The sequence below is a fragment of the Phaseolus vulgaris genome, chromosome 11 (genome assembly GCF_051622355.1).
Source record: "Phaseolus vulgaris cultivar YP4 chromosome 11, ASM5162235v1, whole genome shotgun sequence".
Lineage (NCBI taxonomy): Eukaryota > Viridiplantae > Streptophyta > Magnoliopsida > Fabales > Fabaceae > Phaseolus > Phaseolus vulgaris.
Genome location: NC_143508.1, coordinates 41,274,490 through 41,345,374, shown reverse-complemented (window position 1 = coordinate 41,345,374; position 70,885 = coordinate 41,274,490). Strand labels below are relative to the sequence as shown.

At 38.1% G+C, this 70,885-nt stretch overlaps 6 protein-coding genes across 6 annotated transcripts; 4 read left to right on the top strand and 2 right to left on the bottom strand.

The window, feature by feature from the left end:
* Positions 1–12,373: 12,373 nt before the first annotated feature.
* Positions 12,374–18,680, top strand: LOC137833422 (G-type lectin S-receptor-like serine/threonine-protein kinase At4g27290). The gene is made up of 7 exons (XM_068641777.2): positions 12,374–13,793; positions 13,897–14,016; positions 16,970–17,115; positions 17,190–17,400; positions 17,509–17,746; positions 17,820–17,970; positions 18,053–18,680. The coding sequence occupies exons 1-7, from the start codon at positions 12,518–12,520 to the stop codon at positions 18,356–18,358; spliced, it is 2,448 nt and encodes an 815-aa protein (XP_068497878.1). The 5' UTR covers positions 12,374–12,517; the 3' UTR covers positions 18,359–18,680.
* A 47-nt stretch (positions 18,681–18,727) lies between these two features.
* LOC137806980 (uncharacterized) lies at positions 18,728–19,920 on the top strand. Its single transcript, XM_068607389.2, has 2 exons — positions 18,728–19,085; positions 19,259–19,920. Exons 1-2 carry the CDS (start codon positions 18,728–18,730, stop codon positions 19,918–19,920), a joined length of 1,020 nt encoding a protein of 339 aa, XP_068463490.2.
* A 4,786-nt stretch (positions 19,921–24,706) lies between these two features.
* On the bottom strand, positions 24,707–26,572 carry LOC150023263 (uncharacterized). The gene is made up of 6 exons (XM_090297779.1): positions 26,176–26,572; positions 25,857–26,098; positions 25,571–25,783; positions 25,397–25,489; positions 25,207–25,308; positions 24,707–24,757 (listed from the first exon to the last, which is right to left on the bottom strand). The coding sequence occupies exons 1-6, from the start codon at positions 26,570–26,572 to the stop codon at positions 24,707–24,709; spliced, it is 1,098 nt and encodes a 365-aa protein (XP_090153905.1).
* A 140-nt stretch (positions 26,573–26,712) lies between these two features.
* LOC137830454 (uncharacterized) lies at positions 26,713–30,297 on the bottom strand. The gene is made up of 4 exons (XM_068637808.2): positions 28,064–30,297; positions 27,680–27,988; positions 27,481–27,586; positions 26,713–27,405 (listed from the first exon to the last, which is right to left on the bottom strand). Exons 1-4 carry the CDS (start codon positions 30,058–30,060, stop codon positions 26,713–26,715), a joined length of 3,105 nt encoding a protein of 1,034 aa, XP_068493909.2. The 5' UTR covers positions 30,061–30,297.
* Positions 30,298–33,327: 3,030 nt separating this feature from the next.
* On the top strand, positions 33,328–34,912 carry LOC150023262 (uncharacterized). Its single transcript, XM_090297778.1, has 2 exons — positions 33,328–33,474; positions 34,169–34,912. The coding sequence occupies exons 1-2, from the start codon at positions 33,328–33,330 to the stop codon at positions 34,757–34,759; spliced, it is 738 nt and encodes a 245-aa protein (XP_090153904.1). The 3' UTR covers positions 34,760–34,912.
* Positions 34,913–48,259: 13,347 nt separating this feature from the next.
* On the top strand, positions 48,260–52,850 carry LOC137833222 (G-type lectin S-receptor-like serine/threonine-protein kinase At4g27290). The gene is made up of 7 exons (XM_068641585.2): positions 48,260–49,631; positions 49,734–49,907; positions 51,209–51,357; positions 51,436–51,643; positions 51,756–51,993; positions 52,082–52,232; positions 52,330–52,850. Exons 1-7 carry the CDS (start codon positions 48,362–48,364, stop codon positions 52,630–52,632), a joined length of 2,493 nt encoding a protein of 830 aa, XP_068497686.2. The 5' UTR covers positions 48,260–48,361; the 3' UTR covers positions 52,633–52,850.
* The last annotated feature ends 18,035 nt before the right edge of the window (positions 52,851–70,885 follow it).

Below are 70,885 nucleotides of genomic sequence, written 5' to 3'. Positions count from 1 at the left end.
GCTTTACACAGCCCCACGGTGGGCGCCTGATGATCCTGCCTGTTGACCGGAACGCTGGAGAATGCCTCGTCAAAGGATCGACGTGCGCACCGCTTCTCCCCTTCGTTCCTCTCCGGGATCTACTTCAAGAACCTGCAAAGAAACGATACGGCGCCGCTGCGGCCGATCGCACTCCGACGCTCAAGTCAGTGACGGTATCACCAAAAACTAAGAGAACTAGAACCGTGCAAATCCTCTCTCACAATCAGCTCTATCACTCGCAAGCGTAAAGTGTATGAACTGAACGTGCGTACCTCAGAAAGTTCGTTAAGAGCTCTTATATACCTGGTGGTTTTCTCTCTCCTGGCAGTTACAAACTTGGACACGTGGCTCGCATCCAACTGTACACGTGCCATCATCTGGAGGCTCCCTGACTTGGCGCTGCTTCTGCTCTCATTTTGGCTAAGTTAGTTATGCATGGTACTGCCCAGTGCATAGCTAACTTAGGAGTGCGATCTCTACTGGAACTGGCGAGTTAGGGCCTTCATACACCTTCCCTGTGGTCTCGCCGGCCGCCTTCATAATCTGCTTCTCTTTCATCTTTGGCGATGTGCTTGCTCTGGCGATCTCCGACTGCTTGGTCGCCTGGGTCTACATCTGGCGACTTCATCTTTAACCTGGCGATCGCCTATTCTGGTAAGCTGGAAGTCGGAACACGCCAGCTTAACAACTGGCGACTACACGTGCCCCCCCGACTTTCTTCCTTTGTGCCAACCTGACGCCTTGTCAACACGCCTATACTGTAGCAGGATGCCACGTCATCACACCCGACCACCAGGGCGGTACACTTATGTATTGAGATGATATCTTATATATTAATATTCAGTTCTTGATTGATTATTGGTATTGTTGTTTTACTTTTAACTTTCCGTGACAAATTGAGAATCATAAATCTGATCGGGAGGTATGTTTAGGGTTTGGACCTAAACAACAATACTTAACATATTTGAGTGCTAGGAATAGACTTTAAATGTTAATTGTTATTAAAAGTCTGAGCTTCGTTCTAATTTGTTCTTATAATTATGCGAGAGATCGATAGCTATGGGACATTCTTAAGGATTTTATATGCGAGGAATCGATATAAATGATTTTTATACGGACCTCAATTTCAATCAAAGAACTTAATATTGACATGCTAATCAAAATACATAAGAGTGAGAAAGATGAAACCTAGTTCCTATTTTTTCCAACTTGAAGCAACCAATGCTTTGTCTATTTTTTATTGTTCTGTTTTTATATTTAGCGATTATTGTACTCGATAATTCATTGTTTCTTGTGGGATCGATATCCGTCTTTAGGGACAATTATTACTTCTGACAAACGCGGTGCACTTGCCGTAAAAAGTCATCAAGTTTTTGACGCCGTTGTCGGGGAACATGTTTGAGTTATTGAGTATAATTTCCTAAATATTGTGAATATTTTAATTTGTTTTAATTTTTTTGTTTTTATTTTTTACTGTTTTTATTTTGTTTTAAACAGATTTGTTTGTATTTTATTTGATTTTATTTTAATTTGCAGATTTACTGTATTATTTTAATTCTTATTTTGATTTTATTTGTTTCTATTTATTTTTAGATTTATTTTTTATTTTCCTTTTGATTTTATTATATTTTATTATAGTTCTTTTTCTTTAGCTTTAGTTACGTAGTTTTATTTAGGTTTACGTAGTTTCTATTTATTTGTTTTAATTATTAATTATTATTAATTTTAGTTTTTATTTTTACGAAAACTTAGTTTACATAGCATTTAGTTGTTTAGGATTATATTTTTCTGTTTTATTTTGTTTTAGTTTTATTTTGTTTTTATTTTACTCCTAGTATTTATTTGTTATTTTAAGTATGTTATTCTTAAGTTTTTATTTATTTTAGTTTTATATTTTTTATTTATTCTTTTTTTTTGTTTTTTTGTTTTCTTTTTTTTTTGTCTTTAGTTTTTAGTTTACGTAAGTCGTTATCTATATTTTTTATGAATATTTACTTTTTCTTTTTCTCTTAGAGTCATTTTAGTGTTTTATTTTATATTTTATATTTTTTTTGTTTATTGTTCTATTTTTGTTATTTTATTTTGCAGATTTATTTTTGTTTGTTTTTATTTTATCTTCAAATTTATTTATTTGTCTTTAATTTTATTTATTATTTTTTAAAAAAAGAAAAAAAATACTATGTTTTTTTTTTTCACTTATACTTTTTAGGAAAGTAACATGACAGAAAATCAAGCATCACCTCCTAATAGGACACTTGAAGATTATGTTATGTATCAAGGGCCAAGACATTTTTCTAGTATTACAATACCTGCTACCGCCAAGGCCTTGGAAATAAAACCCGCTTTTCTCACTCTCATCATTACCCATCAATTCAAAGCAATGGATCATGAGGATCCATGTTCACATTTGTCTACATTCTATGAATTGGTGGGAACAATGGGCTTTCAATAAGGTGATCTTGAAAATGTTTATATGCGCTTGTTTTGTTTGTCATTGGCAGAAAAGGCTAAGGATTGCCTCAGATCACTTCCAAATCAGAGTCTCACTAGTTGGAAGGATGTAGAGGAAAAATTTCTGCAAATTTTTTTTTCCAATTTCTCGCTACATCAAAGCAAAGTCTGAAATTTTTGTGTTCAGACAAGGAGTAGATGAATCATTATTTTGTGAGACATGGGAAAGATTTAAAATGATACTTAGAAAATGCCCAAATCATGGTTTTGAAGATATTGCTCAACTGAGCATATTTCTCACCGGTCTCAGATTTGACACAAAGATGCTCTTACATGCTATAGTTGGCGGCACAATGATGGCTCTTGATGTAGAACAAGTGACAACGATTATTGCTGCATTTGCGTCAACTGATTATCAAGCCCAACATGATAGACAAAATACTCAAAAGGAAGGGTTGTTATAAGATGCACTCTTATCTCAAAATAAAATTTTGACACAACATATTGAGCAGCTAACCGCACAAATGGCTAAATTGCCCCAACAATTATATGTTGTTCATTCATCTCAAGGTCAAAGTCAAGCAATCAGGTGTGATTTTTGTGGAGGTGATCATCCTAATGATCGTTGTTCTTATCAAAACAATTCATCTGAAGCTGAGGATCCATCCATGCTTGAAAGAATGAGTAAAGTTGAAGACGCCCTGACAAAGCTTGTGAGAATGGAAGAAAATAGCATGACAACAGTCAGGAATATAGAGATCCAGATGGGAAAAGTGGCCAAACAATTTGAAGAAATACAAAGTGGCCAATTTTCAGTTGATAGCCAAACCAACCCAAAAGAGCATTGCAATAATGTAGTAACTGAAAAGGAAGATGAGACTGAGGAGTTAGAGAGAGAAAAGAAAAGAAGTGAGGAGGAAAAAATTAAAAATAAGGAGAGGTGTTATTGAAAAAGATTTATCATATCCTCATCCTCCTTCAAAAAAAGAGAAGGAAAGAAAATTCTTTGATAAATTGCTCCCTAAAAATTATTTTGTAGGAAACTTGAAGCAAGATTCAACATTTGAAAGATTTCGAAAGAATAGGAGCTACATTGAAGAAAGAAATATAGAGCTGGAGGATAGATACAATGCCCTTATTCGAAAAAGCTTGCCTAAAAAATTCAAGGACCCAAGAAGTTTTAATCTTCTAGTGTCTATAGGTGCTTTATCTGTGGACAATGCCTTGCTGGATTTGGGGACAAGTATAAATCTAATTCCTTGGGCAATACTGAAGAAAATAGGTGATTTGGAGATTAAACCCACCAAGATGACTTTAAAGTTAGTTGATCAAGTAACTAAGTATCCATATGGTGTGGTTGAAGATGTTCTTCTCAAGGTGGATAAATTCACATTCCCTGTGGATTTTGTTGTGATGAGGAGGTTCCCTTGATACTTAGAAGACCCTTTATGAAGACTGCTAGAATCATAGTTGACGTTGACAAAGGAGAACTTCAAGTTAGAACTCAAGATGAGGAGGTAACTTTAAATCTTTTTTATGTCCTTAAAAATTTTAAGGCAAGGGAATAATGTGTACAAAAGGATGCAACAAAGAGAGTTTTTCACCTTGAAATAAACAGGCATCAAGCTAGATGACGTTAAACGAGCGCTTACTGGGAGAGAACCCAATCCACATTTTAGTTTTATGTTGTTTTGTTACCTTTATTGATTTTATTTTAAATATATATATATAAATCTTATATGCCTCCTAATTATTTTACAGGTTATGTATTTTGAATTGAGGGCAGGTTCTATTATTCAGGGGGACAGATGCAACAAATGAAGCAAGATTGTAGATAAAGATTTTAACAAAAAGCTGGATGACTTTTTAAGAAGAGAGGATTGAGCAAAAATATGATTTTATCTTTCTAATGCTCTTTTATATTCAGTTATTTGAATTTTATTTTTTTGTTTATTTTTATTTTATTTTATTTTTTTCGGTTATTTTGTTTTTTGTTTATTTGCTTATTTTTTTTTAGTTTGTTTTAATTACTTATTTTGTATTTTGAATAAATTTGTTGTTTTTGTTAGTTTGCTAGTTTTAGGTTTTGAATTATCTTTCTTGAATAAATTTCAGTTTTAATTTGTTTGTTTTCTAGTTTATTCTTCAAATAAAAACGAACTAGAATATTAATTTTGAATTGTGGAAAAAAGAATTTGTGTTTAAATATTAAATAGTGAGATGAATTAGACACGGGTTGGAAAAGAAAATATGATTGAATCACTATTCAAATGTAGTTAAAATTATGATACATGAAAATTTAACAGGATGATTGATTAGGACAGATAATGACAAGACAAAAAGGAATGAAACCAATTAAATCAAGTGAATGTGTGAACCTTAAACAGTTTTTAGAGTTTTACTGATGAATTGACAGTTGTGGTTGCTTAATTTTTATTTTTGTTACATCATAAAAGAACATGAAGATGATTGAGGCATTTGTTTGTGAAAATTAGGAACCCAAGGCTAAAGAGCCAACCTTTATCTTATTAGAATTCCATTTTTTAATATATCCTCTTTGGGCCAATAAATTTTTTGTTCATATTGCACCTTAACCTTTAATGACATATTTTCCTACCCTTTAGCATGTTTAAGGAAGGAGAACATAGATGCAATACATATAGAAAAGAGAATTGTTGGTTTTAATTGTTGAAAATTCAAAAAGTTGAAAATAGGAAAAATCTATTCCTATTGATTGAAAAAAAAAATGGTTGGAAATCATAAAAAGGGTAGAAAGAAAAATGAGGAAAAGTGTGATCTTGAAAGAAAGCGGTGATTAGAGAACATATATGTTCTCTATAAATTGGATTGTAGGTATGTTCTTCTTCTTTAAGATGTGCATTTTGTTATCTGAAAAACCAATTTTTTTTTTTGAAGCCCAACCTCCTTACAACCCTAGAAAAGACCTCAAGATTCATGTTTCTAATATGTTTGTGATTTGAAGATGAAATGAAAAGCAACTATGATTTGTTATGATTCAGTGAAAATAGAGAGAAACACTTATTCGTGAGCATATGAGAAGATATTCCTTGATGAATTGTCATTTATTTGTTTTGATTTGATCCTAGAAGTTGATTGTGTCTATATTTTTCTATATTTTAATTTGGAGCATCATAAGTTTTTAATTTGATCTGTTGTTTAGTGAATTAAGCTGTTTGATATTTAAATTCAAAATATATTCATTTACTTTGCTTGAGGACAAGCAAGATTCTAAGTTGGGGAGACTGATAAGTGTCTAATTTCAGTAATATTTCATATTAAAATATAGAAACTTATGAGGATTTATTGTTAATTTACATATAAAATAATCCTTAATTTATGAATTTATACCTTTTTACATTTTTATGAGCTTTATTTGAATTAGAGCATTTTATTCCCAAATTTAGTGTCAATATCAGATATCTAGGGAGGATTGAAGATTTGGAGTAAAGGAGAATAATTTGAGCTAAAAAGAGAAAGTTGGAAGGTCCCAAAATGGAAAAAGATGCAAAGAAAGATTGGGCCTTTTTTATGTTTTATCATATAGCCCATTAGCGCGACACAGGAAGCAACCTAACCCTTGAAAACTAGGTTAAATAGAGGGCTAGAGGCTCAACCCTAGTGTGCTAGATTCAGAGGAAAACACCATAGAGTGAATTGTAAGAATGGAAGGTGGTAGAAGTATGCGTGGCTAATTCTACCCTTTAGGATTGGGAGTAATCTGCTCAAACTCTTATGTATTGAGGTGATATCTTATATATTAATATTCAGTTCTTGATTGATTATTGGTATTGTTGTTTTACTTTTAACTTTCCGTGACAAATTGAGAATCCTAAATCTGACCGGGAGGTATTTTTAGGGTTTGGACCTAAACAACAATACTTAACATATTTGAGTGCTAGGAATAGACTTTAAATGTTAATTGCTATTAAACGTCTGAGCTTCATTTTAAGTTGTTGTTATAATTATGCGAGGGAATTCTGTTAAGCGGTTTTAATATGTTTTAAATGATCCTAACTAACTTGGCTCCTTTATTAAATGCTTTTGACCACTTGGTGGGTCTATATAAAGGTGGTTTTACGCTCCCAATCTTGGAGTAACAGAAAGAGTTTATCAAAACAGTTTTTCCAAGATTTGAAAGAGCTTTGGATCATTCTTAAGTGTGGAATAGCATTGGGTTGTAATTCTGAACTTTAAGCTTTCTATTCCCTTCTTATTTGATTACTGTATTTCTGTGTTTGTATTGCCAAGGAGTGTTGTGTGTTCTTGAGGGGTTCAAGATCAACATTCTTGGTGTGGATTGCCAAAGGTAGTGTGTTTCTTGAGGGATTCAAGGTCACTACTTTGGTGTGTGGTGTTTGTAATCTGGTTTTGATTGCATAGTGGAATACCCAGTGGTTTCTGGGGACTGGATGTAGCTCCTGGTGTAAGAGTGAACCAGTATAAATTGCTTGTGTGCTCAGTATAAAAACAACCGATTGTTTTGACAAAACAACCGATTGTTTTCTGATATCATCTTAAAACAGTTTTGGGTATTTGATTCCTTGATTCTTTTCTCTGTAATTCAAATTGATTTTCATTATACCATCAAAGTTTGCGAAAATCCCTCTTATACAGTTCACCCCCCCCCCCCCTCTCGTTTAAGGCCATATATTCTAACAATTGGCATCAAGAGCTAAGTTCTTGAAAGATATTCAAGTTTTGATCCTAAATCTTTTTTAAATGGCTGAAAAGTTTTCTTTTGGGGAAGGTGCCTGTTTAAGCAAACCACCTTTGTTTTGTGGTATGAAATATGAATTATGGTGTATAAGAATGAAATTATTTGTTGAATCTATAGATAGAAAAATCTAGAATGTTATTGCAAATAGCTATCTCATGCCTATATCTGAAAATGTTTCTTCTGAAAGAGAACATCTTGATTGTGTAGCTATGAACATCATTGTATTTGCACTTGATTCTAATGAATTGCTCAAGGTTTCTGAATGTAGTTCTGCCAAAGAAATGTGGAATACCCTTGAACAGTATCTCAAGAATCCAAGGAGTGCCTTGATGGACAAAGAAGAATCTTTTGTTGAATCTTTCTCTTCAGAATCCAGAAAAGAGGTTTGTCATATGACAAAAGAAGAATTTGGATCAAGTCAAGCTGCTGGGAACAAAAACTGTCAATACTCAAGCGATGAGAGTGAAGAGGAAACATTTAGGTTGCTGTTTAAGAAATTCAGCAAGTCCCTAAAGAAGAGAAACAACAAAAGTGACTCATTCAACAAGTATGATAACAAGAAACCTACTGAGTTTAACACTAACAAATATACATGTTTTGGATGTAGTGAACAAGGTCATATTAAAACTGAATGTCCCAACAAAGAGAGGAAAAACTTCAAGAAGCATGAGAAGAAAGGAAAATCAAGAAAAGCTTATAATCATGACTCATCAAGCTCCCCTTCGAGTGATGAAGAAGAAAGTGACACAAGCAGTGTAAGTTCAAGCACTTCTATTAATTTTGAGAATTATAGTCAACTTCTTGAGGCCTTCAATGAGACTCGTGAAGAAGCTAATAGGTTGACCCTTTTAAATAAACGGTTGAAAGGTTTAAAAAACTCGTTGAAAAATAGAGTCAAGATTTTGGAAGAAGAGTTGAACCATTCAAAAACATATTTTGAAAGTCTTGAAATGATTTACAAAAACTCTTCTTGCAAGTGTGATTCTAGCTCTTGTGAAAATTGTGAATCTCTTCAAAAGAAGGTTCACTATCTTTTAAAAACCATGGACAAGTTTTCCAAAGGCCAATCCAATCTTGAAACTGTTCTTGCTTCTCAAAAATGTGTTTTTGGCAAGGCTGGGTTGGGGTTTAATCCAAAAAGCAATAACAGATATGTTTCAAAACCCTTTTCAAGTTTCTTTGAAAAACAACCTGTTGTTTTATCGAAACAACCGGTTGAAATTTGTCATTACTGCATGAAAATGGGCCACACTATTAGATTTTGCAGAGTAAGAAGGTTTTCTGTTCCTAAAGGTATTTTGAAATGGGTTCCTAAGGATTCTAAGGTTCCTACTAACATCATTGGACCCAAATTCATAAGGGAACCAAATCTTGCTTCTTAATCTTTTCTTGTAGGTATCCTTGGCAGCCAAGAATCATTTTTGGACTTGAAGAATGACTGTCAAAGGGAAAAGCGACAAGAGTAAAGTCAATCTTTGTACCTACACCTTCAATTGAATATGTCTTGCAAGGTTCTTTGAAAGTCAAGAGACATCCTTGGCACATGCATAGTGTTGATCAAAAGAGAAACTTCAAAGAGAGTATGTGTGTTTTCATTTCACAATTTATGTAAGTATGCTTTATGATCATATGAACATCTCAAAGTCTTCTTTTTGGGTGAATCTTTTGGGGTTCTCTGTGCAAAGGTATAAACAAATTGCATACTGCTTTTTCATCAAATTAAAAGGTAATTTTTGGTTGTGAAAAATGTTCTTTTTGCTGTCACAGTAAAACAACCTGTTGTTTTTAAAAACAACTGATTGTTTTTCCTCTAGCACCTTTGTATAATGCTGCCAAGTTTGCTTATGCATGATTAAACCATTCCTCTTTTTCAAATCTTGCTTTTGGACAAATATACATTGAGTGTGCCTCAGAATTTGATAATAAAAGTTATATCCACTTGTTTTCTTGAAAGCTCTATGTCATGTTCTATTCTTGAAATGTCATCATTGTTTGTACTGCTGGACTACTCTATTATCATTCTGATTTCTGCTTTGTACAAGCCTTCTCATTGTCTATTTGTAGATCAAATAGGGGGAGCTGTTTATGCTTGATTTGGTTGTATAAGATAGCTTTAAAACTGATGCATTATGTTGTTGCTTCTCTGCACTTGAAAGCACTTGAACACTTTAATTTTTTTCTGGTTTTTCTGCTAATGTTGTATATGCAGAAAACTGGTTTGTGTGTGTCTTGTTATCTTGCTGTTATACTTGCTTTGTATAAGCATCAATTCTGTGTTACAGGACCTTTCAAGTACAGGTGCTATGATGAAGAATAATCAAAGTGATGTTTATGGTTCAAGAGTATACACCTTACTCAAATTCTTGACAAGTCAAAATTCATGACCTATGTAAAGTAAGTTGTATATGTTCATCCTATGCTTTTGGCTTCATAAGACCAAATGAGATTCTAAACATGCTTGAGGTAATGCAAAGGTATGAATGTATTTCATTATGCATTTCCCATCACTTTGAAAGATGATTTGCTTTGGAAAATAACATTTTCTTGTTGTCTCAGAAAAACAACCGATTGTTTTCACGAAACAACCGATTGTTTTACCTCTGGAACATTTGAATAAAGTTGTCATGATTTCTTATGCATGATTACAACTGTTTCTTTTCTTTCATAACCCATTATGAGTCAAATATGCATTCTTTGTGCCTCTAAATTAGATCATAAAGAGATATATTCTTTGTTTTCCTTGAAATTCAAAGCTTTTTATGAATGGCAACCACATTGGTGGTCATGGGGTTGATGAATATTTGTGAATGTAATCTTTGGAAAGCTTGAAGACCTTGCTGTTGGGTGTGTGTGTTGTCTAGTTGTTTGAAACTTGTTAATTCACTCCTTAAGATGATCCAAGTTCATTTGAATCTTTAACCTTTTGAAAAGATGTGTTTTCTAAAAAGCTGTAAAAAATTCAACAGGTTGTTTTACCTTAGCTGCTTTTGAAAAACTTGGTTGACTTTGCTGTCAAACCAAAACAATCGATTGTTTCGACAAAACAACCGATTGTTTTCCTGCAAATCTTAACAGAATTCTGTTAAGCGATTTTAATATGTTTTAAATGATCCTAACTAACTTGGCTCCTTTATTAAATGATTTTGACCACTTGGTGGGTCTATATAAAGGTGGTTTTACGCTCCTAATCTTGGAGTAACAGAAAGAGTTTATCAAAACATTTTTTTCAAGATTTGAAAGAGCTTTGGATCATTCTTAAGTGTGGAATAGGATTGGGTTGTAATTCTAAACTTTAAGCTTTGTAATACCCAGGTGTATTCTATTCCCTTCTTCCTTGATTACTATATTTCTGTGTTTGTGTTGCCAAGGAGTGTTGTGTGTTCTTGAGGGGTTCAAGATCAACATTCTTGGTGTGGTTTGCCAAAGGTAGTGTGTTTCTTGAGGGATTCAAGGTCACTACTTTGGTGTGTGGTGTTTGTAATCTGGTTTTGATTGCATAGTGGAATACCTAGTGGTTTCTGGGGACTGGATGTAGCTCTTGGTGTAAGAGTGAACCAGTATAAATTGCTTCTGTGCTTATCTCTTACCCTTAACTCTTTAAATTTTGTTTTTAAGTTGTTTTTATAAACTGCTGATAAAAACAACCGATTGTTTCGACAAAACAACCGATTGTTTTTCTGATATCATCTTAAAACAGTTTTGGGTATTTGATTCCTTGATTCTTTTCTCTGTAATTCAAATTGATTTTCATTATACCATCAAAGTTTGTGAAAATCCCTCTTAAACAATTCACCCCCCCTCTCGTTTAAGGCCATATATTCTAACAGAATTAACCACCCATGTTGGCCATTACAATGGAAAGCAAGAAAAGAAGATCCATAATGTTTCTCCTTGATGGTTGCCTCGTCTAGGGTTTTTTAACACCTTTTATTCTCCCAATTGATTTTTAGGGTTGTGCCTCACAACTCATATTTAACCTAGTTGGGCTTGGGCTCAGTGACTTCTAGCTTAGGCGTAATTGGGCGAGTTGGACGAAAACATACCCAACGTTACTCTCTCAACCCCTTATTCAGAACAATTTTAAAACTATAAGAGAATACCAATGTCCTATAGTGGAAGGTAAATGCAATTTCTTAATTCTTTTAAAAATTAGTTGTCTTGAACTAACCTAAATTTGTCTTTAAGTTATAGGAACGAGGCAAACCTTCTTTAGCATTTAACTCTAAGAGTTTAGCTTTGAATGCCTTTTGCTTCTTTTAACCTTTGACAAAACATTCCATTTTTGGCGAAGAATATTTAAATTTATTGAACTTTCTATAAATTCTTATAAGAAAGATGGAAATAATTGTGTTGGAGCTAAAAAGGATTGACAAGTATATATTCGACAGGAACTCAAGTGTAAATATGAGTATATGTTACTGAGTAAAAATAGAAAATTAAACACTATATAAAGAAAACAAATCTTATACCTATTTTTTTCAAGATTTTGGATAGGAGGCCTTATACCTATTGTTTTTAAGATTTTAGATAGGAGGTGATTCTAGTTTTTTTTTTTTTTTAATTTACATCAATATTGTATCTTTCCAGTGTCACCTCTCCAAGATCCAACTATAATATTAGAGAGTAGATGGTTCTTTGTGACCCTACTTATACAGGATAAATCTTTTTATATTTCAGCTTTCAATTAAGCTTTGTGCTTCTTTTAACTTTTTTCACTTGGCAATAATCTTGAAAAAGTTTATTTTGACACTCAAACAATAAACAAAGTACGTGTGACACTTATAATAATATTTTAAATTAAAAAATAAAATAAATATAGTTAAAATAATAATTTATTAGGATGTAAAATGTGTATCTTATTCTATGGGGTGTTAAAGTATCACCACCCCAATAATCTTTCATCTCTGGAAAAAGGATCTTTGAAATTCTTCGAAGAAAAGGGGAAGGAATCGTGTTATGCTAAAATTGGTTGACAGCTATATGAAAGTTATTAATAAGATCTGGATTTATTGTATTAAATTAATTAGTAATATCTCTCTAAGAAGAAGGTGGGGTTAGTAGTTGACTTGGAAGTCAAGTCAGAATTTTTGTTTTTATCAGCAGTCATGTTAGAAATGAAGAGCCAAATTAGTATATATGTCAACTTGGAAAGTGATCAAGTTTGAAAAAAAAAAACAAAGCATACATACTTCACGGCACTCCTGAGTTTGTCCTGAATTTTCCAATTTCCAGTTGAACAAACACTTAGCTCAATCTATATCATCAATATCAAAATAACCTTGTACGACACACAAAAGCTCTGACAGAATGCACATTCTTACTTTCATGATTATGGTTGCATGCATACTTGTTCCCTCTCTCAAAATTTCCATAGCAAATAGTTCGATAAAAGTGTCTCAAGTCCTGAGGGATGAGCAGACCTTGGTGTCAAATGGTGGAAAGTTTGAATTAGGGTTCTTCAGCCCGGGTAATTCCCAGAAACGTTACCTGGGCCTTTGGTACAGGAACATCCCAGTTCAGAAAGTCCTTTGGGTTGCTAATAGAGCCAACCCCATCAATGATTCTTCTGGTATCTTAACACTGAACCCCACAGGAAATCTTGTTCTCACCCAAAATGGATCTGTTGTTTGGCACACCAACACTCTCAAACAAGCACAGAATCCAGTGGCTGTGCTCCTAGACAGTGGCAATCTTCTTATAAGAAACGAAGGAGAAACAAAGGAAGAAGAATATTTGTGGCAAAGCTTTGACTATCCCTCTGACACACTCTTCCCTGGGATGAAGTATGGACAAGACCTCCGAACTAGTCTTGAATGGAGTTATACTGCGTGGAAGAGTCCAGAAGACCCATCCCCAGGAGAGGTTTCTAGGGTCTTAAAACTCTACAACTATCCTGAGTTTTATACCATGAAGGGAACACAAAAATGGTTCAGGTTTGGACCTTGGAATGGCCTATATTTTAGTGGAACACCAGATCTACAGAACAACACCGTTTTTGAGTTCAATTTTGTCAGCAACAAGGAGGAGATATATTACACCTATAGCCTTGCAAATGATTCTGTGCTCTCCATAAATGTAATAAACGAAACCGGTACACTTTCTGGGTACGTGTGGGTGGAGGGTGGCCAAAATTGGAGGACATGTAGATACCTCCCAAATGAGATTTGTGACAACTATGGCCTTTGTGGACCCTATGGAAACTGCGTAACAACCCAATCACAAGTGTGCCAATGTTTGAAAGGTTTCAATCCAAAGTCACCTCAGAAATGGTACTCATCGGATTGGACTGAAGGATGTGTCCGTAATACACCGTTAATTTGCAATGGTACAGACAAAGGTGGGTTTCTGAAATTTGAAGGGCTGAAAGTTCCAGATACTACACATACTTGGTTGGATGAGAGTATCGGTCTAGAAGAATGCAGAGTGAACTGTTTGAATAATTGTTCTTGCATGGCCTATACAAATTCAGACATAAGAAATGGAGGTAGTGGATGTGTCATGTGGTTTGGAGATCTCATTGACATGAGACAGTTTCAAACTGGTAAGCAAGACCTATATATAAGGATGGCTGCTTCTGAGTTAGGTAAACTCAAGATCACTCTAACTTTCATCTTTTCATGTGAGTTTCAACTTTCAAAATGCTAAAATCTCTTTAACTTTATCCATTATCTGTTCTAACTCTCTAGGGTCTGTATATAGCCACAACAAGATCAAGACGCTTCCAATAGTTGTTTCCACCGTTGCAGCAGTTTGTGGCGTTCTATTATGTTCCTATTTATTCTGCAGAATTCGGAGGAACAAATCTGGTAAATTTGTTTATTCACAGTTTTTTACCCAACACATGACTGCGCTTTTTTTTCTATATATCTTTTTGGTTACAAAACTTTTCTATATATAACTTGGTAGAGTGTTAAATTTGAAGGTAAATTATTCTTCCACCATATCAAGGACCTGCAACCGATTTGTGAGTGAAATAAAGAAAAATGGTCTTACAAAATGATGAAAATGGTGTTGGAAAATGACAAGATGATCTTAGATGAAAGGGGTGAAACTGATAAAATTATTTTTTCAAAATGTATTTTCAGATTTTATATTCTAGTTTTAAATTATATTTTTTAAATTTTGGAGTTTTAAATCTAGAATAGAGGATAATGTTAAAAAATTTTAAAAATGATAAGATTCAAATTGAAATTGGTATGGTAGAAGGAAAATTTGTCAAATATAAATTAGAACAATATTTATATAAATATAATTATTATGCTGGTTATCTTACAATTCCTTATATCATCTAATTAATTTTAGATAGCTTATCTCCCAATAGATTCCTTTTGCGTACTCTTTTATCCAACTGTCATGTTTTAATTTTTTATGTTAATAGATCTTGAATCATGAGTAAACTAATTTAATATTTCTACTTTTGTTTATTACATGCATATGTCACAGTTTTATGATTTTTTTCACTGTCTCTAATCTCCGGTCATATGGTAGATTTTAATTACAAAAGACTGGGAGTATAAAAATTTAAACTCAACATCATTTTATTGACTTGGGGAAACCCAAGTCCATCTTTGTTAAATTTAAATTGTTTACATGTTTTTAAAATAATCTTGCATTTACTTATGTATTATGCTTTAATCTAAATATTATATTAAAAAAATTGAAAAATCTGAAAAATTAAATTCTATCTTATTAAATGTATAAAGAAATTTAAGTGTTATAATAATTTAAACTTCTACCCTTCCAATTAGTTCATAGTTTAACCACCTTTAGAATGAAAGTAAGAAAATAGAATCCCATCCTAACTAGTCCCTACCCAGTTAATACATGAGAAAGAAAACTCAAACATGAATTTTTTCAGTCAAAGTTGGATTAGAGTAAAGCATGAGTTTGGATTTTATTACCAAAATTGTAGCCTATGCTAGTGTCTCCTTGCATATAGTCTTTATTGTCAAGTCTTTTTCCCCCTCCATGTGTTTGGTTCTCAATTGGTCGATATTTATTAAATCTTTATCATTGTATTCAACTAGCCTTAATTTTTGTCTAGTTTATTGGGCATTTCAAGTAATCTAGTCACTCTTGTTTGGATATTTTCTTTATCACCATGATAGAAACAAAAACCATAGATTTGCAACCATCATCTAACGAATAGTTAGACTCTGGATCTAATGAGAAGATGGGTAGCTAGAAAGGTTTTAGAAGGTCCCAATTTTGTTCTATCTAATCTTAAGCCCCAATACTCCATTGGTTGGAGGATTCATCTTGAAATCTGCTTCTTCTTGTTGCGTGACTTTTGATTATAGAAAAATGTTAAAAAATCTCACACTAATTAAAAATAAAATATAATATATCAATTATTAGTACAAATTTCATCTTATAAATTAATTTTATAAAGTTAAATTAGATTTATAAAATCTATTTTTTAATATATTATAAAGTCATTTAGTATATTTTAATAAAAATAAATTAACTTTATTTGACACTTATTATCATCAGATTATCTATAAATATATAAGTTTTCGTAATAAGATCAAACTCTTTATTTTCAATCTTTTCTTCTACCTCCTCTAAATTCAAAACTCGTCCTCTTCTTGATAGTTTGTTTGGGTTCATTTCGTGTGCTTGTAAATTCTTTGACTTTTCTGTCACTCCATGCATTCGTGCTGGCTTGCTCTTACGTATCTAAAAAAATATTTTTTTCTGTACTTTGCATTATATTCCACACTTAAGACACCAAGTCATACAAAGTGATGGCAGGTAGAAAACCACTTGTCCAAGAGTGGAACTACTACATTTTTTTCTATAGGATTACCGAAATCAATACTTGAACTTTTCATGTGAGATTTTTTTTTCGATTTTCTGTTATAAAAGTTTATAAGAAATGAGTTTTCTGTAAATATTTCCCCTGAATTTTTTAAATTTCATCAAATATTTGCAAAACAAATCCTACCAAAATATAAGAGATTTTAGTGTTTTTTTATAGACTTTAAGAGATAGTAGTGAAGCATGACGCAGACATAATAGAGAAATCTAAAGAGTAGAGGGATGAGAAAAAAATAAAAAATATATAAATTTAAGTTATATCAAATTATTTAAGTTCATTTTAATGAATCTGTTATGTAATTCAATCAATATGATTTAAATTGGATATGGATTGAATTTTATTTTAAGATTTTAAAAAACCAAGATCAATGTTCATAATGGGAAATTATTTGATCGAAACAAACTTTTCATTAGTTTTGACCAAGACATTTAGTTTTTCTTCTTTTATTAGTTTTGACTCGGTCTGCAGGACATTTTTGGTTTGAAATTTTTCTCCAGTTTTGACCGATGCATTAATTATTAACTCAACTTCAAGTACAACATTATTGGTAATTACAAATAAATGTTATCCATCACAAAAATTATTATTTATTTTCTAAAGACTAATATTAAATAAAAGATTTTTTTAATAAATAATAAGTTATTTTGTTAAAATCAATAGACCCATAGTGTACATATGCATAGATTCTTACATTGTCACACATTATCCAAATGAGAAATAATTTTGTATGCAAAATAATTAAACATTAAAAAATAATACATAAAGAAAAAATTTAATAAAGTCATTAAATTAAACACTTGTATTTTTCTGTTGAACCATGTGTTATATATATGATCTCTCTCGAAATTAACATTCTATAATTTCTCCATTCAACACTATTTTGAGTTATACCCCCACTTAATTTATTAACATTACGAAGTCCTTCCTTCGTTTTGTAGAAAAATCATTGTCAGAAGAACACCATGAAAAACAAGTGGATGATCTGGACGTTCAATTGTTTGATCTATTCACAATTGCAACTGCCACTAACGACTTCTCAGCAGAAAATAAGATTGGAGAAGGTGGTTTTGGACCTGTGTACAAGGTAACTATTCTTAGAAAAAAGGCAGAAACATAAATATTAGTGCCTAGCATCTACTCATAATCCTGAGTATGCAGGGAGTATTAACTGATATGCAAGAAATTGCTGTGAAGACTCTCTCAAGGAGCTCATGGCAAGGAGTGACAGAGTTCATAAATGAAGTCAAATTGATTGCAAAACTTCAGCACCGAAATCTTGTAAAACTTATTGGTTGTTGCATTCAAGGACAAGAAAAAATGTTAGTTTATGAATACATGGCAAATGGAAGCCTAGATTCCTTCATATTTGGTATGGAAAATCAACAAAGCCTATATTTGGTTGTTAATGACTTCAGTGATATAAGCGTATTACTCAAATGATTCAGTGGTTAATAACATTTTTTTCTTGAACAAACAGATGATACAAAAAGTAATTTGCTAGAGTGGCCTCAGAGCTTCCACATAATATGTGGAATTGCAAGAGGGCTTATGTATCTTCATCAAGACTCCCGTTTGAGGATTATTCATAGAGATCTCAAAGCAAGTAACGTGCTTCTTGATAAAAATTTGAGCCCTAAAATATCAGACTTTGGATTGGCCAGAATTTTTGGAGGGGACCAGATTGAAGGAAACACAAGAAGAGTAGTTGGGACATAGTGAGTGTCTGGGTAACCAACACCAAATTTCTTTTCACTAAATATTGTTCTTGATGTAATGTGTGTTTTGCAGTGGGTATATGGCACCAGAGTATGCTGTTGATGGATTATTTTCTGTGAAATCAGATTTCTTCAGCTTTGGCATTTTACTGTTGGAGATTGTATGTGGAAAGAAAAATAGAGGATTTTATCACACAGATGGGAGTCTTAACCTAGTTGGTCATGTAAGAGCTTGAATCTACTTTCAAATAATGTATGTCTAATTTAAATATACAAATGATAATAATGCTTATTAGTATGACACAGGCATGGACACTATGGAAGAAGGGGAGGGCAATGGAGTTGGTTGATTCCAACAAGATGGAGTCGTGTATTATAGCAGAAGTTCTGCGTTGTCTCCATGTTAGTCTTTTGTGTGTGCAGCAGTACCCAGAAGATAGGCCAACAATGGCGTCCGTGATTCTAATGTTGGAGACTCAAATGGAACTGGTTGAGCCCAAAGAACACGGTTTCATTTCGAGAAATGTTTTAGCTGAAGAAGATTTACGGTTAAATTCGAAAGACACGAGTTCAAGCAACCATGTAACAATAACCATGTTAGAGGCCCGATAAATGAACAATGATTGACGGAGACGAAGAAATTATGTGTTGGCACGAGAAACAGAGTGTTGAATAAACTTTAAATGTAAATTTGTAGGTTTTAAAATTAGAAGTTAATAGAAAATAGTAGAATGAGAGTTTGGATAGGTGAAAGGTCAAAAGTTGTGCGTGAGATTTTAATTATGTTGTTAGTGGGGTTTTAAGGCCATAACGAAGATTTGTCTAGAAGAGTTTTCTAAAGCCTATAAATAGGATGCTCTCTCAGTTGTAAGAGGCACTAGAGAAAGAAATACAATAGAAAGAAATACAAAAAAGAGTGTTTCTTTAGAGAAAATACAAGTGTGAGTGGTTGTTTCTTTTTACAATTTGGTATCAAAGCCAATGGCAAATGTGATGGGTCAAATACCACTACCACGGTTAACAAAGGCGACCACATATGATAATTGGAGCATTCAAATGAAAGCTCTTCTCGGTTCTCAAGATGCATGGGAGGTGGTCGAAGAAGGTTTTGAAGAACCAACAAATACCACGGGTTATACGGCGGCTCAAATCAAGGTGTTGAAAGAGATGCGATCAAAGGATAAGGCGACACTATACATGTTGTTCCGAGCGATAGATGAGTCAGGCTTTGAGAAGATTGTTAGTGCAACTACTTCAAAAGAAGCGTGGGACATCTTAAAAAGGTGTTCAAAGGAGTTGACCGAGTTAAGCAAGTGCATCTACAAACTCTTCATGGCGAGTTGGAGAGCATGAAGATGATGGAGTCATAAAGTGTATCTGACTACATTATGCGTGTACAGACTGTGGTGAATCAACTCAACCGAAACGATGAAACGTTGACCGATGCATGACTTGTGGAAAAAAATTTGAGAACATTAACCGACAATTTTGAGAGTATTGTGTGCGCAATAGAAGAGTCAAAGGACCTTACGACGCTTACAGTTGACGAGCTTGCGGGTTCTCTAGAGGCACACGAGCAACGAAAGAAGAAGAAGGAGGAGGAAACACTCGAGCAAGCACTTCAAACCAAGGCGTCAATCAAAGATGAAAAGGTACTCTATCATCAAAATTCTCAAAATAGAGGGTGTGGTCGTGGAAACGATCGTGGTGGAAAAGGCAGCAGTCATGAAGGGTACTATAAGGAGAATGAACAGTCGAGCCAACCAAATTGGCGTGGAAGAGGACGTGGTAGAGGAAGAGGCGACCGATCGAATTATTCCAACATCGAGTGCTACAAATGTCACAAATATGATCACTATGCGAAGGATTGCAACTCTGACAAATGTTACAATTGTGGTAAAGTGGGGCATTTTTCAAAAGATTGTCGAGTTGATATAAAGAGAGAAGAAACAACCAACCTAGCCTTGGAAGTCGAAACGAATGAAGGTGTTCTCTTGATGGCTCAAGATGAAGTCTACATTAATAGTGACACTCTGTGGTACCTCGACTCAGGAGCAAGCAATCATATGTGCGATCACGAGTACATATTTAAAGATATGCAAAAGATTGAAGATGGTCATGTGTCATTTGGAGATGCATCAAAGGTGGAGGTCAAAGGGCGAAGTACGATTTGATACTTACAAAATGATGGCTTAATTGGGTCACTGCAAGATGTTTATTACGTACTAGACCTTAAGACCAACATTTTGAGTATGGGGCAACTCACAGAGAAAGGTTACTCGATATTTTTGAAAGATCGTCTACTACACTTGAAGAACAAGCAAGGGCGTTTGGTTGCTCGAATCGAGATGGCAAGAAATCGGATGTATAAGCTGAATTTGAAAAGCATATGAGAAAAATGTTTGGAAGTCAACATAGAAGATAAGGCATCGATGTGGCATCTCCGTTTTGGTCACCTACATCATGGTAGCGAAGAAGAATATGGTGCATGGGCTACCTAACATGGACTACGAGGCAAAGTTTTGTGAAGAATATGTGCTCAGCAAGCATGTGAGAACCTCGTTTCCAAAGAAGGCTCAATATTGGGCTAAGCAACATCTCGAATTGATTCATACCGATATATGTGGACAAATTACTCCAGAATCCTTCAGTGGTAAAAGGTATTTCATTACCTTTATCGATGATTTCTCTCGAAAGACTTGGGTTTATTTTCTGAAGGAAAAATCCAAGGCATTCGAGGTGTTCAAAAAGTTCAAGGTGATGGTGGAGAAGGAAATTGATAGACAAATCAAAGTTGTACGATCTGATAGAGGTGGCGAGTATACTTCAACGACTTTCATGGAGTACTGCGAGAAGCAAGGCAAAAGGCGATTTCTAATTGCACCATACACTCCTCAACAAAATGGTGTGGCCGAGAGGAAGAACCGGACCATTCTCGACATGGTTCGATCAATGCTTAAGAGCTAAAAGATGTCAAAGGAATTTTGGGCAGAACGCCATCTATGTGCAAAATCGATGTCCACATGTGAAGTTAGATGATCAAACACCACAAGAGGCATGAAACGGACAAAAGCCAACAGTTTCTCATCTCAAAGTGTTTGGTAGTGTGGCTTATGCACACGTACCAGATCAACGAAGAACGAAGCTCGAAGACAAAAGCAAAAGGAATATTTTTATTGGGGTATGATGAGAAGACAAAAGGATACAAGCTCCTTGACCCGATAAGCAACAAGGTGATGTTGAGTCGTGATGTGCGAATAAATGAAACAAGCGAGTGGGATTGCAACAAGCCTTGGTCTCAATGGACTGATTCAGAAAGCAAGAAGGCCAAATTCGATTGCATTGCCAAAAATATAATAACCTCTGCTTTAAATTCAGATGAGTTTTTCAGGGTCTCTCAATGCAAATCATCAAAAGAAATGTGGGACACCTTGGAGGTAACTCATGAAGGTACAAATGAGGTGAAGAGAGCTAGGAAAAATACCTTAATCCAAGAGTATGAGATGTTCAGAATGCTCAAAGGTGAAACAATTGTTGAGGTGCAGAAAAGATTCACGCACATCATCAATCATCTCATGAGCCTTGACAAGACCTTTGAAAAGGAAGAACTAAGCATCAAGATCTTGAAATGTCTTGATAGAGCATGGCAACCCAAGGTAACTGCTATTTCCGAATCTAAAGATCTAACATCTTTGAGTATGGCTTCTTTGCTTGGCAAGCTTAGGGAACATGAGTTAGAGATGAATCGACTCAATGTTCAAGAAAGCGAAGACAAGCACGTAAGGAGCATAGCCTTAAAAGCTTCCAAGCATAAAGGCAAACAAGAATCCAACGATGATAGTGACGAGGAAAACATTAGCTTGCTGTCAAGAAAGTTTAGCAAATTCTTGTAGAGGAACCACAACAAGGACAACAACAAAGATAGGTATGGAAACAAGAAATCCAATGATTTTAATTCCAATAACTATACCTGTTTTGGCTGTGGTGAGCAAGGTCATATAAAGGCAGATTTTCCAAACAAAAGCAAAGAGAAAAAGCCTAGCTACAAGGACAAGAAGGGCAAAATAAAGAGAGCCTACATAGCTTGGGATGAAAATGAGGTATCGTCATCAAGTTCTTCATCAAGTGAAGATGAGAAAGCAAACATTTGCTTGATTGTTGAAGAAGATGATGAATCATGTAGCTCAAGTGAGGTAAGTTCATGTGCTTCTTTAAATGAACAAAATTATAGTGAATTACTTGAAGCTTTTCAAGAAACTCACGATGAAGCTAATCGATTGGTGCTTTCAAACAACCGATTGAAAGAACTTAACAGCTGGTTGGAAAAGAGAGTGAAATCACTTGAAGATGAGATTGAAAAATCAAAAAATGATTTCAAAAACCTGAAAAATCATTTAAAAAATTCTTCTTGGAAGTGTGACACTCTCATTTGTGAAAATTGTGAAAATCTTGAGAAAAATGTGCATTATCTTGTTGACGCTATGGACAAGCTTTCAAAAGGGAAATCTAACTTTGAGAATGTCTTGGCATCTCAAAGCCGTATTTTTGGAAAGGTTGGTTTAGGTTTCAATCCACAAAACCAACAAGATAAGTTTTCAAAATTTTTTTTAAGAAAGCCAGTAAAACAACCAATTGTTAAATCGAAACAACCGGTTGTTACATGCTTTTATTGCATGAAGAAGGGCCATTCGGTTAGATTCTGCAAAATAAGAAAGTTTTATGTTCCTAGAGGCTACATGAAATGGATTCATAAAGGATGTGAGGTTCCAAATGAGAAAAAGAAACCAATTGGATCCACATTTGTGAAGGGACCATATCTTGTTGCTTGAACTCATGCTTTTGCAGGAAATCTAAAGAAGTGTGAAGGACTGAGTCATCTGATCAAGTTTTTGGAAAGAAAAGACCAACATTGAAGCTGAATCAATGTTATGTATCTGTCCAAAAGACCTCAACAGTCAAATCAAGGCTTCGTGATCTCAAAGCACATGGCTCATTGAAAGAACAACACAAAGGATAAGACATTCCTTATCTCTATTATTAATTCTGTTTTTAAGTTCTTTTACATGTTTGTATAACCTTTTTAAAGTGTTCAATTTCATCTGCTTTGATTTAATTATGCCCATGCTAAAAAATTCAAAATGAGTTTACTGCTGCAGAAAAACAACTGATTGTTTTCTCGAAACAACCGATTGTTTTGAGTCTGACAGCACTGTGAAGAAATCAATTTAATTTCTATCACTACAAAAAAAGTGTATATTGTGGCGGTTTTTTTCGTATAAAGTGGCGTTTATAACCGCCACAATATACGCTTGTGGCGGTTTCCCAAACCGCCATAGAACTGGCCGCCACAAAGTTTAATGTGGCGGTTTTATGTTACCCGCCGCAACACCCGCCACTTTAAACATAGTGTAAGTAGTGGCGGTTTTTATCTGTAAGTAGTGTCAGTTATAACTGTCGCAATTTACAATCATTGAAGAAGATTCTGACACCATAATATTCGTAAGTAGTGGCGTTTTTAACTGACGTAATTTTATTACTGAATAAGGAAAATTTAACCACTTTTTTATAATCTTTTTTATAATTTTTTTTTATAATCTGTTTTATACAATTATAAAATTTAACCACCACTTTTCTATAATCTTTTTTATAATCTGTTTTATACAATTATAAAATTTAACCACCACTTTTTCAAAATAAAATAAAATAATGTATAAAGTTATAATCATCCATTCATTTCATTAAAAATTAAAGCACACATAATAATGTTCAAATGTTTATATGTAATTGAAAGTTAAAACACACATAATAATGTTCAAAAGTTTAAAACACATAAAAAGTTCATACATCCCTAATTAAGTTTAAAATTCCAACACATAGTTGTTCAAAAGTTCATACATTCCTAGTCAAGTTTAAAATTAAAACACACATCTCTAATCAGTTTTGCTTCCGGCACTTGATCCTATTACTTGATTAGGTGATGGAGCACCACTTCCATAATCTGATGCCTGAAATAAATAATTTTAAGTTAATGAATTTGTATGTTTATAATTATAAAATAAAAGACACCAATAAATATTTAAATATATTAATACCTCATTGGTGGATGCATGAACCAAATTAGCTGCTATTGCAGCAAAATGTTCTGGAACGTCTTTTCTTGAAGCAATATAAGCAAGCAAAGTGTTCATTTGATTTTTCACAGTTGCAAGCTCATTTTCCATTTGAGTTATCCTGTCCTCCACATTTGATGAAGTTGAACTAGAGGAAGCATGGTTCATACCACTTAGCCTTGTTGTGGATCCTTTAAAAGCAAGGCTGGGACAAGCTCCATATGATAGCCCTCTAACTCGACCCGGATGCTCCTTACCAAATATGACACCAATTGGATCTTCTGGAGATATATTTGAACCACCTTTTGGATTTGTCAATATTAGTTCATCAATTTTTTCCTGGATAAAATTGAAAATATATCATGGCAGCAGCAGTAAACATAATGAAATGGTTGAACTCTCAACTACAACATAGAATGAGAGTAAGGTATAAAAGAAACCATCCAAAGTTCATCCCAATTCTCTACAATTTTGATGACAGTGACTTAAAACCCAAAGAAGGTAAAAAGGTAAGAAAAAAAACTGAGAAATTAAAGGCCTGAATATACTGACTAAAGAAAAAGGGGAGCATGCATGCAGATATTGATTAGTGACTTTATCATTTGGTTATTAATTATTTATACATAATAATGTGATTGTGTTTGGAATAATGGTACGTAATAATTAAAGCATGCTATAAAAGAAAATATTGATTAATTTTAAAATTCCCTTGTGGTAAAAGGTTCTTTATACCTGCACTCCATTATTAATTTCCCATAGCATGCTAAAATCTAGTGCGATTAAGAACACACCATGTGTTTGGTCATCAATCAATCTAGTGCTAAAATCTATATGATAGCATTCTCACTCATCAATCACTATCCAAATTAAGACCATGTGGTTGGAACCTTAGAGACAAAATCTGTAAAATCATACCCCTAAATATAGATGCACCTATTCATCTATAAATAACAATTACCCACCCCTGATTCCACTTAAGTTCATGCTATCATACCTCTCTGTGCCGGTCACCATCACATAAACTACCATTCATTTTTATCATTATAATTCTTATTATTATTACTATTTCTAGATTTCCTGCTTTTTCTTTTTCCTATCCACCACTTCCCATATCAATACATCATCATCAAAGCAGTTCAATATATCATCATGATCAATACATCATCATCAAAGCAGATCAATATATCATCATGATCAATACATCATCAAAGCAGTCCAGTATATTTCCATGATCAATACATCATCATCAAAGTAGTCCAGTATATTTCCATGATCAATACATCATCATCAAAGCAGTCCAATATATTTCTATGATCAATACATCATCATCAAAGTAGTCCAAACACTTACCCCAATTTCCAGCGCCTCTTCATTCACATATATGCCATTTTTCCTCTTATGTGTGATCTTCCACATTTCAGCTCGTCCAATATTTTTACCAGTCTCAATTTTCTATATGTTCAACAATAATAATATAAGTATAATGTGGTGGAAATTGTAATATATTAAAATAAAGAGCACAATATAAGTAAACAAATACCAAATTATTTCTTCTTCTTGACAAAGACATAGCACCACCAGTGTGAGGAATAATTTGTCTCTTCCTTATATCTCTATTTCTATTACACATGTTCTACAAAGTGAAAATGAAATCAGTTTTGTGTAAACTTAAAGTAAGCTTATTAATAATAATAAAAAACAGAGTTTACTATACCACTGTAGAAGGCCTCAAACGATAATCAACAAAAACAACCCATTGTTCCATGTTTAATCCAGCTGGAACATTCTTGATGAGGTCACTTCTGCTCATAAGAGGGTCATAAAATTCATTCCAAAGCTTGCATCTGTATTCCCTCCACAGTTTCCCAATTTTAAACATAACATCTCTTTTAGCCAAATCTTCATTTACTTTGAAACAAAATCGAGACTTCAAAAAAAGAAAAGAAGTTAGTCCAAATGTATTGAATAAATTAAAGTTATTTCAATGTAAGTTATATTACCTTTAGTACACTCTCCCACACTGTATCCTTGTAAGTATCTGGCAAAGTTGACCACTTTTCAAAACTAATAGGGAACAATACATGATTTGCTGCTAGTTGTCCACAAACTCCAGCAAGTAAACCAGATGCTTCTCCAATTGGTTGAAAATTGTCATCATAGTTCACCACCACACGTAATCCGGTAGGTAAGTTATGAGCATCCCTAACCTTCACCTTTAGTTTTTGACTAACTCCTTCGCCATCTATAAAAATCCAAATACATTATTTCATGTGCAGTGAAACTTATTACATGTAAAGAAAAAAAGACAAAAGATTTTACCTATAGCATCAACAAACCAATAGTGGTTTGATTGCCTTGATTTTCTTGGTTGCACTCTTTCAGACTCAGAAGTTGGTTGTGCAGGTGCAGATTCAGAAGTTGCTGGAGGTACAGATTCAGATGATTCAAGATTTTCAGATTCAGTCTGTGGTTGTGGAACTTGTGAAGCTTGTGATTGTGGAACTTGTGAAGTTTGTGATTGTGTAGGTTGTGAGGTTTGTTGATGAATAGATTGAGAAGCTTGTGGTAGTGGAGATCCAAATGGACTTGCAGAAGTAGTTCTTGTCTGGTCCTGTGTAGTAGAAGGCGTAGCATTAATGTTTACATAGTTGGCCACAGATTTGTCTGAACCAGCAACTGACTTAAGCAAGTTCTTGATCCTTTTAGGTTTAGGCATATCTGCACATAAAATTGAAGTAATCAACAACATAATTTAAATTTGAAGATATATTAAAAGTGGAGATATATTAAAAGCTTCATACATGCACATAGTAGATGAATGAACATATTAATAGTGCAGCTGAACCAAGGTTATTATTACTTTGACATTGAGTCATTTTCATGAAGTTCATCATCATTGTTGTCCTCATTTAGTAATTCATCATCTTCATCCTCCCTAAATAATGCCAATTGGTCAGAGTTGCTGAAAAATTCATGTAAGTCTTGTTGTGGACACGGTTCTACTTCACAAACTTCACCATCTCCTTCTCCCATATCATACAAGTCTCGTGGTTTCAAATGGACAACAATTGACCATTCCTTATTCACCTCATCATCTATATAATATACCATTCCAGCTTGTGAAGCTTCAATGTATGGATCATGCTCCTCACGATCTCCCGTGTGAATTAACCTTGAAAAATTAATACAAGTGAAACCCCAAGGATCCTTCCTCAACCCACAGTCCCTTGTGGTGTCAGCCCATTTACATTTGAACAAGATAACCTTAAAATGACCATAGTAATTAAGCTCAATTATATCTTCTAATTTTCCATAATATGCCAAATCTGCTTGTCTAATATTTTGATCCACACCACTTACAACACATGATGTTGAAGAAGTTAAGAACACTCCACAGTTTTGGGTTTTTAGGTCATGTTCTCGACTTTCAGTTCTAAATTTGAAACCATTTACATTAAAGGCAGAAATTCTTCTAGCATGTGTTGTTGGACCTTGAGCTAGATACTTAAGATCATTTGCAACTGTACTTGAAATGGCTATGTTATTAATCTACAAAAATAATGCTTGTTGTCAGTATATCTTTGAAATTGACATTTTAAACTTGTAAAAACATATTGTACCTACCCTTTGAGGAAACCAATTCATGAAATCCTTATTGATAATCTTTTCTAGCTCTGTATTTGGAATTCTTCTCCCTCTAGACCTTCTTCGTAAATGTTGTCTAAATTCCCTAAGAAAAAATTTGAAACCAATATATTACTAATAATTCCATAAAGGACAACTTTTCAACATAATTAGATTTATATTGAGTGTTAATACTCACTCAATGTAAGGTTGAACTTGAGGGCAATTAAATAACACATATCGATGTGCTTGTGTTCTCTCAATAGTTGACATCTCAAAAGTTGAAGCAGCACTTACAACTCTACCAATTGGTGGAAATAGGGTATTCAATTCTGAAATATTTGTGTTGAAAGAGTCATCTACACGTGAAGGTCTATTAGTTCTTGTTTTCATCCCTTCCATATATTGAGAACAAAAGGTCAAAACCTCTTCAGCTAGGTATCCTTCAGCAATAGAACCTTCAGGTTGTGCCTTGTTTCGAACATACGATTTTAAGTGTCCCAAATACCTATAAAATTCTTTCGCAATTAGAATAATCAAACTTTGAACTTAAAAAAAGTACAAAGGTTCGTAGGAAATTTACCTTTCTATGGGATACATCCAACGGTAATGTACCGGTCCTCCAAGTTTTGCCTCACCAGCTAGATGACATGTTAAATGAACCATGATTGTAAAGAAGGTAGGAGGAAATAACATTTCCAAGTGGCAAAGAGTTTGAATCATGCGAGACTCAAGTTTATTAAGATCAAATTGACTTAAACTTTTCCCACATAATTGTCGAAAAAATGAACACATTTCTACTATCACGGCAGTCACATTGTTTGGTAGAACATTACGTATGGCAATAGGTAGTAATTGTTCCATAAGAATATGACAATCATGACTCTTGAGTCCAAAAATCTTTCCACCTTTCAAATCTACACACCTTGCAATATTACTTGAGTATCCATCTGGCATTTTAGCCTTTTTCAACGTCCGCAAAAACGTTTTTTTCTTTGTTTTTGACAATGAAAATACACTTGGCCGAAATCTTCCTTTATCATTTGGCCAAAGCTCTTTCCTTATACCCATTTCTTTAAGAACCTTTCGGGCTTTGAGATTATCTTTGGACTTCTTAGGATCATTAAGTAATGTGTACAAAACATTGTCACAAACATTTTTCTCAATATGCATCACATCTAGACAATGGCGTAACAAGTTGGTCCGCCAATAAGGAAGTTCAAAAAATATACTTCTCTTTCTCCATTGCTCTGCTCCAACTTGAACAACATTCTTTCCACGAGCCCTCTTACTTGTATCTATAGGGTCTAATGGTTTTCCAAATGTAACATTCATACCCTCAATTTGATTCCATATGTCTGACCCTAACAAAGGTTTTGGTGCATCCCTTAGTTCATTTGTTCCATCAAAAAAATGATTATTGAATCTGAATCTGTGCTCTTTATTTAAAAATCTACGATGTCCCATAAAGCAGAATTTGCCCCTGTACAACCAAGAAGAGTCGGTTTCAAAGTTACAGGTAGGGCAAGCAAGACCAGTGTGCGTGTTCCATCCAGACAAATTACCTAGCCCAGGGAAGTCACTAATTGTCCACAACAAAGCTGCTCGCAAAGTAAACATTTCTTTTTTTGAATAGTCAAATGTTTGCACTCCATCAAACCATAAATCCTTCAATTCGCTTATGAGTGGTTCTAAGTAAACATCAATGTCATTTCCTACCATTTGTTTTCCAGGAATTATCATGGAGAGGATAAAAGATGTTTGCTTCATACACTGCCAAGGGGGGCGATTGTATGGGATGAGAACCACTGGCCATATACTATGGTTTGTACTCATGTTTCCATAAGGATTGAAGCCATCAGCAGCTAAGCCTAATCGTACATTTCGAGGATCATTTGCAAATTCTGGATGCAATAAATCAAATGATTTCCAAGCCTCGGAATCTCTAGGATGCCTCATCAACCCATCTTGATTATCCTTTGATGCATGCCATGTCATAGACTCAATCGTCTTAGAACTCATAAACAATCTTTGCAAACGCGGTTTTAATGGAAAGTAACGCAAGATTTTTGCGTATTGCTTCTTATCTTTATTTTTCCACTTAGATGTTTTGCATCGTTTACATTCTTCTAAGCCTTCATTGTCTTCACCCCAATATAGCATACAGTCTTTTGGGCAAGCTGGTATTTTGACATAGTTAAGTCCAAGTTTGGTAATCACAGTTTTCGCCTCATAGAACGAGTTAGGAAACTTAGCATGTTCAAATGCGTCCTTTAGCAACTCTAGAATCATGGTCATTGCTTTGTCACTCATTCTACTCATGCATTTGATATGGTACAACTTCAACATGAATGATAATTTTGAATACTTTGTACAACCTTCATATAAGGGTTCATTATTGTCCCTCATCAATTCATCAAAGTTTGTCTTTCCTTCATCACCCACCATATTAGTTTGCAGATCATCAGCTTCAGTATCCTCATCATGCCCCGCAAACCCGAATGCATCATTCAACATGTCTTCCATCGGATTTTGAGATTCCAATAAATCTTCAATGACATGCGCACTTGTGGCGACCATTGACTCAATTACACTTGATCCTTCACCATGCAAATACCAAGTTTTGTAGTTCTGAGGGAAAGCTGTACATGTTAAGTGTTCTTGAACTACATCCCTTGTTTGCCACTTTTTGAAACCACATTTTGCACATGGACACTTAATTACAGGACCATTAGCATGTTGAAATGCAATATCCAAAAACACATTCAACCCATTTGCATACTCAATGGTGTTTCGTGGTTTACAAATCCACTATTTATCAATTGGCATGACTACACCAAAACAGCAAAATAGAACATTACTTATCCAGTAATGTGTACATATATTATATATTAAACTGAAGTAAAAAAAGTTAACTAAAACAAACTTACTTGGAGTGTGATGGTTGTGAAGTTGTGAAACTGCTAGATGATTGTGAAGCTGGAAATTGTAATATAGTAGGTTTTATCCATTAATTGAGTCATAATATAATCAATCTTTACAATCTAAACTACATTTTATTCTGGCAAATCCATAATTTAAAATGGATGAAAATAATATTATATAATTTAGAAGGAATGTAATTTTTTTAAGATCGAAAACATTTTTTGACACATCTAAAGCTCAATAACTATGATAATTATATTTGGCCTTTCTTAGGAACTATTAGATTGGGTATCTCTTTTCCCCAGAAAGGATATAAAAATAAGCTAAAGTAACATTTATATTTTGTTTAATAATCAACCAGATTATAATTCAATTAAGTTAGGTCAAGTTATCAAATTCATTAATTTTAATTATAAAAAATTTATCCATTCAAAATAAAATTTAACGTTCTTTAGTATTGGCAACATGTTAAGAATATGATATACAAATAATTAATATTAATATGATAAAACATAAAAACAATTGTAAAAGTATTAGATGTTATGAATTAGGTTAACTAAAAAATTTAATACAACTCACTCAATCTAAAATAAAATAATAAACTATATAAACAACATATAATAAACTATATGAATTGTATTAAGCAATATTCAAAATACATTAATTTATAAAATCTGATATAATTGGTGAGTAATTTGTCTTTGAACGTACCCTTTTGGGTGCTGCCTTAAGAGCAATTCTTGTCCTATGATTCCTAATTATCAAAGAAGTCCTGATTCACAAAATGATTCAGATTAGTACATAAAATACAATAATCACCTTACACACTATATTGATTGCAACATGAACTTAAAAGAGCAGGGTAAGAATATTCCAAACAAGTGACATCCAACTTAAATAAACTTAGATAAGTTTGGTCAATCAAATACACAGAATATAGCAAATCAGAATAGTCACTCAATCAGGAGAGCATAGTCACCATCACCAAAGCATCAAGAGGGACAAGTTATGGGCATCATAGTGAAAACTGAATTCTAAAAAGAGTTGTGAAAACTCAATTCTTTTATAAACTAAAAATTAAATAAAAAACTAAAAAAATTAAAATATAAACTCACTTTTATATAATCTTTTAGTCATGATTAAGGACTTAATAAAATCCCTTGACTTGACTTCTTTAACAATTTCCATAGATCCAATGCTTAATACAGAAAAGCAGTTTCTGCAGCAAACCAAATCCTTCTCTGTGTGATTCATCAACAGCTTTCAGAATAATAATGCACTATAATTGTGGCATTCACTTTTAAATCAATTTTCAAAACAGTTATTAATTAGGAATCATTTAGATTCTGGTATTTAATATTTGTTTTTGTTGAACATTAGTATTTTTAAGTATATTAAAAATTATTGTTGACTGAAAAAACTGAAGACGTTGTAATGTGGTAATTCTGGAATGGTTATGACTATTTAAAAGGAAGGGAAGGGCACAACTCACACACAAAAGTTGCTTACACCCCACACATTATGAAAGCATATTAAGAAGAGAATACTATAAATAAATGGTACAATCACATTCAAACTATTAACTTTTGCTTTTTCTCATATATATTCCATACATATATATATAAAAAACTATAATCTACAACTTCACAATTGCAAGAGACAAATTCAGTAAAGAGGTACCATCAAGCTAGTAGCCATTTTTATTGTTTGCTTATTAATTATACCAACAATGTGAGAGAAAAAAGTCTTAGTTTAGTTGGAAAGAAAACAAAAGGTGGATTAAAAATGGGGTCCACAACATACATGCACCTATATTAAGAATATGGAGTTATAGCTAGCATGTTCAATTAAGCTGACAGTAATATTATTCATATATCACTCATATTTTATATTTTTTTAAGGAAGAAGGACAGAGAAACAAAACACATTCTTCCTTTCTATTTTCTCTGTCATAAACCTGAGGTTTAAAATAAATTTTCAAATAAAGAAAGCGTATAATTATTGTGCGTGTGATAATTAACATAAAAGTGAGAAGTCCCTAGCACAGGTCAAACAGTTAACATAATCACGAGCTAGCTAGTCAGAGACAGACAGAGAGGTAGATTGATTTTTACAACTGTCAAGGGAGGGAGAGTAAATCTGATATTCAAACGTACCCTTTTTTGCTATAACTCCAAATTATCCAAACTTCTCTTTTCTCTTTTCACGACCTTCTTCTTTTCTTCACCCTTCAACCGTTGCTGAAAACACTGCTAACACCACCTCCAGAAAGTGTTGGGATTTTCTACTCAGAATGGCGGTTTTCCAAAAATGTCCTGATTCACAAAATAAGATTTTCAAACATAAATCTATATATATGAAAAATAGCTATATTGAGAGAGAGAGAGAGAGAGAGAGAGAGAAAATGATGAGATGAGGGATGGAGTTGATGAAAGAGGATAGCCCTACCAAAATAGCCATTAGCCAATGCATACAGATGGGACAAAATGATCTGATGAGGGAGAGTTTATCAAAAGGACAAAACATCATTGATCTATCACAGACTCAATGATCCAAAAAATCTGGCACCACCATGGGATAAAGGGAGACCACAGAAATAGAGGGTGGGACCATATGTAAGGGAATGGGGACACATTCAAATCAACCAGATTGCTGGAAAAAGGAACTTTATTCAGTGGTGGTGAGCTTACCCAATAATTCCATTTGAAGAGCATGTATAACTAAATGTAAGAGACACATCAAGTGCACACAATATATAAATAGTATAGCTTCAGCCTGCAGCTAGGTAGGTAGCTGTTGAAGCATATGTTATTACAGTTTCCATTTTTCAGCCTTCAGATCATGCAAACCAAACCCCCCCCCCCCCCCCTTCATCTTTTTTTTTTTGGACCACAACACAACTCAAAAACTAATAAAAAAAACATGCAAATTGTAATACAGAGAGGTGAACATGTGAAAGTAAATAAAAAGAAGTTGGAGGGTAGTAGTGTATTAGTCTTGGGTTATGGAAGAAGAAGAACACAGGGTGACACAGGGTCTGATAAAACCGTTGGGCTATGTTGGTGTCAGGTCGCTTTCGAAGCATGAATTGCGTAGGCTCTAGGAAGATTAGGGGGAGTAGATGGTAGAGAGTTGTTGGTGTAGTTTCATTTATTCATGTATTGTAACCATGTCTTGGCTTTTGTTTCTCGCTTTTGTTGCTTTCCAGTACTGCAAAAATTGTATGAGTATATTTATGATGGATTCATCTGCCACCCAAGCTGTATCCGCTGACTTCAGACCCTTATGCTTTCCACCATTTTCCTTTCCTGCATTAACTTCTCCCATCAATACTCTTTAATCTTCCATTGTTAGGGACACATCAGTTTTCACCTTTCTCTCCCTGTCACTCTCTCTTCACTTTCATACTATCACTAACAACCAAATATTCTAGTTAGCTCCAAACTGCTCCACTTCTTCTATGCAATCTCCTTCCCCTACATTTCTCAAATAACTAACTATTTTCCTTTCCTTTATACATACTCACTCAAACTCCTCCCCTAACATTGCATTCATGTTTTCAATTGTAAATTTGAAAAACAGATTTTGTTGGGAATCAGTTGGAATACACTAAAATGTTGTATTTAATTTAATTCATTTTTTTATGATATAAAAATGTTCAAGCTCCCTTTGTTTTTTAATAATATTCTTTATCCATAGTTCAACTTATTTTAACTGTAAATACTTTTTAAATTTTTATAGAATACTTTTTAAATTTTTATAGAATGGCGGAAAGGTTGGTATAGAATCAAGGAGAAGTGAGTCAGGTCACAAAGAGCATGGTGATGTGAAATACCCAAAGGGATCAATAGTAAATGATTCTAAAAGTAATGGCAAAGAAAAAGAAGTACAACTCAGGAAACAACTAAATGATGTGCCTGCTAGACAGAATGCTACATTAGATTTCTCAGAAAAAGAGAATGATGGAGATGAATGGCCAATAATTAGAGAAAAGAAAACCGGGATACAGAAAAATGTGGTGGAGGGTGCCACAAATGCTGAATTGACAGAAGAAATAGATGAGGTCCAAAGCTTTCATGATGAAAATGGTGTCCCACCTGATGTCAATGAAATTGAAATAGTATTTGGTCGGGCACACATCCGGCATGAAGAAAACCTGTCAAGTGTTAGTAAAGGAAGTTGGCTCAGAGGACACATATATGAAGTCACATACGTAGAAGATAACACTGTTGAAGTGAATTTGGAAGCATCAAAGAACGATGCTGATGAGGAAATTAATGCAGGAAATAGTATTACTCATGCCTATACTTCAGGCATGAAACACAGTTCAGAAATCGGTGAAGCAGATAGCTAGTTTGGTTTAATAAGATTATGATTCTCATCTTTGTAAACTAGAGTTCATAGATGCCATTTTCATTACAAAAAAAATACAGAGCTGTAAGGGGTGAATTTCTAGGCTATAGAGTTTCTTTAGTTCATGACTATGTATGATGTAATTGTACTTAGGGAATTGTAACATTGCATATATTTTTCTTGAAGAGATCACTTCTGCAGCATTGTTTTCGTTGGATTTGAAAAACTGTATAGACTAAGATAAATGTAATTGTTGTGAATGATACATTTTGTTTTCCAGCTACAAACGAAAAAGAAGAAAAGAAATATTGGCATATGAATGGTATAATATGATTGTAAAAGGCAACTCCTAGAAATGCCATTTTTGGTAGCTGTTGAATATTAGCAAAAATGAAAAAAATAGATGAAAATGAGATATGTTGACGCAATAATAAAATATACAGATGATACGCTGTAAAGGGTTTAAGGAAAGAGGTGATGCCTTATTCCTAAATCTTACTATATTTTAGGTACTTCATAATGAAAATCACATTCTGAGAGTTGCAATAGGTAGTAATAGAAAAAGGTAATAATGCAAAAAGGCTAGAAAAAGGTAAATAGAAAGTGAGAACTTTAATTGCATTGTCTCTAAATTTGGCAGCTACTCACCCAAACCTACCCAACAGTAGCTCCTCTGTTTGTTAGACTACTGCATTCATTGGAACCTAACTTGAATTACAATCACAACCAGACACAGACAGACTAAAAATTATATGACCATAGAAACCACAGGACGAGCTGACATTCATGTTACCTGCAACATCTCAACAAGAAGAATGATGCGCGGATTCGTGTGGAGGCAGAGAGCGCGGGTTCATTGCATAAAACCTAAAATGTAAAGGATAAAGTTGAATGAAGTTGATGGTCGACATTGATAAGAGAACGTGCGAGCATTTAATTACCTTCAAATCGGTTCCATGTAGAAAGCGCTAGGGTTCGTGTGGAGGCCGAGAGCGCTAGGGTTCGTGTGGGGGCCGAGAGCGGTAGGGTTCGTGAGTAGGCAGAGAGCGCTAGGGTTCGTGAGGCAGAGAGAGGCGAGAGTGAAGAGTTAGGGTTCGTGAGGCAAAGAGAGACGAGAGTGAAGAGTTAGGGTTCGTGAGGCAGAGAGAGACGAGAGTGAAGAGTTAGGGTTCGTGAGGCAGAGAGAGACGAGAGTGAAGAGTTAGGAGTTAGGTTCACTCTGGTTTCCTGAAATTCAAAAAAAAAATTATTTTCTTAAGTTTTAAAAAAAAAAATTATTTTCAATTGAAAAACTGAAGGATTTTTAAATAAAAAATGTGAATATAGGAATAAAGGAATAAAGCAATTTCAATTCTGAAGGAAAATTATGACAGTTAAAAATGACATAATTTGAAAGATAATTGTGGCGGTTAATGAAATGACGTATTATACTGAAATTTGTGGCGGTTATTAATAACCGCCATATTAAAACCGCCACTTTTTACACATTTTTTTGTAGTGTATTTTGAATTTCTATCCGTTGCAGATCAAATTAAAGAGAGAATCCTTGGTCTATGAACCTGTGTTGAATGCTGATCACGCTCAGAAAGAAGTTACAACAGTCATAAAGGAATATATTCCAAAATCTTGGAAATTCAAGAGCCTTAATGACTAGTCAAAGATCACATGTGAAGACCATGTGATTTTCTGCTTTTTCGGACGTTTTCTGTGCAGGGCATGGTCAAGTCCTCTCTCTCTGAAAATCTGGTACCCACTCATGTCATTAAATTCTTTATGATTCTGTTTGTGCTATAAAATCTATTGATGCTGATCTTCCACAAGAGCAAACAATTGCAACATCTCTAGCAAAATTTGTGAGTGAGCTTTTCTCTGCTTTTCATCTTTGCCATCATGGACTCAACTCCTCCCACCTCAAGAAGAGTCAAATCCAGAGCAGTAAGGTTTGGAGGAAGGCTTGAAGAATGGTTTTCTGGTGATAATGATGTTATTGAGAGATATAGATTTGAGACTAGCACCAAAGTGATAAACAACCCTAAAGTTGTTTGCTTTGATTGGCTGAAAAGCCAAAAGCTGGACAATGTCAGAAGGCTTCTCAAAGATCAATCCCCTAGAAAGTTCTTGGAGATAAAAGGGAATATCTATCTAGATTTGATAAGAGTTTTCTACACAAATCTCAAGTTTGAGGGAAACAACCTTGTTTCTCATGTAAAAGGTGTAGATATGGAGATAACACATGAAGTGTGGACTGTTGTAGCTGGTCTAAAGTACTCAGGCCTCAGAACTAACAAGGGGAACCTTGGAGTAATAGAGGACTTCAACAAAGTTCAATACTACAAGAGTTGCTTGAAGAACCAAAATGCATAAGTTAGGACTTGTTCGGTTGGTGGCTTAAGGTTTGATGAAAGGTTGCTAGCCCTCATTGTGACTTGGATTCTAACTCCAAGGGGGAGCAATCATTCAATGCTTACTAAGGAGGATCTGGTGTACATCTTCTGCATTATGAAGAAGATCAGAATTAATTGGATACACATCATCAAATAGCACATGCAAAAGGCAATGAGGTTAAGTGACTATGGTTATCCATATGCTGTTTTGATTTCTAAATTTCTGCTCTATTTTGAAGTGAACCTAGAGGATGAAACATCTGAGTTGGTCAAGTCAACTCAAGATTTGCACAATGGATCTCTCAGCAAAATGGGTTTTACCAAAGTAGGTGGCAAATGGATTAGCAAAGATGGTGACTTGGGAGCCTCATCTAGTGCTGCTGCTGATCATGAACAAGATGAACATGCTGCAGATATGGATTTTCAACATGAAGATCTACCTTAAGCACATCAAGATGTTGGACCTAGTGCTGGTGCTGGAAATCAAGAAAAAAGAATGCCAACCATGTCTTCTTTTGAGAGATACATGGTCAATAGGCTTGATAGCTTTGCGGAGAATCAAAGGAATCTCCATGATCTATGTGTCAGCAATTTCCAGAGGATTGATAACAGGTTTGACAACATGGATGCACGTTTCATGACCCTAGATGAACAGATTGAGGCAGTACAAGACCAAATCTTTGATCTTCAATATGCTGATGATGATGAATGAAGAAAAACAACCGGTTGATGTATCGGAACAACTGATTGTTTTTGGTGGTTATATCAGTTTTTCTATTTTTGTTTTTTTGTTGTTGTTTTAAATCTGATGTATTAAGAACATTTATCTTGTTCATTTCTTCTTTTTGTCTATTTGTGAAGACAAATAGGGGGAGATATATGTTGTGTTTGATTTCAGTTTTTATTTTCTGCAAAAAGTTTGGATGAGTGAAACCTTATAGGTTTTTGCTCATATGTTTGTTTGTTGTTTGCCCTTTGCTCTGATATTATGTTCTGAACCTCTATATTTGTTTTTCTGCTAACCAAATATCAGAAGTTCTGTGTTTTGCTTAAAATTGTGCTTTGCAGGAACTGCTTCAGATTCAATCAGGTACAACACAAGCATCAGGGATTTTTCTTCATAAAATAGGGGGAGATTGTTGAACCAAGTGGTGTTCAAGCTTTGAAGAATCCAAACCCTTTGAAGGATGCTGAAGGCTAGGTTGTGCTTGTTGTTGCTGAGCTGTCTTAGATAGGATCTGGGGTAGATTGTTTATGTAATCCACTCTTGATTGAATCCAAAGCATAGGCATTCTCAATCTTTTTAAAAGAAAAGTGTTTTTCAAACTAAGTGAAAAACAATCGATTGTTTTGTCGAAACAACCGATTGTTTTATACTTAGGTGTTTTTAGAAAAGATTGAAAAATATTTTTATGGTTGACTTGCTGTCAAAACCAAAACAACCGGTTGATTCATGGAAACAACCGATTGTTTGTTTTGGTACCATAACAAAAAACTGTTTTGTGCTTTGACTGAGCATTAAATGATTTTCCAACTGTTTACGCTCCAGTTTTTAATGCTTTGACCAATCTTTAAATGCAATGAATAATTTGTTAAGACTTGATAACAAACAACATCTTTGAATATATTCAGAAAAATAGATTTGAGTTTTTTTAAGAACTAACACAAGATTTTGAGATTTTCAAAGAGTTGAGATTGCTTAGAGATTGAGATTGATCAAAGAGTGTGAGATAGGATTTATGCTTGTATTGATTTCAGAATTGCTTCTATAACAAGTGTAATCCTTGTATCTGTTGAACAAGAATCTTTGTGTGTTTGTTGAGAAGTGCTGTGTGTTCTTGAGGGGATCAAGATCAGCATTCTTAGTGTTGGTGTGTTGGCCAAGAGAAGTGTGTTTCTTGAGGGGATCAAGGTCACTTTCTTGGTTGTGTTGTAAGTGATCTAGGTTTGATTGCTTAGTGGAATTCCTCAGTGGTTTATGAGAAGACTGGATGTAGCTATGGGTTTAGAGTGAACTAGTATAAACATCTGTGTGCATTCTCTCTATCCTTAATCTCTTTAAATTCAGGTTTAATATTTGCAAACTTGTATAAACAACCGATTGTTTCTATGAAACAACCGATTGTTTTTCTGGTGTTGTTGTTTTTGCTTTGAGTTTTTGGCAAACTGAATTCTTTATCATTTGTTTCTCGAGATAATTTCATTATTGACTTAAAAGTTTGCGAAAACCCTCTTTAAACAATTCACCCCCCCTGTAGTTTAAAGTCATCCATTCTAACAAAAATAAGGTTCACGTAAATTAGTGTTAAGATACATATATGTTAAAGAATTATAAAAATAATTTACCATCATCTTACCTGATCCCAATCATTTTTAAGGCCTAGTCTTACAATGGTAACCATCCATTGCATAACGTAATAGTCACACTCACACCTTCCTGATTGTCTATTACACTATAATTCAATAAAAAGTGAAAGTTAATATTAATAAACAATGAAAAGAGAAAGACAAAAATTACAAACCTTTAGTTCCATCCATTTCAGATTTTGAAATTTTGAATTGGATCGACCTCTTAGGATGTTATATCCACGCCATGAACTGATTAATACAAAAAGCCGCATTAGTAGATGTTTAATTAGTAACATACGGAGTTAATTTTATAGTGTACTTACTTATCAATGATATTTTTCAGATGTGTTGATGGTGTCTTGTATAGGGAACAAAACCACACAGCAGTCTTATCAATCGTTGATAAGACAAGTAACTACCAATGACCCCTATATCATCCATGAAAAGATTTAGTAAATATTTAAAACATGAAGTAGTAATAATTGACAACTTATAATTAAACTTACTCATTAATATAAAGGCATAAATAAATTTGTTTTCCATCTTTTTCCAGGGTGTTAGTGATGTATGATTGGGTTTCAGTTTTCTTTGTTCCAATGGGATTAGTATATGAGAGATCTAAGAATCCGTACACATATTGATTCCCATCAAATAGAAATTCCATGCAAAAATCTACAAGTTATTAGTTAAAGCATAATCAATAATATTTAACATAAAATAAATTTAAATATAGGTAAAGATACTTACATCATAAATTTTTTAATTATATTTATATTGAGCTCCTAATCCTTAGCTACAATATCTAACAAATCTGACATGTATATGTACAGTGGCATGTCAGTGTTTATTTCAAAAGACATATCATCCCAAGGAACTTCCAAAGGGTCTCGATCAATCTCTCTAGCAACTACAACTAAAGATGTTATAGGATCGTCAATCGGAACCTCATGCTTCTTTTTGGGACTTGGTTTCCGACGAGGTTTCTACAAAATAAAGAACATTTGTATAAATTAGATGTATTATATACTTATAAATTAATATAATGAAATGAAGTTATTATCGGAGGTTCTGGTATAATTCGAAGGAGTCTAGGTCAGCCTATGAATGTCTCAAATGCATCGGCCATAGGTTTTACCTCATCTGAAGGTAGTGGAATACGAGTATCAGCTACTCGTACTCTTTCAACCGTTACCTTCGCCACATTAGGGGAGAGAGGAACATTATGTAAGGTGGTGGCTTCTTGATAGACTTTTCCAATGGCCACCACCTGAGGAAGTATGCCTCCCTCTACCAGTAGCTCACATTGGCTCGTCTGGCCAATGATATGCTCCCCTGATGTCGTAGAAGCCGCACAACTCCCCTTTATGCTCTTGGGAGCGGGACTAACAAGCGCATCAACTGGCTCAGCATAACCTTGTTGCGATAGAAACTCCTGTCACAACTCTAGCTGCATCTGATCAACCTCTTTTCTCATCTCTTCTATCAATTCTTGACGTATCTTACCCGTAATTTCTGCTTTGGTCTTTGTGGTGGGATAGGAGGATGAGTGTCGTGGTGCAGCTCCCAAATATAGTTTAATTCCAACCCCTTTTCCAGTTGCACGAACACGACACAATGCTCAAGTCGTCCAATTGCTTCAACAAGGATATCGTGACGACCTTCATGTACACAATTACCTTGGTAGATTTGCTCAACCAAGGAATCCTACAAAAGACCAAAATTATATAAGTTTTTAGTATAATTAATGCTTTAAGTCCATAGTAGCAAAAGAGGATAAAAATAACTTATAATTTTTTATAATATTATTTTTTATTGGTTAGAACTAAATGCACCCGACTTTTTAATTCGGGCCATCTTCCATTTTAGGTGGCACAAAGGTGGTGATGGAGGAGAAGTGACCCATGTATCAATCTCAAACCCACTACCCTATCTGGATTGATCTTTTTCCACCATCAGTAATTGCTCAAGCTTTCGATACCCCGAACGAGATAGTATGTGTGGGGTAACATTCTTTAATGTTATGTCTTAAGCTTTCTTCTGACGATCCTGTCATAAATGAAATAAACAAAGTGAGGAATTAAATAATATTAAGTTACTAATGTTATATAAATAAAAATAGTTAAGTAACTTCACTTACCTTCCAAGCTTCACTTTCACGGCTTTGAACAAAAAACCGTCATGTCTCTTCATCAATATGTTTGTAATTTAATCAAGGATTTTCGCCTTTATACTTGCCAAAAATATATTTCATCGTCAGTGTTGACTTAAACTGACGGAATTTAAGTATGATATTGGATATGATCTTTAATCGAAGCAGTTCCACATTAGGCATTTAAAATTTTTCTTGCAAAATAATATCATCAAATTAAAATGGATCAATGAATATTAAAAAGCATTATATAATAACGATAATAATGTAAAGCTTACCTGAACATCCTCCCAAAGCATGTTCGGATCAACCTCTGACACATCATCCCATGAATTAATCAAAATGGAGAGCCTCTCACGAGAAACAACTCCAAGATAGCTACTCAACATCTCATCATTAGGACCAGAAGCCATTCCAGTGTTGACGTCAATGTCAACACGTGTCTTCTCACCAACAACACGTCTTAAGAGAGACGCTTCAATCTAGTAGGTCCTCTGCTTCCTAGTCCGGATCGGGGTCTGATTGGAATCTGATTGTCATCCTTATCTGTGCTAAAAAAGTAGGTAAAAAAACATTACTTAATTTGCATCGAAAGAAGATGATATAAAACAAATACATAAATTTCTAAATGCGTATTATAAAAAATATTTCCAAATTTATTACCATAGTGGGTTGAATGTTCATATGTAAATTCCTTCACTGTGGTCTTTACGGGTTGCATGTACATCATCAACTACATCGTCATCTTTATTAATTATCATTCATGTGAATGAACGGGGATCACTATTTTCAATATCATCTATGGCCTCCCCTTGTTTTTTTCTATGTAAAACGACATACCAATGTTATGACGTAGGATCTTTGACGTAGAAAACTTGAGATTCTTGTTGAACCATTATAAATGGCTCATCTCGATACCCTATCTTTCTAAAGTCCACTAGTGCGAATCCTGATTCATCAATTTTAACCCCACTTTTATTACCAACCCATTTACACTTGAAAACTAGAAAGGAAAACTTAGTATAGTCAACCTCCCATATCTCTTCTATAAAACCATAGTATGCCATTGATCCAAGTACATGATTTGTATCTTTCGAAGTGGAAAACTGCATTGACTCGACTTCAAGTGTAACACCAAAATTTTGAACTGTACTCTTTTCATCCATAGACTTCGTGTAAAATATACAATTGTTCACTTCGTACGTCATAAAAGAAATGACATCAAACTTCAATCCAACAGCCAACCAGGTCAAGGTCTCCAATGTTGTTGAATCCTTTAATACCTCATCTTTAAACCAAGGCATGAAAGTTCTATTATGTTCCATTAAGAACCATTTCTTTTCTTGTCTTGGGTTATTTGCCTTCACAACAACTTTATGAGCTTCTATGTAAGGTATAACTTCATCTGTGTTATTCAATATATACAAAGTGCTTTCAAGACTTCTGATCGATATTTGCTTACAATATTCACACCACGTAAACATTTACTTGTAGAACGCCTGTGGTGCCATGAATTAGCTGGAAGACCTTGTATTTGCTTTTGACATGTACTCAAAACAAAATTCAATACTTTCTTCAGCTATGTACCTTTCAATTATTGAAGCTTCTGGACGAAAATGATTTTCCACATAACCTTTCAAAATTTTTATATACTGCTCAACAGGATACATCCATCTTAAGTACACTGGTTCGCACAATCTAACCTCTCTTACCAGATGTACAACTAGATGAACCATGATGTCAAAAAAAAATGGAGGAAAAAACATCTCCAATTCACACAAGATAACAACAATTTCATCTTCAAGTTCATCTAGTTTTAATGGATCAATGACTTTACAACAGATGGAACAGAAGAATGAGCACAAATGGGTTATGGTATGTAACATGTTTTGGTAAGATCCCGCGAATAGTTACTGGTAGCAACTGTTGCATGAAGATGTGGCAATCATGAAACTTCATCCCAATTAACTTCAAATTCATCACACACATTTTTCTCAACATGCATTACATTTATAAAATGTTTGACTTCTAACCTCGACCAGTACGAAAGATCAAAGAAGATTGATTTTTTCTTCCAAATGTTTGTCACAAATGACTTCTTTTTCGACTTATCGAAGGTGTGGTCTATGTTATTTACCTTTTCATAAACCTCAACACCAGTTAATGGAGTTGGTGGACTACTAGTCTCTTGATGTCCATTAAAGAATTTTTTTCAACCTGGTAAGGATGATGACTTCTAAGAAATCTCTGATGCGAAGATATACTGTCTTCCTTCCATGTTTCAACTGTTGAGAAACAGTGTCTTCTTCGTATATTGGTCATGCTTTATGACCCTTAACAATATATCCTAATAAGTTACCATATGACAGAAACTCATCGATGGTGCAAAATAACAAGCAAGCATGTTGAAAATTTCATTAGCAAATCCGTCAAATACTTCAACACAGTAATGCCACATTAACTTCAAATCTTAAATTAGGGGACTTAGATAAACATTTATGTCATTTCCTGGATCTTTCGGACCGGATATCATCATAGAAAACATGATATATTTTCACTTCATGCACAATCCAGGAGGTAAGTTGTAAATAACTAGTAAAATAGGCCATGAACTATGATTCGTACACATATTACCAAACGAATTCATTCTGTCTATAGCTAAACCAAGTCAGATATTTCTTGATTCTTTACCAAACTCTGGAAACTCATAATCAAATTTCTTCCATTGAATAGAATCAGTTGGATGTCGGTACATGCCATCACATTTCCTCTCATCTACATGCCATCTAAGATTCTTAGCATGATTTGGGTTTGCAAGCAAACGCTTCATCCTTGGAATGATGGGAATATACCACATAGCCTTGATTGGGGGTCCATGCTTTTCTATCTCTTCAATAATATCATCATCTTTTTGTTTCAACTTATAACGTGATAACCCACACCTCGAACAACTTTTCAACAATTCAAAATCTTTCTTGTATAATATACAATCATTAGGACATTCATATATCTTTTTATACTCCATTCATAATTACGATTAGGTAGAGTATTTCCTTATGGAAGCATATCCTTCAACAACTGAAGCAATTTCGTGAAGCTTTCATCAGTCTATCCATTTATTGCCTTCAAATTCATCAATCTTAACACCGTCGACAATCGTGTGAAGTTAGTTGATCCAGGATACAATGGAGTCTCTGCATCGCTTGACATACTTCCATATCCATGCGCTTCTGCAACACACTCAGCTTCCACATCACAAATTATGTCCTCCAATCGATCATCATCTACATCATCATGTACTGCATCATCCATGGTGGACCCCACATATTCTTCAGTTATAGAAACACGTGATAAATTTAATAATTCACTAGGGGTGGCAAAGCAGGCTGGCCCACCCCGCATTGGCCTGCCCCGCATGCGGGTTGGCCCGCGGGCTTGTGGGCTGGCCCGCATAACTTTTACAAATGTACAATTATATAGATGCAATATGAAATTATGAATTGATGCAATATGAAATTATGAATTAATCTAGCCTGCGGTGTACAAGAAAGTATGACAAACAAATACACCTCACAAATTCTGAAATTGATTATACAAGGTGGCCAAAAAACAAGTACACATCATCAATAGTTATAAGAGATTTGATGAACTAAAAAACAACACTGAATAAGCAACTGACATCAATTAACAATCAAAAGCAGTTATCACATCAAATACTTGTTATGCAGTTGCTATTATATCATCTTCTTCCACTTCAAGAACATTAGATGCAACCTTAAAAGAGCTTTCATCTTCCACGTTTTGATAATTATAATATTTTCCATGATCTGCATTCATTTGAACAATGACAATGAAAGAATGAATTTACCCTCAGAAAATCCATGCTTCCAGAAATAATACAATAACAATAGAATTGGTTAAAATAATTAAATTACCTTTAGAAAATCCATGCTTCCAACTAGAAGTACAAACAATTGCTTCCACATTTTCAGACAAAAGAGAATTCATATACTTGTTAAGAATTCGAGAACCAATGCTAAATGCAGATTCTGATGCAATTGTGGTTATAGGAATACTCAACAAATCTCTAGCCATTAACGCAAGATCCGAAAAATGTTGACTATTAATTTTCCACCACTCTAACACATCCATATGCTCCAAAAACATCAAAATCCAAAGTTGGCTCATTCAAATAAGTGTCAAGTTGTTTTCTTCCACTTTGATTAGCTACTTCAACTTTGATTAGCTACTTGAAGCTTACACATTTTTAATTCCTATTATAGATGTAATAATTTAGTAACATGGGGCAAGTACAACAAAAACTAAAAAATTAACTGAAGTACATTTAAGTAAGCAACTTCCATAAAAAATACTTGGTTTAGAAGTAGATGAGGATGAAGATTTTTCTTGCTTACACTTTAGAGTATTTGATGTTGTTGTTCTCAAACCTTTGCCAGAATATTCAGCAAAAAGTTTGTATAATTTTTGCTTGATGTTTTCTAATTTCAGCTCCCAAGTTAGTGAATCAATTTTTTCAAAGAACTCAATGTTTCTAACTTCATCCTTGGGTCTAAAATTGCACCAAATGAAAGTGCAACACTATATTTATCCCAGTATTTTTGAAATTTGACTATCATCAATTCAGCCATATTCTTAATTAGTGCATTTTCATCTTTCACATTTTCTATCAACAAGCTTTGAATTTTCAAAACTTGTAAAAAATACAAGTTGGAAGTTGGATAACTTGTAGCAGAAATCAAGGTAGTGATATCATAAAAGGGTAACAAGAACTTACAAAATTTTTCTGCTTTCTCCCAATCTTCCTCTGAAGGGCAATATTTATAAGATTCATCAACCAAGTGCAAGCTTCAAAAAACACGTTCATATTTAAGAGCACTTTTAAGCATCAAGTAAGTTGAGTTCCACCTTGTAGGAACATCAAGACACAAACCACATGACGCATCAATATCACTAAACTTTTCAAGGCATTGTTTGAATTTCATCATTCTACTCTTTGAACCCCTCACATATTTGATGCTATTTCTAATTTGGTTCAAAGCCTCACCAAGCACCTTTAATCCTTCTTGAACAATTAAATTTTTAATATATGTGCACAACAACGAACATGAAAGAATTCACCACCACATATCAAACCATTTTGTATAAGAAGTTGGCTTCTAATTTGGTTCATAAGCATATACGAATGCGACTATTTACCATAGCCGCATTTATAAATAACATTTACGAATGCGGCTAATTAACCGTCTTCTTATATATTCAATTTAAAACTAAGTGTACAACAAATGCGACTATATAACTGCCGTTTTAAATATAAATTACCCGCCAGTGTTTTTGACTTTCTGTGTTAACTATGAAAAAAATATTAAAAAATGAACCATTTATTCCTTTTACATATTTATTATACATTTTGGTGGACACTTTATCTAAATGAGCCTAAACTAACTGATAACTGGATAATTTGGTCGGTCTGTATGTGGTGGGATGATGTGATACAAGTGATTGACCAAATCTAAATCCATTACTAGGACAATTGTAATTATGAATAATTATAATGTTTTCTTCATTATCTTTATTTTCTTTTTCATTTATATAATAAGCGTCGAATGCAAGTTTTACTTTCAAGACATTAATACACTATTTTTAGTAAATACTTTGTTTATAAATGATAAAAAGTTATATGCAAGTTGCTCAAGTCATATATCAAAGTGGTATTTTAACGAAGTAAAACATTAAGGTGTGACATCAGCTAACTACGACTTCCAATTAGTATATATTATAGATTCCGGATTAAAATGAATTTTTAACTAGTCAGTATAGTGTTATTATTATATATACGAAAGGCATGTTAGAGGTCACTTACACATAATAAAAAAAGTATTCCATAAAAATTTGAATAACATATTCTATTAATTATATCCACTTATTTTAATTATTACTTTCTCCGTTTCTTGTTGAATCTTTGATAATTTTGTTTATTATTTATTATTTACGAAATTTTATATCATATTATTTTTTTTATCAATTATACTATTATATATAATTTTTTTTTATCAATTATAAGAAATCTAAATCACTATCGTGTTTCTTAATTTCTATAAAAATAACTTTAAAAGAAAGGATGAAAAGGAACAAAATGGGAGTAGAAACTATTAATTTGTAAGTGTAACAACTAAAAATAATGTTTGATTATAACTTACTAAATATCTATTTAATAACTACAATGTTCTTTTGTTTTGAATAAACTCTGTATATTTTGAACAAAGTGTTAAGCATTAACTGTTCAAAGTAATAAGATTTAGCAGATCTTTTTTTATATACATGTATACTTCATGTCCAACTCAGACCTGGCTCACATCTTACATAACCATTTCCAATATTTATTAAGGAATTCAACTTCAATAGTCAAACATTAAATAGTCACATCAACTTCGCTTCACGTAAGAGAAATCTAAAGAATACAAGCAGAAAGTAAGCTTTCTCATATAAGCAAAAACTCATAAAATATCTTATCTTCTTGTTTACTCATTCATCTAGTAGACCAATAAGGGACGGTGCCAGCTGAATAAAATATTCTCAAGACAACATATATCTAAGGATCATAATACGTGGTTGACTAGCAATTCATGTTAGATAGAATGAAGAACCAAACTAAGCTTTAGAGACTCTCAGTCTAGCAGAGTTCCACAAGCTGTGGTACAATATGGGTATTATTCTTACTTTTTCTATAATATTTGCATGCATACTTGTTTTCTCACTAGAAATTTCCGTAGCAAATGATTCAATCAACGTGCTCCAGTCCCTGAGTGATGGGAAGACTTTGGTATCAGAAGGTGGAAAGTTTGAACTAGGGTTCTTCAGCCCTGGTAGTTCCCAGAAACGATACTTGGGAATTTGGTACAAGAATATCCCAGATAAGACATTTGTTTGGGTTGCTAATGGGGCCAACCCCATCAATGATTCCTCAGGCATCTTAACAGTGAACACCACAGGCAATCTTGTTCTCACTCAAAATGGTTCTCTTGTTTGGCACACCAGCTCTCAGAAACAAGCACAGAATCCGGTGGTAGAAATGTTGGACAGTGGCAATCTTGTGGTCAGAAACGAGGGGGAAACAAACCCAGAAGAGTATTTGTGGCAAAGCTTTGACTATCCATCTGATACACTCTTGCCAGGGATGAAGTTAGGATGGGACCTCCGAACTGGTTTTGAACGGAAATATACTGCATGGAAGAGTCCAGATGATCCATCCCCAGGTGATGTGTCTCGGGTTATGAAACTCTACAGCTATCCTGAGATTTATATGATGAAGGGTACACAAAAGTTGCTGAGGTATGGACCTTGGAATGGCGAATATTTCAGCGGAATGCCAGATCTGCTGAATAACACCATTTTTGACTTGAGTTATGTCAGCAATGAAGATGAGATTTACTACACCTATACACTCGTGAATGATTCTGTCCTCTCCAGAACTGTAACAAACCAATCAGCTACTATTGATCGTTATGTATGGCAGGAGGTTGAGAAAATATGGAAAATATATAGATCCTACCCGAAAGAGTTTTGCGACAAGTACGACTCGTGTGGACCCAACGGATTATGTGTACGAACTCAGTCACAATCTTGCACATGTTTGGAAGGTTTCAGTCCAAAATCACAACAAAATTGGATCTCATCGGATTGGAGTGGAGGATGTGTGCGCAATAAAGCGTTGAATTGCAGTCATGATGTGTTTGTCAAATATGAAGGGCTGAAAGTTCCAGCTACTACAAATACTTTGTTGAATAAGAGTCTTGGCCTCAAGGAATGCGAAGTGAAGTGTTTGAATAATTGTTCTTGTATGGCCTACACTAATTCAGATATAAGAAATGGAGGCAGTGGTTGTGTCCTGTGGTTTGGAGATCTCTTTGACATGAAACAGTTTGAAACTGGTGGGCAAGACCTGTATATCAGGATGAATGCTTCGGAGGCTGGTAATTCGCATCAACTTTTATCTTCTCATTTCATTTGCAATTTTGTTTTGAAAGCTCAAAAATCTTACTCCGACTTTAGAATTGACTATTTTGTTTTTATAGTCAATTCCAACTCTCAAGAACCTGTACCAAGCAAAGAACCTGTACCAAGCAAAGAACCTGGCAACAACAACAACAACAGACGAACGATAGTCGCTTCAACGGTTGCTGCAGTTTCTGGTTTTCTTATTCTTCTGATTACTTGTATCATTTGCAGGCTTCATAGGAACAATGCTGGTAAGTAAATTGTTTACCCAGATGCATGACTTCACTTTTTTAAGTTTTCTATAGGAAAAGATTTCTTTAACAAAAAAAATAAAACATATATAATTGAAAATCATTATAATAATATAATAATATTTTAAATTAAAAAATAAATTAAATATGATTGAAATATTAATTTATTGGAGCATGAAGTGTATCTTTTGTAATATGTGTGGTATTAAGATATCAGCACCCTTCTATAAACTACTCTCTACTCTTCTAATTAATTGAGGAATAATTGCTATAAATATAGTTACTGGGATATGTAATAGTCAACCTATAATTCCTTCACAACATGCCATTTATTTAGATAAATTATCATGCTATTGGTTTTTGTTTATTAGGCTTGATTTTATTAACTCTATATCACACGCGTTTTTGTTTATAAGACGTACGTCTTATAAATTATCAATAAACTGGCCTCTATAATCATGAGGAAACAAATAGTGATATCGTTTTAGCTTCATGAGAATGTATCATACACTTCATCTTATTTTAAAATATAGTACTTTTTGATAGAGAATTTATAAATAGATTGAAATTTTATATACTACAAAACAATTTTAAGTACTTTAAATTAAAGAATTTGAATTTTTTTGTCCCTATTTTTTATTTTCCGCTTTCTTTTCTCCCTCTCTATTTTGTTCTCTCTCCCTTTTCATTTTCTCCTTTTCCTTCATTTCTTTAGGCTTTTGGTTTCTTTTTTTCCCCTCTTTCACTTTAGAATAAGCTTACACTGAAAAAATTAATACCTAGAAGAAATATTAAACTCCTTTTGCCCATTAGTCTTTATTGTCTAGTGGTTAAAATAGTCTCACATCTCTTTTTTTTTAATAATAATAGAAATTAGTTTTAAGTTTTATTAATAATACAAATTATTTTAGATATTAATAATTTTTTTTAATATTTAAAATAATGTATAAATTAGTAAATATAGTGACTAATTCTTTTTTATCTTTAAAATTATTTTTTATTTAATAATTTTTTGTGGTAGATACATATTTAAATTGATATTTCAATTAAGAAAAGTTGAAGGTAGATTGATGTTAATTTCAACAATTAATTTGTTGATGTTCACAAGGTGTAGAACAATTCAAACTTTCATAGAGAAACTAGTATAGAGTGAAAAGCATCTAATCGTTAAATTAAAGGGAGTATTAAAGCTGAAAATATGAAAATATTCAACCTTGAATCCTTAAATCTTGGGGATTGTTTTAGAAGTTACTTAGCTTTGTTCCCTTTATCTACTATATTATACTTCCTCTTATGTGTAGGAAATTCATCAACAGAAGATAACAACAATAAGAGACATGTGGATGATCTGGACGTCCAAATGTATGATCTTGTAACAATTGTAAAAGCCACTAATAACTTCTCCACAGAGAATATCATAGGAGAAGGTGGTTTTGGACGTGTATACAAGGTAAACCATTCTTTAATCATCACTACTATATCAAAGATAATAAAATTGTTCTTACTCATGATGAACATGAGTGTGCAGGGAATAATCGACAGCCAAGAAATTGCTGTGAAGACTCTATCAAGGAACTCATGGCAAGGTGTGACAGAGTTCATCAATGAAGTAAACTTGACTGCAAAGCTTCAGCATCGGAATCTTGTTAAACTTCTTGGTTGTTGCATTGAAGGAGAAGAAAGAATGCTCATTTATCAGTACATGGAAAATGGCAGCCTAGACTCCCTCATTTTTGGTAAGGAAAATGAGCAAACAATAAATTGGGTTGCTAATGACAGTGGTTAAAGATGCAGATTCGTAAAATGAATATTCAACACTAAAATCAATTTTTTGCCTAAATAAAACAGGTGACAAAAGCAGTAAATTGCTGGAGTGGCCTCAACGATTCCAAATAATTTTGGGAGTTTCAAGGGGCCTTATGTACCTTCATCAAGATTCACCACTGAGGATCATCCACAGAGATCTCAAAGCTAGTAACATCTTACTCGATAAAACGTTGAATCCGAAAATATCAGATTTTGGTGTATCAAGATCTTTTGGAGTAGACCAACTTGAAGGAAGCACAAGTAAAGTAGTAGGGACCTGGTCAGTGTGTGTATTTATGCTGAACCATTTTTTCTCTTTTAACAAATATGTAAAACTGTTCTTGATACATGAAACAAATCTCTTGCAGTGGGTATATGGCGCCAGAATATGCAGTTGATGGATTGTTTTCTGAAAAATCTGACGTCTTCAGCTTTGGCATTCTGGTGTTGGAGATTATTTGTGGGAAGAGAAATAGAGGACTTTATCAGCAGACAAGAGTCTTAAACCTTGTTGCTCATGTAAGAGCTTGGATATATAGTTTTAACGTAGGTATGTTTTCTGGAAATTCAACAAATAGTTGTCTTTTTTTCTAATACTTTTGTTATTACAAAACAGTCATGGACATTATGGAAAGCGGGCAAGGGAATAGATTTGATTGCCTCAAACATGAAGATGTCATCGTGCGTTATATCTGAAGTACTGCGTTGTCTCCATGTCGGTCTTTTGTGTGTGCAACAGTACCCAGATGACAGGCCTACAATGATGTCAGTGATTCTGATGTTGGAGAGTCACATTGAATTGGCTGAGCCCAAAGAACCTGCTTTCATTTCAAGAATTGTGTTACTTGAAGAAGATTTATATCCGAAAGATACAAGCTCAACCAATGAAGTCACCGTTACCATTTTAGAACCTCGATGACTCATGAAACGTTACATGAGAGTGATATATGTTCACAACCATGCATGTATTAGATTATAACTATTTTTTTTTTTAAAATGACATAATTTTAAAATTGTATTAATCAAATCATAATTGTAAATTAATGTATTTTAATTTGTAATTGTTAGAATATCATTTTAATAGATGTATAAAAGGATATTTATAAGAACTCATGCTAAACTTGCTATACTTTTACCTACGGATACCCGGGTATATGGGAGTCCTGCTGATAGAAATCGGTTTCTTAACAAAACCAGCTGTTATAACCATACAATAAATTAGATTTAAAACTATAACAGCTTGAACTCACTGTAATATAAATCATAACAAATCAATAGAATAATTATTACTTATCTTTTTATCATGTTAATGACATTTTTCAAAGTTTTTATGGATGAGGTAGTTTCTATAGAAGATTTGTAAAAGACTTTAGTACTATTGTTGCACCTCTAAATGAGATAGTAAAGAAGGATGTAATGTTCAAATGGCGCCAAGAACAAGCAAATGCTTTTGAAACCTTGAAAGACAAATTAACCAAGGCACCCATTTTCACACTTTCCAACTTTGCTAAGACATTTGAGATTGAGTGTGATGCCTCTAACATAGGCATTGGGGCTATCCTGCTTCAAGAAGGTCACCTCATAGCTTATTTTAGTGAGAAACTCAATGGGAGTCATCTCAATTCACTAGTGCAGACAGGTCAAACAAGTGCGACTATTTTACATTTACAAAGGCGGTTATATAGCCGCACTTGATCAACACGCATTCTTAAATCGAAGATTTACAAGTGCGGCTATTTAGCCGCATTCGTAAATACGATTTATAAATGCGGCTATGGTAAATAACCGCATTCTTATTTAACTTTAAAAAAAAATTAAAACCCTAAACCCTAAGGCAGCAACAACGGAGCAAATACAACATAGCAAAAATCCAAACAGCAGGCAATGAAGCTGGTGACCTTCGTCAATACAAGAAAGCAAATAGATAAGAGAAACGAAAAATATATATATAAATCAATGGTGAAGAAGAAAGAAAACTCGAAAAGAACTTACAATGGCACAAATAAGACAATGAAGGCTCGTAGAAAACGAGAGGAAGCACGAGAGCATAAACAAAAGAGAAAATGAAGCGTCAGAGAACCCTTCGCCAATGCAAGAAAACAAACCAATAAACAAGTGAAACGAAAAAAAATTATAAACCATTGGTGAAGAAGAAAGAGAGCGAATCGAAACGAACTTACATTGGTACAAGAACACAATGAAACAGAAGAGAGGAACATCAGAGCAGAAACAAAGAGAAAACGCGAAGCACCTGAAAGAAAGAAAGTATGAAAGCGTAAGTGGCGCGCTTCAAAATTAGGGTAAAAAAAGATTTAAGAATGCGGCTATTAGTAATAGCCGCATTCATAGATCATGCGCTTTGATTTACGAATGCGGCTATCTAAATAGCCGCATTCGTAAATCATGCGTTTTGATTTAAGAATGCGGCAATTTAAATAGCCGCATTCGTAAATCATGCACTTTGATTTAAGAATACGGCTATTTAAATAGTCGCATTCGTAAATGAAATTAATTTCAAAAATGCCACCGCGTTTTGAATGACAGCGGCTGTACCGCCCTGGTAGTCGGAAGTGATGACATGGCATCGAGCTATTATATAGGCGTGTTGAACGGGACACCTGGCTGACGGAAGGGAAGGAAGTCGGGGGGCTCGTGTAGTCGCCAGTTATTAAGTTGGCGTGTTCCGATCTCTAGTATACCTAAACCGGCGGTCACCAGGTTTGAGATGAAGTCGCCAGAGGTGAACCCAGGCGCCCAAGTGATTAGAGATCGCCGAAATAAGGACATCGCTGGAGATGAAGTCAGATAGTCATTTCCTAGCTAGCCAGAGGATGAGGTCGGGAGACAGCTTACCTGAACATACACGGTGAAGCAAGTAAAGTAGATCATGAAGGCGGCCGGCGAGACCACAGGGAAGGTGTGTACGAAGGCACCCGAACTCGCCACTCAGAAGAGATCACGCACTAAGGCAGTTATGCACTGAGTTGTGTCATGCATAAGTAACTTAGCCCAAAAGCCTGAAGAGTAAGAAGCGGCGCCCAAGTCAAGGATGCTCCAGATGGTGACACGTGTACAGCTGGATGCGAGCCACGTGTCCAGATGTGTAACTGTCAGGAGAGAGAAAGCGCACAGGTATATAAGAGATTCTAACGAACTTCTGAGGTACGCACGTTTAGATTGTTTCTTTACGCTTGCGAGTCTTGAGTACGCTGAGAGAGAATTTTGCACGGTTCCTTAGAGTTCTTGAGTTTTCTCTTAGTATTTGGTGGTTCAGTCGCTGACTTGGGCGTCGGAGCGTGATCGGCCGCAGCGGCGCCGTTCTGTCTTTTGCAGGTTCTTGAGGTGAATCACGGTGAAGGACGGAGGCTAACACGGCGCAGAAGTCGATCCAGGTTTGACGAGGCAAGGTTCTTGCGTCCCGGTCAACAGGCAGGATCATCAGGCGCCCACCGTGGGGCCGTGTAAAACCTGTTCCCATCCACAGCGTGAGTTCTTGGATGTTTCTGCGGTTTCTGTGTGGTTGTGTGCTGGTGCAATCATTTTCCGCCGTTCATCTAAGCTTTGTTCAGTAGTTTCGTGTTTTCCACCGTTCGTTTGAGTTCTTGTTCGGTGAGGTGAGGTTTTTCGCTACTTACGCAAGTTTTAATCGGTGAGATCTAAGTTTCGCCGCTCGTTTGGATTTTCGTGGAAGAAATGGTGGTTTGTGGTGGAGTCGTGAGTTTCTGCGAAGGTTTTTTGTTGAGGTTGTGTTATTGAAGTTCTTCAGAGTTTTGCGAAGCTCTGACCGATTGATCGCTGAATCAATCGTCGCTGAAGAAGGTGTTGTTCATCGCTCTTTGTGATCTGTCAAGTTTTCATGAGAAAGATGAGAAGTAACCGTTCAAGTCCAGTTGCGCCCGTTGCTGCTGAAGGCGCCATGACTATGGCGCAAATGGTGGAAATCATGCGTTTGCTGCAGGCGAATGTGGAAGCCTCGCGCATAGAGCAGGCAAAAATGCACGAGGACCTGGTCGCCTCTCAGGCCAGGAATGAAGAGCTTAGCAGAGTTACTGAAGAATTGCGCCAAGCTCTTCAGGAGCAGCGAGGGTGCCCAGTCACTGAAGAGGTCGCGCCGTCAACGTCGCCTCGCGTTTTCCCCATGCCTTTCGCTCAGGCGATTACAGACACGCCTATCCCTGCGAGTGTGGTACCTGTGAAGGCTGTTTTTACCGGCGTGGAGGATCTTGAGGCACATCTCACCACATTCCACACGCAGATGATGCTGTCAGGAGGATCGGATGCTGTGTATTGCAAAATGTTTGTGAGCACACTCCAGGGGACGGCGCTGGAATGGTTTGTGAGCCTGCCTACAGGTCACATAACCAATTTCCAACAGTTTTCGAAGATTTTCGTCGAGCAGTACATAGTGAACAAGGCGCCGCCTAGGGTGTCTTATGATCTGTTCGACATAAGGCAATACCAGGGAGAGTCCCTCAGGGACTACTTGAATCGTTTTGGGGCGCAGATGGTCCGCTCGCCGGCCAAGGACGAAGAAATGTTGGTCTACGCATTCAAGAAGGGCGTGCTGCCGGGACCCTTCTGCGAGGCGTTGATCAGGGCTCACCCCGCCACGTTTGCTGAGGTTAGGCGACTTGCGGTGGCCCACATCGCCGATGAAAGTGAGGTCGCCGAGAAGAGAGGAAGCGTGGCCCCCGCTAGGCCACGTGCCCAGACCAGGATCCAGCCACAGAGGGTGCTGGAGACAGCGGCGGCCAAGAGGGATCAGAGGACTCGCCATCCTTATGATCCAAGGAAGAACAAGGGCAGGGGCCCAGGGCGCCCCCAACTGGCACGTCGGGAGTACAATCGCCCGCCGAAGCATAAGTTTGTGATGGGATTGGCGGACCTGATCGCCATTCCCAATATAGCGGCCAGGCTGAAAGCGCCCGAGAAGGTGGGCGACAAGGTGTTGGGACCAAAGCCAGACGCCTGGTGCGAGTTCCACCAGGGCTTTGGCCACACTGTGGACTCATGTTTGGCTTTAGGATACCAGCTCGACGACCTGGTCAAGAGCGGGTTCCTAAACGATTACTTGCTGGATAGAAGGACTGGGGGCGCGTCGAGCTCCCAGCCCGCAGGTGGTGAGGCTCAGCAGCACGAGATGCCTACTCACGGAGAGATCCACACCATTGCAGGAGGTTTCTCGGGTGGTGGGTGCACCGCGTCACAGAGGAAGAAGTATGCGAGGTCTGTGATGACGGTGGACATGTTTGAGGACCACTCACCAGACCTGGACATCACGTTCACGAGGGAAGATCTCAGGGACGTTGTGCCTCACGACAACGATCCAATAGTCATCTCGCTTGTTACGGCGGGAAGGAAGGTCCACAGAGTACTGGTGGACCAAGGAAGCTCGGCAGATGTAATGTTCTGGCCGACTTTCACACAGTTGCAGTTGCCCCTTGACCAGCTGAGGCCCTATGGAGGGTGTTTGTATGGCTTCGCTGGCGATCAGGTGGAGGTCAGGGGGTATATAGAGTTGAGAACTACTTTCACGGATGAGGCGGGCTCGAGAACGGAAAAAATCAAGTACCTCGTCGTGAACGCTCCCTCAGCCTATAACATTCTGTTGGGAAGATCAACACTCAACAGAATAGGAGTTGTGCCTTCGACCAAGCACATGAAGGTGAAGCTGCCATCAATGGAAGGGGTGGTGATCACCATCAAATCTGACCAAAAAGAAGCGAAGAAGAGCTATGAGAATAGCCTGAAGAACAAGAGGTCAGTGAGTTACATCACGACGACGCCGCCTCCCGGTGTGAGGCCCAAGCCAACAGAGTGGCGGGTTGTTGGTGCGGCGATGGAGGTGGCCACCGGAGGAGACGTCGCCATGATGGATGCTGAGGCTGAGGGAGAGAACGCTGGGCGGGAAGAAGAGGCGAGGAACCGCCCAGAGGAAGCGAGGGAGCTGGGAATCGCCAAGGCGGTGATCGCCAGGGAAGCTAGACCCAAACCCGTCGAGGAATGGCTCAAAAGGGAGATCGGGGGAAAGATCTTCAAGTTGGGAAGATCCTTGGAGGCTGAGCTCCAAAACCAGATTGCCAAGGTGATAGAGCGGCATCTGGATGCTTTTGCATGGTCTGCTTCAGACATACCGGGAATTGACCCCGACTTCTTGTGCCATCATCTAGCAATGGACAACCAGGTCAGGCCAGTGCGACAGAGAAGAAGGAAATTCAATGAGGAGAGAAGGCAGGCGATCAGGGATGAAACCCAGAAGCTCCTCGCTGCAGGCCATATCAGGGAAGTCCGGTACCCTGAGTGGCTAGCTAATGTCGTGCTGGTGAAGAAGAGCAATGGGAAATGGCGCATGTGCGTCGATTTCACCGATCTGAACAAGGCTTGCCCAAAGGATTCGTATCCTTTGCCAAGCATAGACGCCCTGGTGGACAGTGCTGCAGGGTGTAAGTTGCTGAGTTTCCTGGATGCCTTCTCGGGGTATAACCAGATCAAGATGCATCCCATGGATGAAGAGAAGACTGCCTTCATGACCGAGAGATCGTGCTACTGCTACAAGGTGATGCCATTTGGGCTGAAGAACGCGGGGGCTACGTACCAGAGATTGATGGATCGGGTACTTGCACCAATGCTGGGAAGGAATGTGCAAGCATACGTAGACGACATGGTCGTGACCTCGCCGGAGAAGAGCAAGCACGTTGCGGACTTGGAGGAGTTGTTCACCACGATCGCCAAGTTCAGGTTAAAGCTGAATCCCGAGAAGTGCATCTTTGGCGTGGAAGCGGGGAAGTTCTTGGGATTTCTCTTGACTGAAAGAGGAATCGAAGCCAATCCTGACAAGTGTGCTGCCATCTTGGCGATGAGGAGCCCGGCTACCGTGAAGGAGGTGCAGCAGCTTACAGGTCGGATGGCCGCCCTGTCTCGTTTCGTGTCAGCCATCGGAGAGAAGGGCCATCCGTATTTTCAGTGTTTAAGGAGAAACAACAAGTTTGCTTGGACGAAGGAGTGTGAAGAGGCCTTCGTCAAGCTTAAAGAGTACCTGGCGAGCCCGCCTGTTTTGTGCAAACCGCTGGTGGGAACCCCTCTCAGGCTGTATTTTGCTGTGACTGAGAGGGCAGTGAGTGCGGTGCTCGCCCAGGACCAAGATCAGGCCCAAAAGCCTATTTATTTTGTCAGCAAGGTGCTGCTAGGCCCGGAAGTGAGATATCAGGCCTTGGAGAAAGCTGCACTGGCAGTGGTTTTTTCGGCGAGAAGGTTACACCACTACTTCCACAGTTTCACAGTACTGGTGATGACCGACTTGCCCATCTAGAAGGTTCTGAAGAAGCCCGATGTAGCTGGGAGGATGGTGAAGTGGGCGGTGGAGCTGTCGGAGTTTGATATCAAGTATGAGCCCCGAGGCCCGATCAAGGGGCAGATTTTCGCAGACTTTGTGGTCGAGCTCTCGTCTGAAGCAACACGAGTTGAGGGGGATGATTTTCGTTGGGTGCTTTCGGTGGACGGATCGTCGAACCAGCAGGGTAGCGGTGCTGGAGTCATCTTGGAAGGGCCCAACGGCGTGCTGATTGAGCAGTCCCTGAGGTTTGCCTTCAAAGCCAGCAACAATCAAGCAGAATATGAAGCGCTGATCGCCGGAATCTTGTTGGCCAAGGAGATGGGAGCTAGGGTGCTAATGGCTAAGAGTGACTCGTTGTTAGTCACGGGGCAGGTAACAGGAGAGGTCCAGGCAAAGGATCCACAAATGGCGGCTTACCTGGAGTATGTACAGGAGTTGAAGAGTTCCTTTGTCTCCTTTGAAGTGGTGCATGTGCCCAGAGAGCAGAATGCCCGAGCTGACTTGCTAGCCAAACTCGCCAGTTCAGGCAAGGGGGGTAGGCAGAGGACGGTGATCCAAGAAACTCAGAAAACGCCCAGAGCATTTGTGGCAGATCACCTGGTTCTTCAGATAAGCAAGTCGACGGAGAAAGCGGCGAGGAGTCACAGGTCTTTGACTCAGGAGACCTTGAGATCACCAAGAATAAGAGCATGTCGGGGAGAGAAGGTGAACATGACGCAGGTCTGTACTACCCATGAGCCAGACACCTGGGTAACACAGTACAAGCGATGCCTGACGGATGGCCTCCTCCCGCTGGATCCGACGGAGGCCAGGAAGATAAAGAAGAGCTCCAGCAAGTTCACGATGATTGACGGCGAGTTGTATAGGTTTGGGTTCACACACCCACTCCTAGAATGTGTGCACGGAGAGAAATGTACAAGAATCATGGCCGAGCTCCATGAAGGGATTTGCGGAAGTCACGTCGGGGGTCGGGCTCTGGCCGCGAGAACCCTCCGTGCAGGTTACTATTGGCCTACAATGAGAGAAGACTGCAAGAAGTACGCACAGTGTTGCAAGCAATGCCAGCAGCACGCTGATTGGCATAAAGCGCCTCCCGAGGAATTGAAGTCAATTTACAGCCCTTGGCCGTTTCATACATGGGGGATCGACATTCTGGGACCTTTTCCGTTGGCGATCAGGCAGATGAAGTACTTGGTGGTGGCAATTGAATATTTCACCAAGTGGATTGAAGCGGAACCAGTGGCCCAGATCACCGCACACAAGATCGAGAGCTTTGTGTGGAAGAACATCGTGTGCCGGTTTGGTGTGCCCAAGCGCCTGGTGTCAGATAACGGGACTCAGTTTGCAAGTCACCTGTTGAAGAAGCTGTGTGAAGGGGTGGGAATTCAACAAGTATTTGCATCCGTCGAGCACCCTCAGACAAATGGCCAAGTAGAGTCAGCCAATCGGGTGTTGCTGAGAGGTTTGAAGAGAAGACTAGAGAAAGCCAAAGGAAGTTGGGCTGAGGAGGTACCCCGTATAGTTTGGGCGTACCACACCACCGAGCAGTCAGGAACCCATGAGACCCCGTTTAGCCTAGTCTATGGATGCGACGCAATGATTCCAGTGGAAATCCAAGAGAGCTCGCCGAGATTCCAGAACTTTGTAGCGAAAGACTCGAATGAGGAAAGAAGGCTGAATCTGGATTTGCTGGATGAGGTCAGGGAGGAGGCGAGAGTGAAGGCTGAGGCGGTGAAAAGAAGGATCGAACGAAGGTATAACTCGAAGGTGATGCCAAGGCAGTTTAAAGAAGGCGACCTGGTGATGAGGAAGGCCCACCAGTACGAGATGGAGAACAAGTTGTCGCCTAAGTGGACGGGACCGTTCAGGATAACCGAGGCGCTCGGGAACGGCGCCTACCGCTTAGAAACGTTGGAAGGAGGGGCGATTCCTCGCACTTGGAACGCCACGCACCTCAAGTTATATTACAGTTAAAAGCCTTGTAAGTAAAAACAAACACGAAGAGTTTGCAAGCTTTCTGCTAAAACAGTTTGAAGGGGGCACTCTTTTTTCCCTAAAGAGGGTTTTTAATGAGGCCACCCAATAAAGAAGAGTTTTTCGAAGTTTAAGGTGTTTTAGATTGCATGTTTGTTGAAAGTTTTTAAAGGCGAGTTTTGAAGTTATGCTGCATGCTTTCTAAAAAGTTTCTAAGTCCCCATCGTTTTTTGGCGATTGGCGGCATCAGTTAAAGTTAAAAGTCCTCATCGTCTTTCGGCGATCGGAGGCACCAGCAATAGTTAAAAGACCTCAACGCCCTCGCGCGTCCTGAGGCGAGAAAAAGATAAAGACCTCCTCGCCGTCGAGCGAGTGCAGGCGAGAAAGAGTAAAAAGTCCTCAGTGCTTCCAGAGGAGAGAAGATGTAGCCTCTGGGGCAATGTAGAGGCACTAGTAAAAAGTCCTCAGTGCTTCCAGGGGAGAGAAGATGTAGCCTCTGGGGCAATGTAGAGGCACCGGTGAAAAGTCCTCAGTGTTTCCAGGGGAGAGAAGATGTAGCCCCTGGGGCAATGTAGAGGCACGAGTTAAAGACCTTCTCGCCGATGAGCGAGTTCAGGCGAGTTAAAGACCTTCTCGCCGATGAGCGAGTTTAGGCGAGTTAAAGACCTTCTCGCCGATAAGCGAGTTCAGGCGAGTTAAAGACCTTCTCACCGGTGAGCGAGTTCAGGCAAGATAAAATCCTTCTCATCCCGAACGAGTTCAGGTACGGTGTGGAGGGTGGAAGAAGTTTGAAGGATAGCTAAGGTAGGTTCGAAGAGAACACTTAGCTATCCGGCTTGCTGTTCTGAAAGTCAGGGAAGGTAGAGAAGGATCTGAAAGGCGCCTCTACCCCCAGATGAGGGAACAATGGCCAAGTTGTGAAGGCAAAAGTTAAGGCCCGCTTCGATGGAGCAGATCAGGTGAGCTATGTCTTAAACTTTTAGTTGGGGTGAAACTCGTTGTTTGGAAAGTGGTTTCGCGCTGAGGTTCATTACCTTAAAGTTCACAAGTTGTTAGAAGGCTATCGTTCGAAAGATGATAGTTTACAGCAGTTAGTAAACAGTTGCGCTCGCAGAGTTGCTAAGTCAATTTCGTTTAAGAGGTTTATACAAGAAGAAATAGAGCTAACAGAGAGATTATATAAAGAAGCAGGAAATTTCATACACAGTGGTATCAGTTCAAAGTACATGTACCAAAAAGGGAAAAAATTATTACAAGTAAGTGTGTGTAAGAGAGAAAACAGATGAATAAGTGATGGAGGGGAGTGTACCGTCCTGGTAGTCGGAAGTGATGACGTGGCACCAAGCTACAGTGTAGGCGTGTTGACAAGGCGCTAGGTTGGCAGAAGAGGAGGAAGTCAGGGGCTCGGGAAGTCGCCAGTTGTTAAGTTGGCATGTTCCGATCTTCAGCATACCAGGCGATCGCCCAGTAGAAGGTGAAGTCGCCAGATGTAAACTCAGGCGACCAAGCGCTTGGAGATCGCCAGAGCAAGCACATCGCCGGAGATGAAGGTGAAGCAGATTATGAAGGCGGCCGGCGAGACCACAGGGAAGGTGTACGAAGGCACCCTAACTCGCCAGTTCCAGTAGAGATCGCACTCCCAAGTTAGCTATGCACTGAGCAGTACCATGCATAAGTAACTTAGCCAGAAAGAGAGTAAGAAGCAGCGCCCAAGTCAAGGAGGCTCCAGATGATGGCACGTGTACGACTGGATGCGAGCCACGTGTCCAAGTCTGTAACTGCCAGGAGAGAGAAAGTAACCAGGTATATAAGAGTTCTCAACGAACTTTCTGAGGTACGCACGTTCAGATTACACTCTTTACGCTTGCGAGTTCTAGAGCTTACTGTGAGAGAGAACATTGCACAGTTCCTTGAGATTTCCTAAGTGTTCTTGCTCTTAGTATTTGGTGGTTCGGTCACTGACTTGGGCGTTGGAGTGCGATCGGCCGCAGCGGCGCCGCTCTGTTCTTTTGCAGGTTCTTGAGGTAGACCTTGAAGAAGAACGGAGGTCTGAAGCGGTGCACACGTCGATCCTTTGACGAGGCAGGTTCCAACGTTCTGGTCAACAGGCAGGATCATCAGGCGCCCACCGTGGGGCCGTGTAAAACCTGTTCCCATCCACAACGTGAGTTCTTGGAGGTTTTCGTGATTTTCTGCGTGGTTGTGTGCTGGTGCAATCGCAGTTTGCTGTTCGCTTGAGTTTTGTTCGGTGTTTTCGCGTTTTTCGCCGTTCGTTCGGACTTTTGTTCGGTGAAGTGAGGTTTTCTGCTGTTTACGCGTGGTTTGTTCGGTGGAGATTGAGTTCCTTCGTTCGTTTGGTTATCCTTGGGAGAAGCAGTGGTTTCTGGTGGAGTTGCAGGTTTCTTTGGAGGTTCGCGGTGTTCTTGAGTTTCTTGCAGAGTTTCGCGCAGTTTTTCCGATTGATCGCTGAATCGATCGTAGCTGAAGTAGGTGTTGTTCGCTGCATTCTGTGATTCGCTAAGTTTCATGAGAAAAATGAGAAGCAATCGTTCAAGTCCCGTTGCGCCCGTCGCTGCTGAAGGCGTCGCCGCCATGACCATGGCGCAGATGGCAGAGATGATGCGTTCGTTGCAGGCAACTGTGGAAGCCTCGCGCATAGATCAGGCGAGAATGCATGAGGACCTGGTCGCCTCTCGCGCCAGGAATGATGAGCTTAGCAAGGTGACTGAGGAGCTGCGTCAAGCTCTTCAGGAGCAGCAAGGGCGTTCTACTGCTGAAGAGGTTGCGTCGTCGTCGCCACCTCGTGTTTTTCCTATGCCTTTTGTTCAGGCGATTACTGACACGCCTATTCCTACAAGTGTGGTCCCTGTTAAGGCTGTTTTCACCGGCGTGGAGGATCCTGAAGCTCATCTCACCACGTTCCATACGCAGATGATGCTGTCAGGGGGATCAGACGCCGTGTATTGCAAGTGATTTGTGAGCACGCTCCAGGGAACGGCGCTGGAATGGTTTGTGAGCCTGCCTAACGGTCACATAACCAGTTTTCAACAGTTCTCGAAGATTTTCGTCGAGCAGTACATCGTGAATAAGGCACCGCCCAGGGTGTCTTATGATTTGTTTGATATACGGCAATATCAGGGATAGTCCCTCAGGGACTACCTAAATCGCTTCGGGGCGCAGATGGTCAGATCGCCGGCCAAAGATGAAGAAATGCTGGTCTATGCATTTAAGATGGGCGTGTTGCCGGGACCATTCTGCGAGGCGTTGATCAGGGCACACCCCGCCACGTTTGCTGAGGTTAGGCGACTTGCGGTGGCCCACATTGCCGACGAGAGCGAAGTCGCCGAGAAGAGAGGAAGCGTGGCTCTCGCTAGGCCACGCGCCCAGACCAGGATCCAGCCACAGAGGGTGCTGGAGACAGCAGCGGCCAGGAGGGATCAGAGGACTCGCCATCCTTATGATCCAAGGAAGAACAAGGGCAGAGGCCAAGGACGCCAGCAACCAGCACGCCGGGAATACAATCGCCCGCCTAAGCACAAGTTTGTCATGGGATTGGCGGATCTGATCGCCATTCCCAACATATCCGCTAGGTTGAAGGCGCCAGAAAAGGTGGGCGATAAGGTGCTGGGACCAAAGCCAGACGCCTGGTGTGAGTTTCACCAAGGCTTTGGCCATACAGTGGACTCGTGTTTAGCATTAGGATACCAGCTCGACGATCTGGTAAAGAGCGGGTTCCTAAATGATTATTTGCTGGACAGAAGGACGAGGGGCGCGTCGAGCTCCCAACCAGCAGGTGTTGAGGCTCAGCAGCATGAGATGCCTACGCACGGAGAAATCCACACCATTGCAGGGGGTTTCTCAGGCGGTGGATGCACCGCATCACAAAGGAAGAACTACGCAAGGTCTGTGATGACGGTGGATATGTTTGAAGACCACTCGCCAGAAGTGGATATTACATTCACCAAGCAAGACCTCCGGGATGTTGTGCCTCATGACAACGATCCCATAGTGATTTCGTTGATAACAGCAGGAAGAAAGGTCCACAGGGTACTGGTGGACCAAGGAAGCTCGACAAATGTGATGTTCTGGCTGACTTTCACGCAGTTGGAGCTGCCCCTTGACCAGCTGAGGCCCTATGGAGGGTATTTGTATGGGTTCGCTGGTGACCAAGTGGAGGTCAGGGGGTACATAGAGTTGAGGACAACGTTTACAGATGTGGCGGGTTCAAGAACGGAAAAAATCAAATATCTGGTTGTAAACGCTCCTTCAGCATACAACATCCTGTTGGGAAGACCCACGCTCAACAGGATAGGTGCCATACCGTCGACCCGGCACATGAAGGTGAAGTTGCCGTCCATGGAGGGGGTTGTCATCACCATCAAATCCGATCAAAAGGAAGCGAAGAAGTGCTATGAGAATAGCCTGAAAAACAAGAGATCGGTGAGTTACGTAACAACCACCCCGCCTCCTGGTGTGAAGCCCAGATTGACGGTAACAGAAGAGATCGCCGGAAGGGACGTGGAGATGGTGGACGCTGAGCTGGGGGAGGGGAATGCTGGTCTGGAGGAGGAAGAGGCAAGGAATCGCCCTGAGGAAGCGAGAGAACTGGGAATCGCCAGGGCGGTGATCGCCAGAGAAACCAGACCAAAACCCGTCGAGCAGTGGCTCGAGAGAGAAATCGGGGGAAAGATCTTCAAGCTGGGAAGATCCCTGGAGGTTGAGCTCCAGGACCAGATCGCCAAGGTGATTAAGCGGCATCTGGACGCGTTTGCATGGTCCGCTTCGGACATGCCCGGGATCGATCCCGACTTTTTGTGCCATCATCTGGCGATGGACAACTTGGTAAGACCAGTGCGACAAAGAAGAAGAAAGTTCAACGAAGAGAGGAGGCAGGCGATCAGGGACGAAACACAGAAACTCCTCACTGCAGGCCACATCAGGGAAGTTCAGTACCCTGAATGGTTGGCAAATGTCGTGCTGGTGAAGAAGAGTAACGGGAAATGGCGCATGTGCATCGATTTCACTGACCTGAACAAGGCTTGCCCGAAGGATTCATATCCTTTACCAAGCATAGACGCCCTGGTAGATAGTGCCGCAAGGTGTAAGTTGTTGAGCTTCCTGGATGCCTTCTCGGGGTATAATCAGATCAAGATGCATCCCATGGATGAAGAGAAGAAAGCCTTCATGACAGAGAGATCGTGCTATTGCTATAAGGTGATGCCGTTTGGGCTGAAGAACGCGGGGGCCACGTGCCAGAGGCTGATGGATCGAGTACTTGCACCGATGCTGGGAAGGAACGTGCAAGCGTACGTCGATGACATGGTCGTGACCTCGCCAGAAAAGAGCAAGCACGTTGCAGATTTGGAAGAATTGTTCACGACGATCGCCAAGTTCAGATTAAAGCTTAATCCAGAGAAATGCATTTTCGGCGTGGAGGCTGGAAAGTTTTTGGGTTTCCTCTTAACTGAAAGAGGCATAGAGGCCAACCCTGATAAGTGCGCCGCCATCTTGGTGATGAGGAGCCCAGCTACGGTGAAGGAAGTTCAACAGCTAACAGGTCGGATGACAGCCCTGTCTCGCTTTGTGTCAGCTAGCGGAGAAAAGGGCCATCCCTATTTTCAGTGCTTGAGGCGCAATAACAAGTTTGCGTGGACGAAGGAGTGCGAGGAAGCCTTCGTCAAGCTGAAGGAATATCTGGCGAGCCCGCCGGTCTTGTGCAAACCGCTGGTGGGAACCCCTCTCAGGTTGTATTTTGCTGTAACTGAGAGGGCGGTGAGTGCGGTGCTCGCCCAGGATCAAGATCAGGCTCAAAAGCCTATTTATTTTGTGAGTAAAGTGTTGCAGGGCCCCGAAACGAGATATCAGGCCCTGGAAAAGGCTGCGCTCGCTGTGGTATTTTCGGTGAGGAGGTTGCGCCACTATTTCCATAGCTTCACCATTCTGGTGATGACTGACCTGCCCATCCAGAAGGTCTTGAAGAAGCCTGACGTTGCAGGAAGGATGGTGAAGTGGGCAGTAGAATTGTCAGAGTTTGATATTAAATATGAGCCCCGAGGCCCGATCAAGGGGCAAATCTTTGTAGATTTCGTGGTTGAGCTCTCATCTGAGGCGACGCGAGTTGAAGGGGACGACTTCCGTTGGGTACTCTCGGTGGATGGATCCTCAAACCAGCAGGGTAGCGGTGCTGGAGTCATTTTGGAAGGACCCAACGGCGTGCTGATCGAACAATCTTTGAGATTTGCTTTCAAAGCCAGTAACAATCAAGCAGAATATGAGGCGCTGATCGCCGGGATTTTGCTGGCCAAAGAGATGGGAGCCACGGTGTTAATGGCCAAGAGCGACTCGCTGCTAGTCACAGGGCAAGTAACAAGCGAGTTCCAGGCTAAAGATCCACAAATGGCGGCCTATTTGGAGTATGTGCAGGAATTGAAGAGTTCCTTTGCCTCCTTTGAAGTAGTGCATGTGCCCAGAGAGCAGAATGCCCGAGCTGACTTGCTAGCTAAGCTCGCCAGCTCAGGCATGGGGGGTAGGCAGAGGACGGTGATTCAAGAAACTCTGAAGACGCCGAGAGCATTTGTGGCAGATCACCTGGTTCTTCAGATAAGCAAGTCGACGGAGAAAGCAGCGAGAAGTCATAAGTCCCTGACGCAGGAAACGTTGAGATCGCCGAGAATTAGAGCATGTCGAGGAGAGAAGGTGAACATGACGCAGGTCTGCGCGATCCATGAGCCAGACACCTGGATAACACAGTACAAGCGATGCCTGGCAGATGGCCTTCTCCCACTGGATCCGATAGAGGCTGGGAAGGTAAAGAAAAATTCTAGCAAGTACACATTGATTGATGGCGATCTGTACAGGTTTGGGTTCACTCACCCACTCCTGGAGTGCGTACAAGGCGAGAAGTGCACGAGAATCATGGCAGAGCTCCACGAAGGTATATGCGGAAGCCACGTCGGGGGTCGAGCTCTGGCCGCGAGGACTCTCCGTGCAGGGTATTACTGGCCATCGATGAGAGAAGACTGCAAGAAGTATGCCCAATGTTGCAAACAATGCCAACAGCACGCCGATTGGCACAAGGCGCCTCCCGAGGAGTTGAAGTCGATCTACAGCCCTTGGCCGTTTCATACTTGGGGAATCGACATCCTGGAACCGTTCCCGCTGGCGATCAGGCGGATGAAGTACCTGGTGGTGGCGATTGAGTATTTCACCAAGTGGATCGAAGCAGAGCCAGTGGCCCAGATCACCGCACACAAGATCGAAGGTTTCGTGTGGAAGAATATTGTGTGCCGGTTTGGAGTGCCCAAGCGCCTGGTGTCAGACAATGGGACTCAGTTTGCAAGCCACTTGTTGAAGAAGCTGTGCGAAGGGGTGGGAATTCAACAAGTGTTTGCATCCGTCGAGCACCCTCAGACGAATGGCCAGGTGGAGTCAGCTAATCGGGTGTTGCTGAGAGGTTTGAAGAGAAGACTAGAAAAAGCCAAAGGAAGCTGGGCTGAGGAGGTACCCCAAATAGTCTGGGCGTACCACACCACCGAGCAGTCAGGAACCCATGAGACCCCGTTCAGCTTGGTCTATGGGTGTGATGCAATGATTCCAGTAGAAATCCAGGAAAGCTCGCCGAGATTCCAGAACTTTGTAGAGGAAGACTCGAATGAAGAGAGAAAGCTGAACCTGGATCTACTGGATGAAGTCAGGGAAGAGGCGAGATTGAAGGCTGAAGCAGTGAAGAGAAGGGTTGAACGAAGATACAACTCGAAGGTGATGCCAAGACAGTTTAGAGAAGGCGACCTGGTGATGAGGAAAGCCCACCAATACGAGATGGAGAATAAACTGTCGCCCAAGTGGACAGGGCCGTTCAGAATAACCGAGGCGCTCGGGAACGGCGCCTACCGCTTAGAGACATTGGAAGGAGGGGCGATTCCTCGCACTTGGAACGCCACGCACCTGAAGTTGTATTACAGTTAAGAAGCCTTGTAAGTAAAGACAAACGCGAGGTTATATTACAATGTCTCTGTTAAAACAGTTTGAAGGGGGCACTCTTTTTTCCCTAAGGAGGGTTTTTAATGGGGCCACCCAATAAAGAGAAGTTTTCGAAGTACAAGTTGTTTTAGATTGCGTGCCTGTTGTTTTCGGAAAGTTTTGAAGAAAGACCTTGTCGCTTGTGTGTGGCTTAAGGCAAGTTAAAGATATATTGCATGCTTTCTAAAAAGTTTTAAGTCCTCATCGTCTTTCGGCGATCGGAGGCACCAGTTAAAGTTTTAAGTCCTCATCGTCTTTCGGCGATCGGAGGCACCAGTTAAAAGTTTTAAGTCCTCATCGTCTTTCGGCGATCGGAGGCACCAGTTGAAAGTTTTAAGTCCTCATCGTCTTTCGGCGATCGAAGGCACCAGTTAAAGTTTTAAGTCCTCATCGTCTTTCGGCGATTGGAGGCACAAGTTAAAGTTAAAGTCCTCATCGTCTTTCGGCGATCGGAGGCACCAGCTAAAAGACCTCAACGCCCTCGCGCGTCCTGAGGCGAGTTAAAGACCTCCTCGCCGTCGAGCGAGTGCAGGCGAGGAAGAGCGAAAAGTCCTCAATGTTTCTGGGGGCGAGGAGATGTAACCCCTGGGGCAATGTAGAGGCACCAGTGAAAAGTCCTCAGTGTTTCTGGGGGCGAGAAGATGTAACCCCCGGGGCAGTGTAGAGGCAAGTAAAAGACCTTCTCGCCTATGAGCGAGTTCAGGCAAGATAAAATCCTTCTCGTCTCGAACGAGTTCAGGTATGGTGTTAAGGGTGGACGAAGTTTGGAAGGTGGCTAAGGTAGGTTCGAAGAGAACGCCTAGCCACCCGGTCTTTTATTCTGAAGTTCAGGAAGGTAGAGAAGGATCCGAAAGGCGCCTCTACCCCCAGATAAAAGAACAATGGCCAAGGCATGAAGCCAGAAATAAGCTGATATCGCCAAGAGTCTTTGGCGACCAGAAAAAGTTCAAGCAGCGGCGAGAAAGTTAAAGACCCGTGCTGATGGAGCAGATCGGGTGAAGAAATGTTTTAAGCCAGTGGTTGAGTTGAAGTTCGTTGTTTGAAGGGTGATTTTACGCTAAGGTTAATTGCCTTAAGATTACAAGTTGTTAAAGTGATTATTGTTCGAGGATGAAATGGTTCGAAACAGTTAAGTACGAGATCGTGCCTACGAAATTACTAAGTTATTTTTCTGAAGTAAAATTGCACAAGGAAAGTTGAAGCAGGCAAGGAAGTTACAGAAAGAAATACGAAGGCAATTTCATTAAAGTAAATATTAGTACAAAGCACATGTACAGGAAAATATGAAGTTTATTACAATTGCATACAAAGGAAAGCATAAAGGTGGTGGATGAGGGGAAATTGATCAGTCTTCGACGGGAACCACCTTCCCATCCATCACCTCGTTGTTTAGAGACACCATGCTGAGATCCAGGTCGGGGAACAAGCATGCGAACTGTTCCCGTGCAGCCGCGAATCCAGCAGCCAGAATTTAGGCAGAACTCATATTAAGATCTTCAATCTGTTTCTGGAGTCCTTCAATTTGTTCCTTCAGCCCCTTATTCTGCTGCTCCAGCTCTTCGACTTGCTTCTTGAGTTTTTCGTTGATCTCTTGAGCCTGGAGAAGGTCTTCAGCAACCTTCTTGGATTCCGCTTGCACTTGGCCCAGTTCAGTAGTGATTTTCCCTTTCTCTTTGTTGGCCTCGGCAAGCTCATCAATGGCGTCGTCCCTCGCCTTCTCCACCTTACCCAGGAAGATCTCCCGATCAGCAGACCTCTGCTCCAGTTTTTTTCACCTTGGCGGCGTCAGTTTTTATCGAAGCTTCCAAGTCAGCCACCTTAACGCGATAAGGCACAATCTTGCTCT

Bases quoted from the DNA above. Each gene is read 5' to 3' on its own strand.
- LOC150023263 (XM_090297779.1), bottom strand. From the start codon at position 26,572: ATGCCTAAACCTAAAAGGATCAAGAACTTGCTTAAGTCAGTTGCTGGT. The intron at 26,099-26,175 runs GTAAAATCTTTT...GGATTTTTATAG, and splicing joins TTGGTTTGTTGATGCTATAG to ATGGCGAAGGAGTTAGTCAA. The intron at 25,309-25,396 runs GTATTTGTTTAC...TTGAACATATAG, and splicing joins CAAGAAGAAGAAATAATTTG to AAAATTGAGACTGGTAAAAA.
- LOC137833422 (XM_068641777.2), top strand. From the start codon at position 12,518: ATGCACATTCTTACTTTCATGATTATGGTTGCATGCATACTTGTTCCC. The intron at 14,017-16,969 runs GTAAATTTGTTT...TTCGTTTTGTAG, and splicing joins AATTCGGAGGAACAAATCTG to AAAAATCATTGTCAGAAGAA. The intron at 17,971-18,052 runs GTAAGAGCTTGA...AGTATGACACAG, and splicing joins GTCTTAACCTAGTTGGTCAT to GCATGGACACTATGGAAGAA.
- LOC150023262 (XM_090297778.1), top strand. From the start codon at position 33,328: ATGCAAATTGTAATACAGAGAGGTGAACATGTGAAAGTAAATAAAAAG. The intron at 33,475-34,168 runs GTCGCTTTCGAA...AAATTTTTATAG, and splicing joins TTGGGCTATGTTGGTGTCAG to AATGGCGGAAAGGTTGGTAT.
- LOC137830454 (XM_068637808.2), bottom strand. From the start codon at position 30,060: ATGGTCGCCACAAGTGCGCATGTCATTGAAGATTTATTGGAATCTCAA. The intron at 27,989-28,063 runs GTAAATTTCCTA...AGAATTTTATAG, and splicing joins TGGATGTATCCCATAGAAAG to GTATTTGGGACACTTAAAAT. The intron at 27,587-27,679 runs GTGAGTATTAAC...ATTTTTTCTTAG, and splicing joins CAAGTTCAACCTTACATTGA to GGAATTTAGACAACATTTAC.
- LOC137806980 (XM_068607389.2), top strand. From the start codon at position 18,728: ATGGCAAATGTGATGGGTCAAATACCACTACCACGGTTAACAAAGGCG. The intron at 19,086-19,258 runs GTTGGAGAGCAT...TGTGCGCAATAG, and splicing joins CTACAAACTCTTCATGGCGA to AAGAGTCAAAGGACCTTACG.
- LOC137833222 (XM_068641585.2), top strand. From the start codon at position 48,362: ATGGGTATTATTCTTACTTTTTCTATAATATTTGCATGCATACTTGTT. The intron at 51,358-51,435 runs GTAAACCATTCT...ATGAGTGTGCAG, and splicing joins GTTTTGGACGTGTATACAAG to GGAATAATCGACAGCCAAGA. The intron at 51,644-51,755 runs GTAAGGAAAATG...TAAATAAAACAG, and splicing joins CCTAGACTCCCTCATTTTTG to GTGACAAAAGCAGTAAATTG.